Here is a 72089-nt window from a genome sequence, read left to right as displayed (position 1 = left end):
GAGGTTCCCATGGAGGTCCTGGCTTCGATTGACAACAAGAAGAAGAAGGCCTCCACGAAAAATGTTACGGCGAAGGCTGAGTCCAAGAAGAGGAAGGGCGCCTCTATTGCTCGGGCACCTGCGAAAAAGAAGAAGAAGAGCGTTGCTCTGGTGATTACGGTGGCTGTGTCTTTGGCTGGTAGTGCTGGCATTGCCTCCGCTGACAGTGAAGACGTTCAGAGCTCCTCCATCCCTTCAGTGGACGTGCGGGTCACGAGTGGTGGGGATCGCGGCTCTCCTGGAGCTCTGGTGTGCCCTGTTTGCGGCGCTATGAGCGGTGCGGAGCGACCGGAGGCAAGCGCTGCTCCAGCACGACTGTTGCACGGTGCTGGGAGCAGTGCGGAGTGGTCGAAGGCCGGTGCTCATCCGTCATGCTCCTCACACGGCGCTGCAAGGGGTGCCGAGCGTCCGGAGGCCAGCGCTGCTTCGGCGCGCTCCTTGCACAGTGCTACGAGTGTCGCCGAACAGCCGGAGGCTAGCGCCACCGATCCTATGCCCGACATTTTTGGCGGGCTGTATTCAAGTTCTGAAGAGGGTGTGGAAGTCGTCTTGCAGCACGCTCCTTCATCTCCCGCCATTGTTGCGCCTCCCCCCACGCCAGAGGCCGACGTCGGGCAGCCAGAGGCCGTGCTTGCTGAGCAGGCCCCGGTGGCTCAGTCTTCTTCGAGCCCTCCACCCGCCAGGCCGCGGGCTGAGGAGAGCCGGCCCTTTGGGCCTTCGCTGTATGATAGGGCGGAGACTTCTGCCCAGGGGGCTCGGCAGGTGGCCTAGCCTAGGCTTTTTATGAGTAAGTTTGTTTGGCGCACATTTTTGTGTTTACTGTCTTCGCCAAGTTTATTTGTTTATGTATTCTACCAAGTGCTAATACTATGTACTTGTTGCTTTGTAGGTGATGTCATGGCTGGACTCCTCACCCCGGAGGAGCGAGTGGCCGCTGCAAGCGTCAGGTTTGGTCTGGGGTAGCCGGGGCCGATGGCACCGGGTCCGAGTGAGTATAGAGTGTCTTTATCTTACTCGTCTTTTGGCCTGTTGTTATTGCCTATTTCTGATCGGCCCTCTGACCTGAGTTGTTGTTGTTGTTTTTTTTTTGCTACGCAGGCTCCTCCAACACTTCTATCTTAGGTTGGGAAGAGTGCTATCTTGGGGTTCTTGGAGACATCAGAGGTGGAATCTAGCAGTTGGTGTATTTATTGTGAGATTTGCTTTTCTCACCTTATGGTTTTGTGTTTGTTTGTTCTTCTTTGAACAGATCGCTTCAAACAGCATCTGAGGGACATGGATTTCTTTCAACTTCTCCGTGTTCATCTAGAACACCAGAGCTTGGTGCGTCTTTGGCGGTTTGCCTTTTTTGGTGTATGTTCGCCTTTAGACTTGTTTTTGTTTCTATTGCTGATCGCCTTGGTCTTCTTCTTTCTGATCGTAGGGGTATCACACGGCCATTGTTATAGAAGAGCGCTGCACTCGCGAGGTCTCCGACCAAGATACTACAATTGAAGCACTCAAGGCGGAGAACGAGCGCCTGGAAGGTGAAAAAGGGGGTTTGGCCAACTCCCTTGCAGCTCTCCGCCTTGCTCTGGTGGAGAAGGAACAAGAAAAGGAGGCTTTGAGGGCCGATCTCGCCAAGGCCCAGGATGCAGAAGCTTTGTCCATCGAGCAGGCCCGCAGGGCGAATGAGTTGGCTGAGGGTCTCTGGCGAGAGCTAGCCTCTAAGAAGGAATCCGCAGCTATGGTGGGGGAGCAGCTGTCTTTGATGATGAGGCATTTGGACTCGGTCAAGGGGGTCCTTGCTGCAACCGTTGGCCATTACCGGGCCATCATCGTCGAGTTTGGAGGCGAAACCTCTGCTTCTCCAGAGGAAGACAGTGTCTATGCCCTTGCCTCCTGGCTAAAGTGTCACCTTGCGAAGCTCCCTGGTCTAATCAATGGCTGCATGGACTACGGGGCGCTGGTGGGAGTAGTGAATTACACCAAGCTTTTGGTGCGCGGCGGATGTATGCATACTGAAAGTATTCCGGAGGGAGCACTGTCGAGTCCGAAGGAGCTTGGTGAGACTTCTCTTGGTTTGCAAAAAACCTTGAGAAATTTCATTGGGTACTTTTGGGCTCCATTTGGGAGACCTGCTGCCCGGAAACTGGCAGAGGAAAAGAGGGCGAAGGTATTTCTAGTCTTTGTAGCCGCTATTTTTCTCTCCTTGCTTTTTGCGAAGCTGCGAAGGCTTTCATTGCCTGTGCCACTGATATTTTAGCCTATGCTACAGGATGCGCAGAAGAGTCTTGCGGGCAGGCCTCCGCCAGTTCCACGCTCGGTGACCGCGGGCGACGCCTCCGCCACCGCTGGCGCTCCAGTGGGCGCTATGATCGGCGGTGGTGATGGTCGGAGGCCGCAGGCGCCGTCTCCGCCCACAGTTGATGCGGGCTCCGTTCCAGGGACTTCTGCTGCGGCTGAGATGCCGGAGGTCTAGGCTCTTTCTAGGACTTAGCTGTTTTGACTTGTATATTGTAGTCCAGTTGGACTCTTGTAAATAAAGTTTCTTTTGTTCTGAATGATTTTGTGGAAAATTTTGACCTTGCGCAGGTTCCAAATCGGGAGCCTGCGCAAGATGTTGCGCCTTTGTCTCTCTACAACGACAGTATTTATGTGAGTGGAGAGCTTTGGGAGTATTGGCGTTCGACCTTTCCCCACAGCGTTGCGTGCGACGTGTTTGAGTCAGTTAAGTTTGACATAGACGATGAGCGCGCTGGGTTTACTCGCGCGCTTGCTTGGCGCGGACCTCCGCCACAATAGTTTGGATTTTATTGTAAGTTTGTGTCCTGTAAGAATGCTACTTGACGTTATATGGAATACAAAATAGGTTCACTTTCTTGATTGTTTGTGCGGGGGCTTATGTCTATTGTGCTAGTTTACATATCTCATCTAGTCCTGAGCTTGCACACCGTGGGCCTTTGTTTGGGCGAACGTGTGCGATACAAAGGTGGTGGCTAGGACCTCCGCCCCATGTTCTCTCCTTCTCTGTGCTTGCTTGATGGCCAGGGTAGGAGTGCGGGCATTTTTTTGGCCGGCGGAGGCGTACTTGAAGTTGGCCTGGCGAGGGTTGCTAAGTCGGTGTGGGATCCGATAGGAGGTTTGGTGCGGCTTGTGCATGAGGCGGAGACTTTTGGTATTTGTTTAGCTAGGTGTTTTAGCTGTCTGGTGGTATAGGCCTCCGACGCTGCACACCCGTGGGACATGTTTCGATTATGGGGATGGCAGGTTAGGTCTCTGGCGTCAGGGTGATGTTACAAGATTTCGTACGATATCCCCCTTCTTCCGTAGACCTGCGCTGTTCATCACCGTGCCGTAGGTCCTTTCTCTTTTCCCATTATCTCCGCCCGTCTACTGGTGCCTTCGATTTTATGAGTTTTCGCACAATATCTACAGCTGACTTAGATATCTAAAGAGACCCCTGCCTCCATGGCCGTTGGTGTGGCTTGTGTTTATGCTCTGCCTTCTTCCCCCCTTGCGCGCTATGCTGACTGGGGTTTTTAGGTTGGGGGCTGTTTTATAGTGGGGTAGTGGCTTTTTGGTGTTTAATTTTTGATACGTTGTTTGTTGGATCGTATCTTGGCTTTAATGGCCTGTATCTTGTTTGAATTGCTCGTCCTTTTAGAGATATTTTGGAGTAAATAGGCCTAGTTGCTGAGTGATAGGATTTGGTCAACCTTTTTCCTCCTTTTGTTGTTTTCGATGGCGGAGACCTTCTTCCTGGTTCTGGCGCCATATCAGTGTTGCCCCTGATGCTTGGGGTGGTTTTTTGTTAAGGTCGGAGGCCTATTTGGCCATGGTTGTTTTTAACCTTGATGCCTGAATTTGGTCAGGTCTTCGTTAATGGTTGGAGGCCTGTTTGGCCAAAGTTGTTTTTGCCTTGATGCCTGAATATGGTCAGGTCTTCGTCAAGGTTCGGAGGCCTGTTTGGCCAAGGTTGTTTTTGGCCTTGATGCCTGAATATGGTTAGGTCTTCATCAAGGTTCGAAGGCCTGTTTGGCCAAGGTTGTTTTTGGCCTTGATGCCTGAATATGGGCATGTCTTCATCAAGGTTCGGAGGCCTGTTTGGCCAAGGTTGTTTTTTTCCTTGATGCCTAAATATGGTCAGGTCTTCGTCAAGGTTCGGAGGCCTATTTGGCCAAGGTTGTTTTTTGCCTTGATGCCTGAATATGGTCAGGTCTTCATCAAGGCTCGGAGGCCTATTTGGCCATATAGGTCATTTCAAATTGCCAAGGCCTATAGCTAGCACTTTGAAAGGACCTGTGATTATTTTTACTTACTGAATATAGCGGCGCCAGAGCTGGCCGCTTTCGGTTTCATACTTTTCGAGCGTTCTTCTAGGGAATTACCTCTTTATATTTTTTAGAGGATTTTTACATTGAGCCTGCCTCATTAAAAACCTCACCTCCGCTTGGAGTTTCCCTATGAGGAAAAGAGTACAGGCTCTTTTACATTTTTTGGGTTGAAGAAAAAAGGAGCTGAAAGGTAAATGAACGGAGGGGCCTCCGCTTATTATTTGCGGAGGTTGCCCTTTGTTACATTGCCTAGATGTAGTATCTACGGAGGCTATCAATATTCTAGGTGTGGGTTGTCGTGACACCTTCGCTGTCAGTCAAGTGGAAAGAGCCTGGGTGGCCTGCTGCCGTTGCTGTGTATGGGCCTTCCCATTTCGGTTGCAGTTTGCCAACAAGTTGTGCGTTGGGTTTTCTTCTGAGTACGAGGTCTTCGTGTTTTATGTCTTTTCTTACCACCTGAGAGTCTCTCCACTTCTTGGTTTGGGATTGATATTTTGCAATGTTTTCGACTGCTTCCAGTCTTGTGGCTTCTATTGCTTCTTTTGCATATTCTTCATCTTGCAACATTAGCTATCTTGTTGTGCGGAGGCTTTCATGCTTGATTTCTTCTGGCATCATGGCCTCTTCTCGATAAAGCAGTTTGAATGGTGTGAATCCTATTGTTCTTGAGATAGATGTATTATGTGACCAAATCACTCTGGGTAATTCATCTACCCATTTTCCTTTGCGTAGGCCCAGCAATGTTTTTGATATTGCTGAAAACACTATTCTGTTTGCTCTTTCCATAGCACCATTGGACTCTAGGTGGTATACTAAGGCGAAGGCTAGTTTTGTCCCAATGCTTTTGCAGAATTCTTTGAAGTTCTCTGAATCGAATTATTTTCCATTGTCTACTGTTAGAATCCTTAGTACACCGAATCTGCAAATGATGTTTTGCTAGAAGAATTTTCTAACAGTTTCTGAGGTTATCTTTGCCAGCAGCTTTGCTTCTATCCATCTTGTAAAATATTCTACTGCCACTACTATGAATCTATTTCCTCCTTGGGATGGTGGTAATAGGCCGACCAGGTCCATACCCCATCTTTATAGCGGCCATGTCGGAGGTATAAGCTGGGTCTTCGACGATGGTTTTGATTGCCTAGGAGAGAATGTTTGGCATGCTTTGCATGTTCTGACTGTCTGCTCTACGTCTTGTATGTGTATTGGCCAGTAAAAGCCTTGCCTTATTGCCTTTGCTGATAATGCTCTAGAGCCAATGTGTGACCCGCAAATTCCTGAGTGTATTTCTTGAAGCAACTCTATGCCTTCGCTCTACGATATGCATTTGAGGAGAGGCTAGACAACTCCTTTCTTGTACAGTACACCATCTATGATTGTGTAATTTCTTGCCCTGGCCTGTATTCTTGCTGCTTTTGCTTCATCTTCTTCAGTGGTTTTGCCTTCCAAGAATTCTGTTATCGCCTTTCTCTAATCTTCATTTTGCAGTTGTAGTATGGGCTTAGGTGCCTTAGATGTCTCCTTAGTTGTCGGAGACTTTAGGATCTGGTAAAAAGTGTTTGGTGGCAGTGGTAGGTTATTTGTCGCAGCTTTTGCTAGTTCATCTGCCTCCGCATTTTCTGATCTTGGGATGTGCTTCAGGGTGAAGCCCTCGAATCTTCGCTCCATGTTTCTGACAACGGATAAGTATTTGATAAGTTCTAGCTCTCTTGTTGTGTATTCTTTCTCTACTTGGCCTGTAACCACTTGAGAATTTGTTTTGGCTATCAATGTTTTTGCCCCTAGGGCCTTTGCTTTACTGAGTGCTAGGGTCAGGCCTTCATATTCTGCTATGTTGTTTGTTGATTTGAACTCTAGCCTTGCTGCGTATTTTAGTCTAACGCCGGAGGGTGCTATTAGGATAGCGGAGGCTCCTGCTCTGGCTTGGCCCCAGGCTCCATCCGTGAATGCTATCCAGCTTTGAGTGGTTGGTTGTACCTTGGGCTCTGTCAGAGGTGTCCAATCTGCTACAAAATCGGCTAGTGCTTGTTATTTGATTGCTGTTCTGGGGATGTACGAGATACCAAACTGTGATAGCTCTGTAGCCCATTTGCCTATTCTGCCGGAGGCTTCTTTGTTTTTGAGCAAGTCTTGCAGTGGCAGTGATGTTGGAACTGAGATTTCGTTGGCTTGAAAATAATGCTTTAGTTTTCTTGATGCCATCAGCACTGCGTAGGCAACTTTTTCTACCTCAGTGTAGTTTAGCTTGGCTCCGGACAGTGCTTCTGAGATAAAATAAACTAACTTTTGAGTTTTGCCTAATTCTTTTTCTAGCTCGTGAACTAAGACTGCGCTGACTACATGGTCAGAGATCGCCACATATAGCAATAGGTGGCTGTCCGATTCTAGGATGGAGACCACCAGTGAGTTTGCCAGATACTCTTTCAAGTTATGAAATGCCTCTGACTGCTTGGACCCCCACTCAAAGTTGTCTCCGCCCCTCAGGGCTTGGAAGAAGGGTAGGCTACGTTCTGCTAATTTTGAGATGAATCTGTTGAGCACTGCTATTCTTCCCGTCAACTTTTGCACTTCTTTCTTGTTTTTGGGTTCTGCCATTGTCATTATTGCTCTGGTTTTGTATGGGTTCGCTTTGATGCCTTTGCTGCTTATGATGTATCCGAGCATCTTCCCTTTTGTGACTCCAAATATACATTTTTCTGGGTTGAGGTGGAGGCCAGCTGTCCTGAGGTTGGCGAAGGTCTCCTGTAAGTTGGAGACATGATCATCCTTGTTCTTGCTCATGACCACTATGTCATTGACATAGGCTATGATGTTTCTATCTAGTTGTGAGCCCAAAACTTCCTTTGTCATTCTGGCAAAGGTTGCTCCAGCATTTTGGAGGCCCTCCAGCATTCTGGTGTAGCAATATGTCCCGAATGGAGTGGTGAAACTTGTCTTGTCTTCGTCTTCTTTTTTCATCCAGATTTGGTGATACCTAGAGAAACAGTCGAGGAGAGAAAACCTCTGGCATCTGGCTGCCTTGTCGACAGAGGCATCTATTCTTGGCAATGGGAAAGGGTCTTTTTTGCAAGCTTTGTTTAGATCTATGAAATCTATGCACATTCTCATTTTGCCATTCTTCTTTGGTACCAGTACTACATTTGCAAGCCATTCTGAATACTTGACTTCCCTAATGACTTTTGCATCTAGCAATCTTTGCACCTTCGCCTTTGCTGCCAGGATTCTGTCCTCCGACATTTTTCTTTGTTTCTGCTTTCTTGGCCTCATGTTTTCATTGATATCCAGTTCATGTTGTATGATGTCCCTGCTGACTCCCTAGAGGTCGGAGGCTAACCAGGCGAAGATGACTTTGTTTTTTACTAGAGTTTCCATGAGCTCTTCCTCCTCTGCTTTGCTCAATTCTGAGCTGATTGTTACTTTTCTGTCTAGTAACTCCTTTTTCTAGAGGGGTCACCTTTGTCTCTTCTTGACCTGCCATATCTATTTTTCCTCTAGGCATATCCGGAGGCTCTAGTTTTTTATCTGCCGACTCAACTGCATTGATGTTTCTTTAGGCTCTGTAGATTGCTTTTTCTATGTTTCTTGCTTCTTTCTGGCTGCCTTGGACTGTGATAATACCATGGAGTGCTGGTATTTTCATGCATAGGTAGGCCATATGCAGGGCTGCGTTGAATTTGGTTATGAATCCTCTGCCCAAGATGGCATTGTATGGGTAATACAAATCGACGACGTCGAAGGTTATGTACTCGATTCTAGCATTTGCTTGGGTTCCAAACAACACTGGGAGTGAGATTTTTCCTAATGCTTGTATCTGCTTGCCTCCGAATCCTATCAAAGGGGATTCAGAGGGCTATAGTTGATTTCTGCTGAGCTTCATTTGGTTGAAGGTATTTGCGAAGATGATATCTGCTGAACTGCCAGTGTCAACTAGTACTCTGCTTATCTCCCATGCTGCTATGTTGGTCTTGATTACCACTGCATCTGTGTGAGGGTAGCTTTCTAGCTAGAGATCTTCTGTGAAGGTGATTGGGACTCTAGACCAATCTATGTATTTTGTTGGGCCTTGGACTGCTACGTTGTTTACCAGGCAGAGGTGATCCTTTTTCTGCTTTTTTGTTTGAAACTCCATTGATGATCCTCCGGCAATGGGTAGTATCATGCCTATTGTTGGTAGCGGTCCATGGGGGTTGACTTGGTTTTCTGGGTTTGGCTCATTTTTTGGTGTTGGTGGTTGGTTGTGAGGTGGCGGCGGAGGCAGTTGCTGCATGTGCTGCTGTTGCGGCGGAGGCTCGAACCTGCTTTGGTTTTGTGGCGGTGGATTTGTTTCGAGGTAGGTTATGTGGGGAGGTTTTGGGTTTATGTAGGTCAGGCTTGCCTCCGACCTATAGTTACCCGCTGGAGGCTGCTGCGAAGGCGCTGACCGCCATGCTGGTAGGAAGTTTGGGTAATAGGCAGAGGCCAGTGTGGAGGGATGTATTTGGTTTGTGTTTAGCGCTGGATACATTGGGCAGTACTGCTGGTGGCCATTTGTGTAGGTGGTGATGACCTCTCTTGCGCTCTGCTGTGTCAGAGGTTGGGCAGTCTGTTTGTTCTTCATCCTTTCCTATATTTCTTTTGTCTCCAGACAATCTTTGGTGCTGTGCCCTGTGCTTTCGCTGTGAAAAATGAAATATGGCCTATGTTGTTTCTGCTTGTGGTTTTTGTTCTAGTTTTTGCCTTGGTAACCTTGCCGACCTTGGTTCCTAGTCTGGGTCTCTGGCCCTACTGGCGCTACCAATTGCCCTTATTTGGGGTAAGGTTGACCCTCGATGCTGAGCACTTGCCCCTGGCCTAGTTTCTAATTTGATGCATTCTGGTTCGTATAGCTTTTCTAGGAGTTTTTGCTGCTGTTTTGTTGTCTGTTTTGACCCTGCTCCTCTAGCCTTTTCCAGAGGTTATTGTTTGATCTGTAGTATTTCTCGAACTCATCATACAACTACTATATGGAAGTTGGTTTCTTTCTTGCTAGGTGTGCTACGAATGGCCTGATTCGGAGGCCTTTGATCGCTGCTTCAATGGCGATCTCGTCTAGGACGTCTGGTGCCTTCACCTTTAGTTGCACGAATTTATGGAAGTAGTCATGTAGTGTCTCTCCCTACATTTGCTTGCACTAGAACAGATCTGTGGAAGTCAGCGACTGTGCTGTTAGCCCCTTGAAATTTGACAATATCTTGTCCTAGAGGTTTTCTCAAGAATAGACTGTGCTTGGTTTGAGCATAGAATACCAAGCCAACGCGTCGCCTTCGGCTACAATGACAAATGACTTTGCCAAGATGGCGTCGTCTCCGCCGGTGGAGGCTACTACTGCCTCGTAACTCATAATGAATTGATGGGGGTCTGTCTTTCTATTGAACTTTGGTAGTATGATTGGCTTGTACGCCGTTGGCCATGGCGACTATTGTATGCCTTTAGAGAGTGGGGACTTGGGATCGATAGGCCTCTGCATCACCTAAGATGGCATCATGGGCAGGCTGATCACTGGCGGAGGCCCTTGTGGTATGGTTGCAGTTGGTGTTGCTGCGGAGGCTGGCATTGCGGATGTTGATGCTGGTACTACATGCTGCATACTTAGCATCTCAGCATGTAGGACTACCAACTACTGCCTTATTTCTGCTGCTTATGCTGATGCTTGAGTAGCTTGCTGATTAGCTGCAAATGTTGCTGCCATTCTGTCCCTCTCTTGTTGCGCTCTTTGCAACTATGCTTGCAGCTGTTGCAGCTCTTGCTCGAGTGTTGTGCCTGAGTTTGGTTGGGCCTCCGGATCTTGAATCTCTAGATCTTGGGGTTCTAGTGGTTGACCCTGGGCATCTGCTCTGGTGTCATCCTCTGCTGGCGAGGTTACGTAGGTGCTATGAGTGGTGCGCTTAGGCCTTCCTCTCTGACCCGTGGTCATTGCTGCTCTGGTGGTGGTTTTTCTTTTCCCTACCATCGCCAGTCTGCCTTGCCGGGCCCCACGGTGGGCGCCAATGTTGAGACTTGCGGTCTCAGACGGTGAGGAAGTGGTAGGGGCCTCCGCCCGATGAGTGCAGTAATCGGGCGAAAGCTTTGGAAGGGCTGGCACAGCAAGTGGGCGTGTAAGGGAGTGACGCGTAATGCTGTGGTTTCATTAATACATTCACCAACCTTCTTGTACTATTATAAGTGTCCCCTATTTATAGGGCTCAACTACCACCTTTGCGGTGTTTACAACAGTGCCCCTCAACAGCTACAGTACATTTTGGGAATATTCCTCTACTTGCTCTTCGTCTCGGGGGTAATCTTGCCATGCCGCCACCAGATATTGGCCTACGTGACCAACCGGCCCAGCGGACCTCAGGATTCGTTGATGGGCCTTTAGCCCTCCACCATCGTTCTCCGCCCTATCTAGCCCCAGGGTTCGGCGATGAACCCTTGGGCCCCTGCCTGCGGTCTCCGCCTCAAGTACGCCAAAAGCCACTGACCTCCGACGCCCAGTTCAGTCGTGCTCCTGCTCGGGCCTCCTCCCATATGAGCAGAGGCCGAACCAGAGCGCCAGCACCGTCCATGAGCGCCTTCCTTTGCTTACTAGCACACACATATTAGACGTTGGCATTTGATTAGCCTATCAGTGGGGCGGCCTCCGCCCTCTTCGCCCGGAGGTGCCTGCGTGCCTAACGGGCAGAGGCTGTGCTGAGGTTGCACGCAGTGTCCTACGAGCACAGTCTGAGAAACTATCATCTCTCTAGGGTTAGGGTCTAGAGGCATGGTGGCTGGGCCTTCGCTTAGGTGATCGGTTGGAGACGTCTCTGCGAATTGCTGACCGCGTAGGTCTCCGCTACTCTCAGAGGCCGTGTTACAACAACTGGATTCATGCAAATTATTGTGTACCATCAACCATGCATCAATGATTGATTCAATGGCATGGAGATGATGTTGAGCTGGTTTGCGCTGATGAATCTAAGAGTATCGCAACAGCTGATCCAGTATATTGGGAGCTAGAAGACTTCAAGTGTTTTTCTGGCAAGCTATGGGAAAGAGGCTTCATTAAGATCAATGATGAAAGCCAACAGCTGATCCAAGCAATCGGCTTTGAAAATTTGTTTTAATGAAGCCTAGGACATTGCTTTACGTTGGCCGATGAATTAGAAGAGATAGATATTGGTTTTGGAGATAGGCCTAGGCCGACGTATATAAGTGCCAAGTTGGATCGTAAGTATAAACAAGAGTTAGTAGATTTATTAAAGGAATTTAAAGATTATTTTGTTTAGGAATACTATGAGATGCCTAGTCTAGACCGATCGATTGATGAACATCGGTTGCCAATCAAACCTAGATATCGGCCATTTAAACAAGCTTTGAGGAGGTTCAACCCAAACGTTCTTGATGATATCAAAAAGGAGATTGAAAGATTACTAGAAGCAAAATTCATCCGTCCGTACCGATATGTAGAGTGGATATTGAATGTTGTTCCTATGTATAAGAAGAATGGGAAGTTAAGAGTTTGCATCGATTTCAGAGATCTGGTCAAGGCTACACCCAAGGATGGTTATCCGATATCAATAGCTGATATGTTGGTAGATGCAGCAGCCGGGCACAAGGTTACTAGTTTAATGGATGGCAATGCAGGGTATAACCAAATTTTTATGGGTGAAGACGACGTAGAAAAACAACTTTTAGATGCCCTAGCGCAATCGGCTTATTTGAATGGGTTGTGATGACTTTTGGTTTAAAGAATGCTGGTGCAACTTATCAGAGGGCAATGAATTATATTTTTCATAAGTTGATTGGTAGGATTGTTGAAATCTATATTGACGATGTGATGGTAAAATCCAAGGGGTACAAGGAACATCTAGCTGATTTGTGGGAGACTCTAGAGTGCACAAGAAAACATGGCCTAAAGATGAATCTCAATAAGTGTGCCTTTGGAGTATCAGCTGGACAATTTTTAGGTTTCATGGTCCACAAGAGAGGAATCGAAATTGGTCAAAAATGTATGAAAGCAATTGATGAGGCAGTGCCCCCGATTACTAAAATAGAATTACAATCTGTGCTTGGTAACATTAATTTTATCAGAAGGTTTATTTCAAATTTGTCAGAAAGAGTTCTACCATTTCTCCCTTGTTGAAGTTGAAAAATGATCAAGAATTTAAGTGGGGTGACGCACAACAAAAGGCGTTTGAGGAGATAAAAGAATACATGAAATGTCCACCTGTGTTGGTCCCTCCTCAGCAAGGTAAGCCTTTTAAGTTGTACATATCGTCCAATGACCAAACGATTGGATCGACCTTGATGCAAGAGTTCTAAGGGAAAGAACGAGTTGTTTTCTGTCTAAGTAGAAGGCTTTTGGATCCAGAGACAAGATATTCTCCCATCAAAAAGTTATGCTTGTGCTTATATTTCTCTTGAACCTAAGTTACAATATTACTTGTTATCGGCTGAGTGCACAGTTGTCTCAAAGACTGGTGTGATCAAGCACATGCAATCAATGCCAATATTAAATGGAAGAATGGGAAAGTGGATTCTTGCGTTGTTAGAATTTGATTTGAGGTATGAATCGGCTAAAGTAGTCAAAGGGCAAGTAATAGCTGATTTTTCACCCAGCATCATAAGCAAAGTATTGGCTATGTAGAGCTAGTACCTTGGACGTTATTCTTTGGCGGATCATCATGCAAGCAAGGTGGTGGCATTGGTATTGTTATTATTTCACCTTAGGGGGCAAGTTTTGAGTTTGCTTTTCCAACTAAACCAATGATTACCAACAACCAAGCAGAATATGAAGCTATTCTTAAGGGGCTTCAACTTCTTCATGAAGTAAAGGATGAGGCAATTGAAGTATTTGGAGATTCACAGTTAATTATTAATCAGTTGATTGGCCTATACAAATGTAAAGTAGATACTCTGAGGGGATATTATAATGAGTGCCAAAGGTTGCTCAAAGAATTTCCTCATGTCTCTCTTCAACATATTCTGAGAGCACAGAATCAAGAGGCTAATCATTTAGCTCAAAGTGCGTCAGGTTATCGAGTGTTTCAAGAGGTCTTAAGTAGTAAGACCTCAAATAATGATTGGAGAGTTGAAATAGCCGATTACCTTAAGAATCCATCACAGAAGGTTACCAGGAGGCTAAGGTATAAATCGACTAAGTATGTTTTGCTAGATGATCAGTTATTTTACAAAATAGTCGATGGGGTGTTGCTTAAATGCTTAAATCAAGAAGAAGCTAAGGTGTTGATGGGTGAAGTACATGAAGGGATATGTGGAGCTCATCAATTTGCTTATAAGATGAAATGGATTATTCGCATGACTAGGTATTTCTGGCCAACAATACTAAAAAACTATTTCGAATATTATAAGGGATGCCAGGATTGTCAACGTTTTGGTAATATTCAGAAATCACCTGCATCAGCTATGAATCCAATAATCAAACCATGACCATTTCGAGGTTGAGGAATTGATCTAATTGGCTAGATTTTTCCACCCTCAAGTAAAGGACATAAGTTCATATTGGTAGAGATGGATTACTTCAATAAGTGGGTTGAGGCAATTCCTTTGAAGACGGTAACCTCAAAGAACATAGTTGATTTTGTCAAGGAGCATATTGTGTATCATTTTGGGATTCCTCAAACTATCACTACCGATCAAGGGACAATGTGCACATCAGAAGAGTTCAGAGATTTTGCTGGCAGTATGGGAATTAAGTTGTTAAATTCTTCTCCATACTATGCTCAGGCTAATGGCTAGGAAGAAGTGTCCAATCAGATTATGATTAAGCTGATCAAGAAAAGATTGAAGAGCAGCTAAGGAAGTGGTATTCAATGCTTTATGAGGCACTATGGGCATATAGGATGGCCTATCATGGATCAATTAAAGCATCACCTTATGAACTTGTGTATGGTCATAATGCGGTCCTTCCCTAGGAAGTTCAAACTAGATCAAGGCATGTCACGCTGCAAAATGATTTGTCAGCCAAAGTTTACAAGCATCTTATGATGGATGACTTAGAAGACTTAAGTTGCCATCGACTATGTGCTCTTGAAAATATCAAAACCAAAAAACTAAGGATTGTGAAGTATTATAATAAGAAGGTCAAGAGCAAGCAATTTTTTAAAGGGTACTTGGCCTGGAAGGTGAAATTACCGATCGGATCAAGAGACAGCAAGTTCGACAAGTGGTCACCTAATTAGGAAAGACCTTATCGGATCAAACATTGTGCACCTAACAATGCTTATATTTTATAAACACTAGGAGGAGAAGAGGAGTTTGACAAAGCAATCAATGAAAAATATCTAAAGAAATATTATCCTAGCGTTTGGATTAATACTTGATAGCCGATTTGTTCGATCATCGGCTCTAATAGCCGATACCAAAAGGGTACGCCTCTAGTTCAAAAATAAACCCGAAGGGGTAAAAGCCGGTACAATATGTATCATCTATAGAGCAAGAACAAACACAGATTGGTACATGGAATATGAATATAGGGCAAAAAGGAAACCACTTAAAACAAAGAGATTGTTTGCTAGCTTCTCCTATTACAAGCTAAAGGACAGGAAACACTTTATTCACTATGTCTTCAGCCTAGGAAGCAAGGGCTATGGAGTTGGTGGCGTTGAAGAAATCCTTGACCAGGTGCTCATGATCCTCAGGGTGTTCGGTGGCTGGAAAACCATGGGGAAGAAGTTGAAGCTCATGGCCAGAGCGAGCTTGCGTAACAGCCAATGCCATGGCATCACCATGACGAACACCATGAAGGGCAACCTCTCTGACACGGTTTGTGTACTCTACAGTTGATCAAAGGCTTTCCAACTGGGCCGATAAATCTAGGAAGATCCAAGGAAGGGATAATCAAGACCTTGAAGACAAAATTAAGAAGAAACAAAAAATTATGGTAGGCATCTCACCCATGATTCTAGCCTCGACCTCGGCCAACCTCTCCCCCACCTAGTTGGTGGATCAGCCCCTTAGGGCATCTTGATGGATGGTAGCCACAACCCCTAGAGTTTCCTGATCGGCCTCCGAGAGTTCAGAATCAGAGGGTGGTTGGCACTGAACCAAAGTGGTCAGAGCCGATTCTATGATGGAAAGACAATCGGCGAGCTTCTGGCCAGCCCAATCAATGGATGTGACAGATCATCATTGTCGATCTGCTTCCTTGGGTCATAGGGGGGTGGGCTGGGAATTGTTGATTAAGACGACCTTAGAAGTTGAGTGGAGTCAACCCTATGTTTCGAGACGATGGGAGCATCCTGAGTTGCACCTTCCTAATGACAAAGATGCTGGCGTGGTGACACAGACCCGTCAAAGGCCTCCTCAGCAGACCTCTTGCCATTCTCCATGCCTTCGAACCTATGGGAAAGCAAAATTACACCAAAGACACAGAAGGTTTGGGATGAAGTAGGTTGTTTTTTGATCCACAGCCGTGGCCCGTATATATAGTCCAAGAGGTGAGAAGATAAGCTTCATCGGGGTTATGGAATTAAAGTCAGTTATGGAAATGGATCGACACTCTAGAAATTCAGGGGATGGATCACGAAGAGACAACAGATTCGGACTTATTGCTTCCCATAATTACAAAATATCATGGGATTGATATGAAAGGCTTACATTAACTGACGATCAACCCACTAAGACTTCTTTGGATTGAAGGGAGCCTGGATCCCCACAAGGCTGAAAGTCATCATGGACCAAGTCATATCGGCCCGCTGATAGAAGTGTATTGGGGGAGAGAAAAGGCCGCCTGCTTAAAAGATGCCCATATATCTAACCGATTTCTCAATGGCTGGGAAACCGTGGGAAAGAAGTCTGTGGTTTCCCCGATGGGCATTTGATGAGGCAAATAAGGGAAAGGTGTCCACACATTTTAGCCCTTGCAAACACTAGAATAGCTCTATGATCATGGTGAGAAAACTCAGGTGATGTCATAAGAATTTTTCTAACCACAGTAGTTGATCCTCTTGCTCGACAAGGCGCTGAAATGATCGACACAATCACCCTATGCACAAGAATTATTCTAACCACTCAAGACCCTCATAACAAGGAATTAGACCATGGAGGGTCTGGCGGAGCCAAGGGCACTCGAGGAAGCAAGCAGAAGAGAAACATAACTGAGTTGCTCTCGCTAGAGTCGGATAGACATTTATAGTCGGTCTGGAAGGATGGATCCAAGCGCCCATGAAGCAATGGTGCTCTCGTGAAGCTTTGAAGCATGGGCTCATAAGCAGGTAATGGCGGTGATAGATAGTAGGCCCCAGATCAAAATTCTCTACCCATGACTACGGACCTATCGGGGATACAGACATGGTAATTTTGGAATAAAATTACTTTTATCCCAAAATTGGGGGGCATGTGTTTACACCAAAATTTGGGAAGAAGAACGTGGGAACTCAAAGCTTCCAAGATTGTGTCATCAAGGAATCGATTGCATAGGGATTGATATTAGTTGATTCAGATGCGGCACTGGAATCGGCTCTCTTCAGATAACGCCAGCAGATAATGACAATAAGCTACGGTTGGCGATGGGAAAGACACGTCAGACTCTACAAAAAGGGAAAGATTAGGGTCCAAGTTATATTAAATTAGGAATGTTTTCTCTTATGCCAAAGATTGTAATGAGTCATACCTGAGTAGGATTCATGCTTAGGTTCTGGGTATAAATATTGGACATCGGCTATTGTAAAGAGGACATCCAATCAATCAATACAAATTACTTTTGAAGCTTTACGCCAACCCTTAGGAGTAGGAGTAGTGTAGATCTCGATGAGTTCTTCAACAAGCAAGGCTGCATTGGTCCGGTCGACCTTTGGCTTATTAGTAAGTACCATCATGGCTTATGCTTTGGTTTGTAAGGCTGCATCGGTTAAGTTCGACCTCCACTGTGAACTCTAGCATAAGCTAGTTATCGATCTTTATCTAGTTCAAGTACGGCTGCATCGGTTAAATTTGACCTCCACTGCTCGAATTAGATTAAGGTCAAGTTATCGGCTCTACCTAAGATTGACATTCTTTAGGTAGATTCATTAAGTTATCAATCTTGCTGATGTTCTTATTGTCATTAGTTTTCAGCAACATCAACATACCCCATCGAGATCGATCTAGATCGGCCTCATATCCTTTTAGTCCATCATTTGCTTTGTTACAATACAATATTACTTACTTTAAAACGACGGGTTATGTTTCATCGGCTGTTCTACTTTGATCTTGATCGTGCATAGTATGCGGTTAAGGCATGACTGATCTTGGGGAGGTTTGCTGGCTAGTTAAATTTGGTCTATAATGATCCGGTCGATCCCCACTGATGGCACTTTAGATCAGAGGATGCTAGTTGGTAGATTTGTTTTTTGATCAGGCATGACCTTGAATGTTTGCTATGCCTACATCAGCTAAATTGCCGATCGCCTATGCTTTAACACCTATAGTGTCTCTCCATGATTCTATTAAATGTGAATAGATCTATTTGCTTTAAAGGTTTGGTTTGTTGTCTATATCACAGCTACCATCGATCCAGTCGAACCCCACTGTTAGAGATAACAGGTTAAGTCTGATGAGTTTATAGGTTTGTCCATGTTAAATTGTCGATTGTTCACATGTTGTAGTCCCCTTTCACCTGAATCGGCTATTTCAGCCGATCCACTTGAGCTTTCACACATATAGCATGTCTTTTGAAAAGCCTATCAATGTATAGATGGTTTTACGGATTCTTCAATTTTAGTTTGTTATTATCATCATAGCTGCCATCGATCCGGTCGAACTTTACTGTTGATGGTAACAGATTAGATTTAGAGGATTTGTGGATCCATTCGTACTAGACAGTCGATTTGTTCACATGTTATATCCTTTCTCATTAGATTCATCAGCTCAATGCTTCACAATGATAATATCCACCTAGCTGATGATTTTACTTACACCTACGTGTGTTTACACCAAAATTTGGAAGGAGTCTCATGGAGATTTAAAAAAGCTCCTGAAATCATGTCATCAAGGAAGCAATTACGTGTAGATCGGAATTAGCTGATTCGAATGCAGCACCAAGATCGGCTTTCTTCAAATAGCGCTAATGGATAATGACAAAGGCTATGTTCGGTGCTAGGACGAAACATGTTGGACACTACAAAAAGGGAAAGATTAGAGTCCAAGTTATCTTAAATTAGGAATGTTTTCTCTAGGATCAAAAATTGCGATGAGTCATGCTTAGACAGGAGTCATGCGTAGGTCCTAGGTATAAATATCAAACCCCGGCTATTGTAAAGAACAACAATCAATCCAATATACAAGTTATTTACTTTTTCGACTCTGGCCACCCATTAGGAGTAGGAGTAGAGTAGATCTTGGCGTGTTCTTTAGCAAGTATGGCTGCATCGATCCGGTTGACCTCCACTGCTTGTTGTAAGTACCATCATGGCTTATACCTCTGTTCGTACGGCTGCATCGATCCAGTCGACCTCCACTACGACTCTGGTATAAGTTAGTTATCGACTCTTGCCTAGTTCAAGTATGGCTGCATTGATCCGGTTGACCCCAAATGCATGAACTATATCAAGGTCAAGTTATCGGCTCTACCATAGAATTGCAGTCTTTGGTAGATTCATGAAGTTACCGATATTGCTTATTGCTTTCATTATTTATCTAAATTACAACAATATAACTCTACCCGATTGGGATTGATCTGGATCAGCCTTATATCTTGCTTAGCCCATTGTTTGTTAATCTAAAACTGATCTAATCTATACCTTAAAATGATGAGTTATGTTTTATCGGCTGTTTTATGTCAATCTTGATCATGCATAGTGTGCGGTTAAAGCATATTGCGTCTTGAGTAGATTTATTGGCTAGCGAGAACCATTCCATGGCCCGTTCACACGGCCTGTGTGATTCTACCTCACACCCCACTGTTAGCACCGTGGAGTGGGGATCGTTATTTGATAGATCTATTCCTGATAAGGCATTACTTTAACTATGCGTTATGCCTGAATTAGCTATTTTAGCCAATATCGAGTACTTTCATGAACAGTTCGCATCATGAGACTATTGTAGTAAAGATAGGTTGAAAGATATGTTAGCCCTATGATCTTATTATTGTATTACGGCCTGCATGATTCTGTCTCATGCCCCACTAATATTAGTAATGAGTTAGGGTCATCGAGTCTATTGTTATTTCTACAGCCTGCATGATTCTGCCTCATGCCCCACTGGTCATAGCGATAGATGATATCTAACATGTTCATTAGATTTATCTTTATTAAACGATTAAGTGATGTTGAATTGTTTCTTTATATGAAAGGAGTTCAGTTGCTTGTACTCATTGGCTCAGCATAAACCAATTATTGTTGACATCTTATTGCCATTGATTAATATCTACTCAAATATTGACATTTATCTTGAATGATAACCGATTCTATTTATACAACCCAATGAGCTTTTAACTGATTTATTCTAATGAATATGCTAGAATAGGCTGTTTAGTCGATCTCCTCTCATATCGGCTCTCAGAGCCGCACATTCGGGACTGTCTGGCAACACTGATAAGTTCTGCCCTTAATTACTGATGAGCTTTCTCTCCTTGTCAATTACAGGGTCAAATTGACTGGCATGTCTTGGGAGGAGTATGTAGGATTGACCACCTCTACGTTGAAGCTAGGCGGATCTACAGCTTCATCGAGTAGACCCTTCTGGCTTGCTGCGTGTGTCCTCGGCATGGGACAAAAATTCTGTGTCGACACATGTCTCTAGCACGCCTGGTGGGACACCACAATCATTATGGTAGTTCACAACAACGACAACATCCTTATGATGCATTATGAAGATCTACCTGATGGGGATAAGGGTTGTAACACCTCGGGTGTTTAAATATTAAAATCTGACATGTCATCATATGCATTGCAAAGCATTTGGCATTTGGTGAAAACTTTGAGATGCATACACTAATACAAGTTTATATTTATGTGGTATGTGTTGCATTGTATTGTTTGACTCAAGTTCAAAGCTTGTTTGGATTTTGAATTTTTCGAGAAAACCCCGCTTTTCAGCATTTAAATCCTACCCTGAAAATCCATTTCAAAATTTAAGCATATTTTGGGGTTGAGCCCAAAAGCAAAAGTGTAGAGCTTGACATGTTATACAAAGTTTGTTTTTGGAGTTTTTCAAGTTGTTTAGAAAAATATGGAGTAATTCAAAAAGGCGTAATTCGTTAAATTTCCCTATTCAAATTCAAAAGTTCATTTCAAAATCTAGACTGAATTAGGGGTTGGTTATAAAAGCAAAGTTGTAGAACTTTTGATTTTGAACAACTTTTGTTTTTGGAGATTTTTGAGTTGTTATGAAAATTTGAGAGTAATTTGTGAATTTTGGCGAATGGCAAACTTGTAATTTTGGTGAACAGTGTCCACCGCTGAAGCTACATTGCCGGCGTTTCCTTCTTCGGCGTTCCAGGCACGGTCGTGGCCGTTTTGGCATCACGCTAGCGTGGTGAAGGCCACAGCGTAGCTTCCTCGAGCTTCTTGGCTCCCTTTATAGCCTGAGCCGCCGTCGTTTTTGCCCTTTCTTCTTGCTCTGTTTTTCCCGTCGCCTTGCTCATCTCCGGCGAGCCCGCGCCGTCGTTGTTGTGCTCCACCGTCGCTGATAAGCTAGTTCCCGCTTCGCTTACTCCTTGCGCATCCAGCCGACCCACCAATTCGGCTTGTCTTCGTCGGGAACTCGAGTTGTATCGTCTTCTTCCTCACGGCCAGCAACTCCTCCGCCGAGCACGATTCGCCGCGGCCAGAGCTCCACGGTGCATCTCCGTCCCTGGTTTTGGTCGATTCCATTTCGTTTCGATGCTGTGGTACTTAATCCATAGTTGGTTGCTCATTTTGACCACTGCAGTCGTCGGTTCTTCCTCACCGACGATCTTTGCTCTGCCGTGATCACCGTGATCGTCGTCACGCCTCAGCGTTGCTTCTCCGACCTCGCTCCTTGCTTCAACGCGTTTGGGGTGAGCCACTGGTGCTTCCTAGATCCCTTGTTTAAGCTCTACCGGTTGCACACAGCCGGCGTAGCGCTGCCGTGCCACCGCGTCCGCCATGGCCGACGACGAGCTAGTATAGGGCCGTAAACAGTGTTGATAAGGACGTCAATCGATGCGCCTAGTCTTGGTGATCATTTTGGTACGTTGGTCGTCGCCGTTGGACTCACCGTCGATGAGATATCGTCGGTCAGCGCCATCGCCGTCGTAGTCAAACGCGTGAGGTTAGGGATGACAGGTGGGATCCGTTGTCAGTGACTCAGCGTTCAAATGGATTTTTCTATTTTCAGATTTGAATAAATAGTGTCTGTTTTTGTTATTTTTGTGTAGATTTATTTAGAGCTCCAAAAATTATGAAAATTTTTGTGTGACTTCTCTGTGATGTATAGAATTTAAGAAAAATATGAAATAATGTTTTTCAGTAATTTTTGAATGTGATAAAAATTGCTCAATTTATTAATAAATGGATTTCTATGATTTTTCTAGACTTATTTAATTGTCCAAAAATTATGAAATTTGTTTTGCCACTTACTTATCATGTAATGAACATGTACTAAAATTTTGAGTTCAATTAGAATAAGTTGATTTATTTCATAATTTTGAATTAAAAAATTAATTCATAAAAGCAAATAGTAACCTTTAATGATTTAGGTTTTGTTTGAAATTTTGGATTGAGTGATGACCTTGGGTCATTAGTTGATAATGATCCTTGGCAATTGATGTATGTGTTACGAAAAAGATTTAGTCTGTTTGACTTGCAACTATACCGCGAAGGAAAGTTGTATTCAAATTATTAATTTTGCATCCATCATCAAGCATCATGTTTCGTATTTCGCATCATGTTAAACATGACATTGTTATTACGTGTAGTGAACGAAGGTGAACATGTGGTAGTTAATCAAGTTGTTGAGGAGGTTAATCCGTCTGTTGAGGTCGGATCGAATACTTGTGAAACGTCGCAGGAACCAGACTTTTCCGTCAACGAAGGCAAGCCCCGGATGCATACAACCCTACCTTGTGTTTTATAAATTAATTTCGCTTTTGCTTTCTGTACTGCATTAAGTGATTAGGAGTTAAGTAAGAGCCTAATTGGTGCATTACCACCCTTGTTATTCCATATTTACCATATTACCAGTTTTAAACTCGTATATGCCTAGTTTTGCTTAGCTATGCGTAGAACGATGAAAGTCGGGTGACTACCTGCCACCTGCAAGTTTTAAATGGAACATTGGTTAATTATGTTAGCATGTGATATGAGAATGTGGAGTAATAAATCTAGACCGAGCGGACTCGGTGTGTGTGAGCCACAAGACATGGAGGTCTTGTGAGTGGGTTCTTTTCGCCTGTGTCGATTAAGGCCCGTACCGTTGTTGAATTGCATGAGGTGAGACTTTGTAGTACTAACCACATACTTCGGTAAGCCTTCACTCAGCTATCCTATTATGAGAATGGCTACCCGCGCACTGGGAGTGGAGAGATGGCGAGAATAGCGTGTACCCACGTGGCCATGGGCTGGAATGGTGGAGTACTGTATTCTCGGGTGGTGTGGACCCGTTCTTGTTTTAGAGGATCCGAGGGTAGGTTGGTATATGTAGGTCGGGGACCTGCATATGTCGTGTGGTTTGGAATTCCCAGCCGGGTTTTATAATCGGTTCGAATCGTCGTTGCTCCTCGGTTATGGAGACTCAACTCACTGTTCATCATCGTAGAATTAATAACTAGAACTTGAATAAGGCTTGTGAAGGTGTTGGATATGAAGTTTCATGATCTCAGCGCAGATCGTGTCAGCTTTGTATATAATTCTTATGAAGTTTTCTATATAAAAGAATTTTGTTAAAAGAACTTTTATGCAAAAGAACTTTGATCATTGTTAAAGCTATACCTTGAATCCCTGAGCCTGCATTCCTAAGTTATCAGTTAATATTTCGGTTAAGTCTTGTTGAGTACTTTTGTACTCAGGGTTTGTTGACCCTTGTTGCAAGTGAGCCTCATGAGCAGATCTGTTTTGGATCGTGCTGCATGACTATTGTTCGTTCTGATGATGAGAAGTAAATATGTGATCCTTGGGCAGGATGTTTAATTTGTGTGTTATGTATATGTTAATTATGCCACTCCACTACTACTATGGTTTGTAATAATTATTGAACTTAGTTTGTAAGGTTTGAAACAACTAGTTTGTAAACTATGTTACCGTAAGACTTCCGCTGTTTTTACTCTGGTGTTGATATTTGAATAAATGTTGTAATACTGCAATGACTCTGTAATGTGATCCTGCTCGGAAATCATGGATGATTCGGGGTTCCCCGAGGACACTCGACAGTCTTTTTAAGTTAATGGAAACATATGCTTAGATGTCAAAGGTCGTCGGACAGTGACAGGTGCATGTGGGCCCTATAACTTAGGAGGTTCTGCCACAAGGGTATCATCAGCATAGCTATAGAAGAGTTTTAGAACTAGTGTTTGTAGTCCTACACCAAAACACGTGACAACACAATTGTTCAGAAATTTCCACTACTAAGAGTTCTGTTACACATGCAGATAGACACAACTGAAGCTGAAGACAGGCGTTTCTTTAAGGAAGTTGTAGACAAATCTGTTCATGATGCTATATCAAGCCATAATGAAGCTTTCATGGACATATTCCACAATGCCATGAGAGAGGCAATTCATGGGTTTCAAGTTGGTCAAGGTGGGCCGGCTTATTACAACATTCTAGATCCATCGACCCAAGGGACCAATCAAGTCGGTACCATCCATCAAAAAGTAGCACCAGCTAGAAATGGTGATGTCCAGATAGTTCAGGGTTCATCTGAATAAACTTAAGGAACTACTGCAAATCAGACACAGTACAATCCTGGACCATCAGTACAGCATGTGCAACAGCCGGCAGGGCAAAGTCAGAACTAGGTGATCAATTTTGGCACATTAGGGCATGTACCATCGTTGGCTCAAAAAATAGCACCATCAATTCAAAGGATTCATAGAGATATAGATCCTTATGTCTATAATCAGAGACTTCAAGCAGCAAGCCAGCAAAGGACCTAGCAGATTGAGATTCCACAAGGGTATCACTATGACATAGATTATAACACCCTCCATATGATGCCAAATCTAGGATATCAAGGCATCTAGGATTTCAATCCACAGATGGGTCAGCAGGTGCAGAGGAATCCAAATCCACAAGCTGATGAATTATTGCTGAGGGTGACCGAGATGATAAAGAATCAGTTCGGTCTAAAGCCAAAAGGGCTGACCTTTTCATACAAACGCCTATATCTAGAATGGTATGATTTGGTCGTTCTTCCCGCAAATTATAGGCTCCTAGAATTCACTAATTTCACTGGCCAAGATAGTACAAGCACGATAGAACATATTAGTCAGTATCTTACATAATTGGGCGAAGCGTCAGTTGAGGATGCCCATCGAGTTCGTTTCTTCTCTTTGTTCTTATCAGGGCCAGCCTTCACTTAGTTTTCATCATTGCTAGTCAATTCCATTGCAATTGGGCTGACCTGGAGAAGAAGTTTCATACATATTTTTACACTAGGACTGGAGAAAAGAAGATTATCGATCTGACAACTATAAGACAGAAGACCAATGAATCAGGCACTAAATTTCTTCAGAGGTTCCGAGAAACCAGGAACCTGTGTTTCTCCTTAAACTTGGCCAATGATCAACTAGCTGCTTTAGCTATTCAAGGAATGTTGCCGATATGGAAAGAAAAGCTGCTGGGGCAGGAATTTGACAACTTGGGTCAATTGGCTCAATGAGTAGCAGCGCTCAATAGCCAATTCTAGAGTATGCGCAGAGATACCCGGTTCTAGAAAAGTGCCATAGTAGCCGAAGCTTATGATCCATACTTAGTCGATGACGGCTATGAAGATGAAGAAGAAGAGGTTGCTGTAGCTGAATGGAATTGGGACAAGAAGACAGTAATGGTGCCAAATCCTTGGGGAAGAGGAGTCGAGGAGAGCTATGACTTTGATGTTACCAAATCAGATAAGCTCTTCGATTTCTTCCTTGAGAAAGGGCAGATCAAGTTGCCCGATGGTCATGTCATGTTGCCCTTGATCAATTAAAGAATAAGAAGTTTTGCAAATTCCATAATGCTACTTCTCATTCCACCAATGAATACGGAATTTTCCAGTAGCATATACAGAGGGCCATTCAGCAGGGGAGGCTCAAATTTAATATGCCTCAGAAAATGAAAGTTGATGATAATCCTTTCCTAGGAGATCAAAACATGGTTGATGTTGGGTTATTCAAAGGAAAAACTAAGGTCCTAACATCAACCAAATCAAAAGAAGCTTGAACAGTCGATCTTAAGATGCAAATATCGGCTGATGAGTACAAAAAGATTAGAAAACGTCGTGCTGAGCAAAAGAGCCGATACGAGCAGGGGAAGACGTCAAAAGTAGAGACAATAAAGCCGTGGGTCACATCTCAGATTCTGTTAAATAAATGGCAGCAGCAGAAGGAAAAGGATTATCAGCGTTGATTAAAAGATCAAGCATACCAGCATCAACTGAAACAAGATAGGTATGAAAGGGAACAAGCTGAATTACATTGGAATTGTCCTTTCTTCGGACATTGCTAGAATGAAGGTTTGAAGTTGCCTACCAGACATGACTATCCAGAATGCAGCAATCAATATCGGGAGTATAGGCAGTCTCAAACCAGCCGCCGGTCTATCCATGCTCAAGATGAATATCATCGTAATAATATGGATCAGCGCTTAAAAATAAAAGTGTTTATGATCAGCTTGGAAAAAGAGTCGTTGATTAGGACTGGGCTAATCATGAGGAGGAAGGCACTAAAAGAAGATATGTGTGGCAGGAAGGCTAGTGGTGCCCAGAAGGTTTAACAAGAAGCCAGAAGAGAAGGGTGCAACGCCTAAGAAATAAAGAGATGGAACAGGCTCAGGCATCCGGTAAAACTCAAGTGTGGCGTACCAAGCAAATAGCCGATAGGAAGCAACCATCGGCTAATATCCAAATGGCTTTTCTATTGCCATCGGAATTCAGAGCTCCGGTAGATCAAGAAGTTTATTCGGATTTCGATTAATCAGAGTATGAGGAGATAGTTGCCAAGTTAACAGTTGTATAGCAAGTAATATTTGACAAACCTGTCAAACATCGGCACTTAAAAGCTTTATATATGAAAGGTCTTGTTGATGGGAAGCCGATGAACAAGATGTTGGTAGATGGAGGTGCTTCTATCAATCTTATGCCTTACACTACTTTTTGTAAACTTGACAAAGGACCAGAAGATCTGATGGAGACTGGTATGATGCTTAAGGATTTGGAGGTAATACATCTAAGACCCGGGGGCAATAAACGTCAAACTAACAATCGTAAGCAAGACTCTGCTCACCACGTTCTTCGTCATCGATGGAAAAGGGTCATATAGTTTGCTCATCGGTTGTGACTGGATTCATGTGAACTGTTGTATACCATCAACCATGAATCAATGTTTGATTCAATGGCATGGAGATGACGTCGAACTGGTTCACGCTGATGAGTCCGTGAGCATCGCAATAGTCGATCCAGTCTTCTGGGAACTAGGAGACTTCAAATGTTTTTCTGGCAAGTCATGGGAAGGAAGCTTCATTAAGATCCACAATGAAAGCCAACAGCTGATGCAAGTGATCAGCTCTGAGGGTTTGTTTTAATAGAAAAAATCATGGCTTCACATTGGCCATTGGATTAAAAGAAAATTAAGCGTTGAGTCTTAGAGATGGGTTTAGGCTAACGTATGTGAATGCTAAGTCAAAGTGTGAGTGCGATTCAGAGTTAATGGATTTCTTAAAGAAGTTCTATTTTGCTTAAAAGGACGCTTGACCTGGTTGATTGATCATTTGACCTTTGATATGAAAAAGTTCTACGGGATGTTATCCTAACATTTGATCAACACTTGATGGCTGATTCGTTCTCGGCTCTAATAGCCGATACCAGGAGGGTATCGCCTCTAGTTCAAAAAATGAGAATCTTCAAAGACAATAAAAGCCGATACGATATGTATCGCCTATAGAGCAAACTAATCAAAGAATAGGAGAATTGTACTAAGGCACATTCATGAAAGAACAAGAGTCTTTGTTCATCAGATTACCCTAAGTACAAACTAATCAAAGACCTTATTCACCACATCCTGAGCGGATGTGATGTTTACTATGGCCTCCACTGCCATGGTGAATTCTTCAAGAAGGTCCTCATGCTCCTTAGGTCCATCGCCCATTGGGAAACTGGTCTCCATGGCGTGGAGCTCGTACCTAGTTTGGACTTGTGCCGCGGTTAGCGCCACCGCCGCACCATGACGAACGCCATGGAGGGCAATCTCCTAAACGTGGGCCAAGATGTCTTGGAGACGAGCGGCGATAGGGGAACCCCGCGCATTGATGGCATCTATAGCCATGTTTGCCGCCAGTTGGAGAGACTCCAACTGCATCGTCAGGGCTGATGATCATAGAAACAAGGGAACTATCAAGATAAAGGCAGTGAAAAATCAGAATGAAGACATCCCCGAAGATCATCTCACCTGTCACCATAGCGTTAGACTCAGCTAGCCACGCTCAGATGGCGCTGGCCTCCTCCTTAGCTGCATGAAGGGCGGCCTGAGAAACCCCGAGGCGAATCTCCAGTTGGTCATTCTCCCAAGTCGCCTCGAAATAGCGATTCTGAGCCATCCTCCACTCATGAAGGTAGCGTCGAGCGTCGTTGCCATTGTAGGAGTCGGAGGAATCCGACGACAAGGCCAGCACAGAAGATGTGGCATCAGAAGGCCCGCCGGCCTTGGGAAGAGGACGGAGACTGTCATTCACAATAACCTATAGGCGAGTCAGAACTATTCATCATCATAAACAAGAAATGTCAATCTCACCTCATGCGTCTAAGACGCTGGTTCATCGGTATATTTTCTTCTGGGATTTCCTTCGCCGTGCGCTTGCCTCGGTTGTCTTCGCTGGTCATGAAAGATGATTGGATCTATGAAAGGGAAAAGGAAAACCACTATAGGACTTCAGTGGGCGGAGAAGAGCAAAGAAACAGTTATGAGTGGAGATGTGTTCGAGGCTGAAACCACCGGCTGGTATTTGAAGACCTGAAGCAAAGAGGTGGATGCCTCAGGATGTGTAAAAGGCAACCGCAATTAATGGAAGGCAAAGTGCCACTTCACTAATGCTGATGGGAGTACGACATTGAGCAACTAAAGGTAGAAAATCGAAGGGTTCTCTTAATAAAAGTCGTATTTTCAGACTTGATTGGATTAGAAGTCTAGGATCGGCTGTATCAAATCAGCTCTTTAGCCGAAAAAAGAAGCGTAATTAAATAACAGAGAGTATTATCGATTCTACACAAGATACGCGTTGACATGCAGATCTCAAGTCTGAAACATCATGGGTCGCTCTCAATATTTCTAGCCGAATAGCATCAGCTCCTGAGATCTATTTTACTTCTTCGACTGATCTAGGGATGCTCTCAAAGACGTACTTACGACGGACAAAAGCAAGATAGCTGGTATGGTCACCTAATCGGGAGAAACCTTATCGGATCAAGCGTTGTGCGCTTGGTACATTTTGGAAACACTGAGAGAAGAAGAAGAATTCAACAGAGCAATCAAATGGGGAATATTTGAAGGAATATTACCCTAACATTTGGATTAATACTTGACAACCAATTTGCTCGGTTGACAACTGTAATAGCCGATACCAGAAGGGTATCGCTTCTGGTGCGAAAATACACCCAGAAGGGTAAAAGCCGGTACAATGTGTATCGCACGCAGGAGCAAAGCAAACATGGACAGAGTAATGCATATAAGTATGAAACAAAAAGAGAAAATCACTCAAGACAGAGGAATTGTTTGCTAATATCACCTATTACAAACTACAGGCCTGAAAACACTTTGGCTATTATATCATCAGCCTAGGAGATAAAGGTGGTGTTGGAGAAATCCTCAACCAAGCGCTCATAATCTCTAGGGTATCCGATGGCTGAAGCCCCACGGGGAAGAAGCTAAAGATCGTGGCCAGAGTGAACTTGCGCAGCAGTCAGCGCCATGGCAGCACCATGATGAACACCATGAAGAGCAACTTCTCTGACGCGGTTTGGGATGTCATACAAACAAACCACTAGAACGGTGCCCCTGGCATTGACAAATCCTATCGCATAGTCCACAGCTAAACGAAGGCTTTCCAGTTGAGCTGATAGATTTAAAGGATTTAAGAAAGAGGTGATCAGGATCTTGGAGGCAAAAGTTAAGAAGACATAGAAAATTATGGTAAATGTCTCACCAGCGATTATGGCTTCAGCCTTGGCTAGCCTCTCCTGCACTAGGTTGGCCTCAGGAGGTGATCGGCCCTAAACTATGGCCATAGCCGACTCTGCAATAGTGAGGCAGTCGACAAGTTTCTCGCTGGTCTGGTCGATGGAAGCGATCAAGTCGTCGTCATCTCTTGGCTGCCTCAGATAGCGGGGAAGCTGGCGACAAATTGGTGCTGAGGATGACCCCGAAGGCTGAGCGGAGTCAGCCCATTGCTCTAAAATAATAGGAACATCGCGAAGTGCACCCTCTTGACGAAGGATGCACTGGCGCGATGAAGCAGATCCATCGAGAGCCTCCACAACAAATCTATTGCTGTTCTTCATAATCTCAAGCCTATGGAAAAAGCAGAAACTATACTAAGGATACAGGAGATTTGAGACGAAGCGGTAGTTTTTCGATCCAGAGCCATGTCCCGTATATATAACCTGGGAAGGCGAGAAGATAGACTTCATCGGGGGTGTAAAACTAAAAGCAGGGATGAAAACGGATGGACGCTCCAAAAGTTCAAGGGACGGATAACGAAGAGATAACAAATTTGGACTTATTGCTTCCCCGAATTACAAAATATCATGGGGCGGATACAAAAATTTACATTGACTGGAGACCAACCCACCGAGATTTCTTTGGATTGAAGGGAGTCCAAACCCTCAGAAGGCCGAAGGTCATCAGGAACCAAATCATGGCGGCCTATTGATAGAATTGTGCCAGAAAAATGGGAAAGACTGCCCAACAGATGCCTAGCTAATTCCTTGGTGAACTGTGGGAAAGAAGCATGTGGCTTTCATGGCGGGCATTTGGTGGAATGAACAAGGGAAAGGTGTCCACACATTTTAGCCCTTGCAAACACTAGAACAGCTCTACGAGCATGGTGAGAAGAGGTGATGTCACAAGACTTCTTCTAGCCGCAGTAGCTGATTCTCTTGCTCGACAAGGCGCTAGAATGAGCGACACAATCACCCTATGCACAAGAATTCTTCTAACCGCTCAAGATCTTCATAGCAAGAGAATGGACCATGGAGGGTCTGGCGGAACTAGAAGCGTCTGAGGGAGCAGATGAAAGGAAAACATGGCTGAATTGTTGAGTTGCTCTCACCGGGGTCGGATAGGCATTTTATAGCCGGCCCGAGAAGATGTATCCAAGTGCCCGTGAAGTAGTGACGCTCTTGTAAAAAGTTTTGAGGCATGGGCTCACGAGTGGATGCAAGCAGCGACAAACAGAGGACCCCAGATCAAGGTTCTCTACCTATGACTGTGAACCAATCAGGGATACAAACATGATAATTTTGGAATAAAATTACTTTTATCCCAAAATTAGGGGGCATGTGTTTACACCAAAATTTGGAAGGAGTCTCACGGAGATTTAAAAAAGCTCCTGAGATCATGTCATCAAGGAAGCAATTATGTGCAGATTGGAATTAGCTAATTCGAATGTAGCACTAGGATCGGCTTTCTTCAGATAGCGCCAGCGGATAACGACAAAGGCTACGTTCGGTGCTAGGACGAAACATGTTGGACACTACAAAAAGGAAAAGATTAGAGTCCAAGTTATCTTAAATTAGGAATGTTTTCTCTAGGGTCAAAAATTGTGATGAGTCGTGCTTAGACAGGAGTCATGCGCAGGTCCTAGGTATAAATATCAAACCCCGGCTATTGTAAAGAACAACAATCAATCCAATATACAAGTTATTTACTTTTTCGACTCTGGCCACCCATTAGGAGTAGGAGTAGAGTAGATCTTGGCGTGTTCTTCAGCAAGTATGGCTGCATCGATCCGGTTGACCTCCACTGCTTGTTGTAAGTATCATCATGGCTTATACCTCTGTTCGTACGGCTGCATCGATCCAGTCGACCTCCACTGCGACTCTAGTATAAGTTAGTTATCGACTCTTGCCTAGTTCAAGTATGGCTGCATTGATCCGGTCGACCCCCACTGCATGAACTAGATCAAGGTTAAGTTATCAGCTCTACCATAGAATGGCAGTCTTTGGTAGATTCATTAAGTTACCGATATTGCTTATTTCTTTCATTATTTATCTAAATTACAACAATATCACTCTGCCCGATTGGGATTGATCTGGATCGGCCTTATATCTTGCTTAGTCCATCGTTTGTTAATCTGAAACTGATCTAATCTATACCTTAAAACGATGAGTTACGTTTTATCGACTATTTTATGTCAATCTTGATCGTGCATAGCGTGTGGTTAAAGCATATTGCATCTTGAGTAGATTTATTGGCTAGCGAGAATCGTTCCATGACCCATTATCACGGCCTGTGTGATTCTGCCTAACACCCCACTGTTAGCACCGTAGAGTGGGGATCGTTATTTGATAGATCTATTCCTGATAAGGCATGACTTTAACTATGTGTTATGCCTGAATCAGTTGTTTTATCTGATATCGAGTACTTTCACGAACAGTTCACATCATGAGACTATTGAAGTAAAGATAGGTTGAAAGATATGTTAGCCCCATGATCTTATTATTGTATTACGGCCTGTATGATTCTGCCTCATGCCCCACTGATATTAGTAATGAGTTAGAGTCGTCGAGTCTATTGTTATTTCTACAGCCTGCATGATTCTGCCTCATGCCCCACTAGTCATAGTGATAGATGAGATCTAATATGTTCATTAGATTTATCTTTATTAAACGGTTAAGCGATGTTGAATTGTTTCTTTGTATGAAAAGAGTTCGGTTGCTTGTAATCATTGGCTCAGCATAAACCAATCATTGTTGACATCTTATTGCCATTGATTAATATCTGCTCAAATTACAACATTTATCTTGAATGATAATCGATTCTTCTTATACAACCCAATGAGCTTTTAACTGATTTATTCTCATGAATATGCTGGAATCGGCTGTTTAGTCGATCTCCTCTCATATCGGCTCTCAGAGCCGCACATTCGGGACTGTCTGGCAATACTAGCAAGTTTTGCCCTTAATTACTGATGAGCTTTCTCTCCTTGTCAATTACAGGGTCAAATTGACTGGCACGTCTCGGGAGGAGTGCATAGGATCGACCACCCCTGCGTTGAAGCTAGGTGGATCTACAGCTCCATCGAGCAGACCCTTCCGGCTTGCTGCGTGTGTCCTCGGCGCGGGACAAAAATTCTGTGTCGACAGTGTGCATTATACTTGTCAACATAAAATCAATCGTGACCCGCAAGCTTTACCATTCGTAACAGCCGATTTCCTCACGTATCGGCTATTTAGTCAATTTTCCTATTTGGCTGCCCCCGAAGCGGCACACTTGGAACTGTCTGGGCAAGACCGACATGATCTCCCTTAAATTACTAATAAACTTTCTCTCCTTGTCAAATGGAGGTCAAATTGAGTGGCACGCCTCGGGAGGATTTCGCAGGGTCGACGGGTCTTGCGATTGAAGCCAAGCGGGTCTCCGGGCTCATTCTAAGCATATCCTTCTGGCTTGCTGTGTGCTCGGCACATCGACACGTTTTTGCGCCGATAGTGCTCCAACTGCGCAAGGCCCTCTATGGGCTGTGGCAGGCCCCACGAGCATGTAATGCCAAGCTTGACGCCATGCTGGGCGATCTTGGATTCATGAGGTGCGCAACCGAGCACGCGCTCTACACACGGCAACAGGGAGGGAGGAGCTCGTCGTCGACATGTATGTGGACGACTTGATCATCACCGGCACGCGTGCGGAGGACATCGATAGCTTCAAGCGCGAGATGGCGCCTTATTTTCGAATGAGCGATCTCAACACGCTCTCCTACAACCTTGGCATCGAGGTGAGATAGGGGAAGGAGGCGCTCATGTTTGGTCAGAGCGCATACGCCTCGAAGCTGTTGGAGCGGAGCGGCATGGCTGAGTGCAAGCCATGCGTGACTCCGATGGAGGAGCGGCTGAAGCTAACAAAGGCTAGTACTGCGGCGAAGGTAGATGCAACACTCTACCAGAGCATCATCGGTGGTCTACGCTACCTAGTCTACACGAGACCGGATATTGCGTTTGTCGTGGGCTACGTCAGCCGCTTCATAGAGGATCCCCGAGAGGATCACTGGGCTGCAGTGATGCGGCTGCTGCGCTACGTCAAGGGGACGGTAGATCAGGGGATCGTCATCCCCAAGACCAGCGGGAGTAGGCTGCAGCTCACTGTGTTCAGCGATGCAGACATGGCGGGGGATATCGACGGACGGCGGAGCACTTCTGGCGTGCTCGTCTTCCTCGGGTCGGCTCTAATCTCATGGCTGTCGCTGAAACAGAAGCTGGTGGCGCTGTCCACATGCGAAGCCGAGTACGTGGTGGCGGCCACAGCGGCGTGCCAAGCTGTGTGGTTGTGCTGGCTGCTGGGCAAGCTGACCGGTGTGGAAGCTCACCCACCAGCACTGATGGTGGACAACCAGCCCGCCATCGCCCTCGCAAAGAATCCGGTTCTCCACGACCGGAGCAAGCACATCGATGTCAAGTTTAACTTCCTCTGGGACTATATCGATGGAGGACAGATCATCATGGAGTTTGTCGAAACTGGTCGGCAACTCGCGGACGTCCTCACCAAGCCGTTCGGCCGTCTTCGGCTCATGGAGCTGAAGAAGATGATCGGCATGGAGGGGGTTCTAGGGTTAGTAGAAGGATTAGGGGAAGAATTATTAAGTAATCTGCTGCTCCCCTTGTGTGAACGGACGTTAGGGACAGGCGGCGCCGAAAAGGGCTCCCTGTTGTTGCACTATAGCAGCTGCAGGGATAGGCGCCAAATGGCTCTCCTGCCATACTGTAGCCACAGTAGGGGCATGTGTCAAAGTCAGCCCTGCTGTCACATCTAGTCACTATAGCAGCATGGTAGCCTGACATGCCTATGTACTAGGATTAGATGGGTAAAATTATATATATAGTTTGCCACTGCAACTCAGTAAAGAGAGCGAGTTCAGTTTGTCATCTCCTCTGCAGAGCTCTGGACAACGCTGGTGCTTGTGCTATGTGTACTCTGTTCTCCCTTCTTTCTTCTACCTCTAGCCATAGTGTTTGGTCGGCAACAACAGTACGTGGTCAACAACGGTGGTGAGTGGTCGACTCACCCTGTACCGGTGATCCAGGGGCTAACAGAGACACTCCGGGGCGGTGGTCTTATTTCAAGGACATGATGAATTACTAATTATCCTGTCTAGTGTGGCCGGCAGCGCTTTAGGAACAGGAGCTTGCCAATAGAGCATGCCCACGTTGAATTCGTAACTCCGATCGACTATGTATACATAAAGACGAAGGGGTGGTCCAGCGCCAGGAAGCCTCGTCTGAATGGTGTAGGAAGAGTAGCCTACAATGATCCTTGCCTGACAGCAGCTAACGCCAGCGCAGGTGCCGTTTCCGAAACCACCGCTATAGGGCGTTATTGACGGGCAGATAGCTTTTTGCAAGAACTGATGACCAAGTAGTCGTATACACCCCCCGGATGCTGACCTCGAAGTCGCACCCTATCGCCTGGAGCATGCTTGTCGACTCCGACAGCAGGAAGTAGGGGCTGTCCCGTGGGAGCCCGAGCCCCCATGTGGTGTTCGTGGTGAGGCCACTGCCCACTGCCATCATGCTGAAGCTGCAGGCCGGGGCTGTTGATGCGCACCGTGCTGTTTTCGAGAGAGATCTCCAGCACCTGCACGGTTCCGTCGCCGAGGAACAGCTTGGACTGGTTGCAGGTGAGGTTGAAGCCGGTGGCGTGGTAGCAGCCTGTCTCCATGTCCATGCCGAACCGGTAGGGGATGCTGATGTTGCCGCAGCTCCTGGTTCAGTAGTTGTTACTGCCCAGCAACCCAAGTGGCTGTTGTCGCATCAGCTGGTGGTACTGCCGCGGCGCCAAACGCCGGGATCACCATCAGCAACAACATGGCCACTACAGAAGCAGCAAGTGCTAATACAGCTTTTCCACTAACTACCTTCTTGTTCATGTGTGTGAGCACAAATGGAGAAGTAAATTAACAAACTAATTTAAGGGCTCTTCAATTTGTTTGGCTATGGAATTAAGCACTACTCATGCATCTGCCCTCTATAAATAGGGCATGATATACGGTGTTTATAGTCAGTGAACGCTTCTCTCCTTGATTGACGTCATATATGGAGCTAGTGCTTAATTACTCTTCCAAGTGGCACCAGCGCAGCAGAAGGTGCTGCATGCCGAGAACTCATGACATCGCCCTCATTGGTACAGAGACGGTCTTTACTCCCGGTGGGGAACCCCCTCTAGTCTCGGTTCTTCACCCGGGAGCAAGCATCCGGGACTAAAGGGGGATCCTTTAGTCCCGGGTCAGGAACCAGGACTAAAGGGGGACCTTTAGTCCCGGTGGGTAACACCAACTGGGACTAAAGGTGCCTCCTGACATGCAACGAGGCCGGCACCCTTTAGTCCTGGTTGGTAATACGAACCGGGACTAAAGGTTTTTTTTTTCTTTTTTCTTTTCTTTTCATTTTTTTGTTTTCTTTCCAAAATAGGTTTTCGAAGTCGTATTGTACGCTGCTAATAATACATTTATACCTGCGTATAGTATGTTTCGGTTCAAGCACAATGAACATATTAAATCACACAATTCAAGCATAGAAATATATATATATATGCATATGTGTATTTTACATTATATTATTTTATGTGCATATATTACAAAAGATTGCATTACAGTTGTTGTGATATAACAAGTTTCCTCTCATCCTCTAGCTTGGCTTTCATGTCAGTGTTGGGTCGAAGTAGAACTCGCCCTTGGAATCGATGACCTGGTCATTAAAAAATCCGGCTATAGACTCTTGAATTGCTTTGATTTGGTCTTGTCGTATGACCTTTTCCTCCAACCATCGAGCCTACAGGTTTGAATTAAAGGAAAATAAATTAATATATGTACATACATATATATATATATATATATATATATATATATATATATATATATAAAGACATAGTAACACAATCAATAATAATAATTAAATGAATATATAGTGTATTTTTAACGTACTTTGAGTCTCTCTGTAGGAGTTCTTTGGGAGAGCTCTTTGATAAACTTGCAAACATAGTAACCACAGTAGTTGTTCCCCTGTTCCTGCCTCAGAAACCACTTTACGAGAAAAAGATTTGTCATACAATCTGGTGATTCGGTGAAAGCTATATGTTTAATTAATAAAGATGTTCGTTACCGCTCGGCAGAGAACATGCTCGCCGAGCTGAACACGGTCCACAAGTTCAACTAGTACGGATTTTCTATAATTTTCTAACTATTTTCTAAGTTTTTCATTTCATAAAAAGTTAAAATAAAATGTTTAGTCGCGGAGTCCATAGAAATCACCATATTTTGACCTAGCAACGCATTTTCAATTGTCATTGCGTTGCATTGCACCCCGGACCGGACTCCGGACAATAAAATACTATGGTCGATCGATGCCGTTCTTTGTCGTACAGTCGCACGGCGACGGTCGACGGACCCATTCAACCACCAAATCTGTCAGGCCCGGCTGTTCGGGCGTATCGTCAAAAGAGAACGGATTTCCTTCCTATTGCACGGCCTTGCATTGCATCTGTCATACCAGTCGGAGGCACTAGTCCCTATACTCATTTTTTAATACACTATAAATTTCTCATTTTATAAACAAATAAAATAAAAAAACTCTAAAATTCTCTATATCTCTAAACAATGAAGTGTGCTATGCATGCTACAAATGAACGGCGAATACTAGTTTTTAATAGCTACTTTAACCTTCCTTCATGTAAATATGGAAGCTTGAAGTGATTTTGAGCTCAAATTGCTTACAAATGAAAAAAAAACTACAATAAAGAACCATATATATATAGTGAACAAAATGAGATAAGACAATGGTGAAAAATGAGAGTATGAGATTGGTAACATTTACAACTAAAGAATCGACGGAGGAATCGAAGAAATCGACGGAGGAATCGAAGAATGGATGGAGGAACAATGGAGGGAGGAAGCAAGAACACTAGTGCAGTGAGCTTCAAAATGTGCTGAGCTTGGGTTCGGAGAGGAAGAAGGAGACAGCCAGGATATAAAGGGGACCTTTAGTCCCGGTTGGTGGCTCCAACCGGGACTAAAGGTCCCTCCCAACGGCTACTGCGCGAGACAGAGGTGGCAGAGACCTTTAGTCCCGGTTGGAGCTACCAACCGGGAGTAAAAGTCTACCTTTAGTCCTGGTTGATGGCTCCAACCGGGACTAAAGGTCCCTGCCACCTCTGTCTGGCGCAGTAGCCGTTGGGAGGGACCTTTAGTCCTGGTTGGAGCCACCAACCGGGACTAAAGGTATCTCTAGTCCCGGGCGCAAAAAATGCTAGGACTAGAACCCATTTTAGCTGAGGATCAAAGGACTGTTCTCTACTAGTACCTGATGGTCATGCTCTCTAATGGCCGTCCAGCTCAATTTCACTCACTTGCCCTCCATGAACTGCATGCGTACACTACGTACGTCGGCCATGAATCACAGCGTACTACGTACTACGCCGGCCGCCTGACTGCCTGAGGATGACATATATATCACACATTGAAAGAATCAAGATGCCCAAGAGAAGGGGTGAATTGGGCTAATTCTAAATTCTCTTGCAATAATCAAATCCTACGGATAGCCCAATTAACCCCTTGTGCCTAGAAAAGTGTTTATATCAAACTAATGCACAACAACCTCGCAATCTATGTTCCAAACTTACTCTAGCAAGCAATTCTATGGATGTAAAACAAGTATTGAATTGCTCAAAGTAAATACTCAAAGTAAGTGCTCAAAGTAAATAGAGAGAGAAAGGAACGCGGCGATGTTTTGCCGAGGTATCGGAGAGTCGCCACTCCCCACTAGTCCTCATTAGAGCACCCGCGCAAGGGTGTAGCTCCCCCTTGATCCGCGCAAGGATCAAGTGCTCTCTACGGGTTGATTCTTCGACACTCCGTCACGGCGAATCACCCAAAACCGCTCACAACTTGAGTTGGGTCACCCACAAGCTCCGTCGGGTGAACACCAAACTCCCAATCACCACCAAGCCGTCTAGGTGATGGCGATCACCAAGAGTAACAAGCACGAACTCTCACTTGACCACGCGAAGCCTAATGAGAAGATGGATGCACACTTTGCTACTCTTGATTTGCTAGTGAGGCTACTCTCTTGGATTCTCAAATCACAAACACCTCACTAGGACCTTGCTCTTCTTGGCACTCACAAACGTGTTTCTCAGCTGTTGGAATGAGCAAAAGTTGCTCCACTCACGAGTGGAGCTTCTATTTATAAGGCAGCCTGAAAAACGAACCGTTATGAGCTTCTGCGGGATGACCAGACGCTCCGGTCGTGATGACCGGACGCTCCGGTCAGTTCAACCCGCGAACCAGTAGTAAAGAGTCGACCGGACACTGGCAGGGTCCGGTCAGCACTGACCGGACTCGTCCGGTCGCATAAAACCCTTACTGGAACCTTACTGGACTCGACCGGACGCTGAACCCTCAGGGTCCGGTCAGTATTGACCGGACACGTCCGGTCGCACTTTCTCAAGTCTAGACCCTTACTGGAGTTGACCGGACGCTGGCCCTCAGCGTTCGGTCACATGACCTTCCAGCGTCCGGTCACACCAGACTTGATCACCTCAGTCAAATGAACTGACCGGACCCTGCGGCCAGCATCCGGTCGCACCGGAGCCAGCGTCCGGTCAGTGTTTGACCCTCCATTCACTTCCAACTTTCGAACATATGTGAATGAAGTTTGCTCCAAAGGATCTTAGGCATTCATGGGAGCTACCTAGAGCTAGTTTTAACAAGTGTGCACCACACCTAACTCACTAGACTCAACTAGGTCAAGCTACCCATTCATACCCCCCTTCATAGTATGGCAAAAGGAAAAACAAAGTCCTAAACTACTCTAAGTGTCTCTCCAACTCCAATTGACACTTAGAACTAGTCATCCTTAACCTTGCCGTCCATCCTTAGAAAACCGAAACGATTTCAATCGTAGGGGCATGACAACCTCGATTGCCCAATTGATCTCCATTACCATGATCTAACTTAATTGCCTCTGCAAAACACACGTTAGTCATAGTAATCTTGTATTGACATTAATCACCAAAATCCAGCTAGGGGCCTAGATGCTTTCAATCTCCCCCTTTTTGGTGATTGATGACAATACCACCTCGAGTATGTTATGGAGTGAGGTTTTTAGACGGGCTTGATTCATATAAGCTTTTGTCAATAAGAACAAAAGAGTTAGTCAAGCTTATATGACCCAAGCCAACACAATGTACTCAAAGGATATGAATTAAGCATGAGTACAAATAACAAAGCTCATTTGCTTCGAATTATAAACACGGAAGCAAAAAGCAAATGAGCATTACACAAGTGATATGACATATAGATAATGCAAAGTTGAAGTCACACATGTCATATATCACAATCACGTAGATATCACTATCACATATATATAATAGTATGCATGAAAGTAAACACATGAATGCATAAGTAATAGTGTATCACACAAATAAAACTCCAAATGTATATAATAAGCTAATACTAGATAACTAGCTCCCCCTAAAACTCGCTCCCCCTAAGTCTACATACTCAAACCCTCTCCCCCTTTGGCGTCAAACACCAAAACCTAAGGGTCAGACGGCGGGGCAGCAGCGGACGAGTCGGGCGCTGAAGTACGTGGAGCAATATGAAACTGAACACCATCATCATCTGACCCTGAGCTCTGAACTGACTGACCCTCTGTGGCAGGAAGTGTCGCTGAAGCAGTTTGGGTCTGAGCTGGGGCAGGTGCTGTTTGTGAAGCTGCTAGTATGTCTGTCATAGGATCTAACGAGGTGACAGACGAGGGGAGCCTCTGAGTAGTCATGATAGCTGGAGCTGCTGTAGATGGACCGGCAGTATGCATATGAGGCAGTGTAGGCATGTCGGTCAACTCGCTGAAAGATGCTCCAAGACTCCTAGAGACTGATGTTTTAGGCACGAATAGCGAGGGAGACTGCTCTGGTGAGAAACCCGTGTGATAAGGAGTAAACTGCGGGGCTACACCAGGTGAGGCTAACCACTGGGACACCTGTACAGGAGGTGAAGTAAACTGAGCTGGAGGCTGTCCCTGACTCTGGAGCCCACTAGGCTATACTGCTGGAGTCGTCGAAGTGGTAGGAGGCTGTGCAAGCTGGGGCGAAGGCTGTGGCAGTGGGACCCTAATGGCTGTCACTACATGCTGCATGAATCCCATGAGCTGCTGCTGCATAAGTAACTGCTGGTGCTGAAGGAGCTGCTGCTGCCGCTAGAACTCGTCCTGATGAGCCTGAAACTGTGCGAAGTTGGCAGCTGTCTCCTATGCCTGTCGTGTCTGATCCTGCTGCATCCGCTCAAGAATAGCTATGAGAGCGGGGTCTGTCTGCGGAGCAGGTGGAGCAGAACTGGAGCTACCGGCCTCTACATCATGTCTGCGTGGAGGCATCTGAGGTATAGGCTGGTAGTCGTCGTCGGAGCTGTCACTATACTCGCTCACCTCCTGCTGTGCCTCTAGCTCCTCCTCCTCAGTGGCTACAATCCCTCTTATGATCTCATCCTGCTGAGCTGTGGACTCTGGCACGTCAGGACGATGGCTAGGCTGTCTGGGTGCCTGAGGAGTGGTGTGTCTGATCCTTTATGACAGGTTGTAGGCTGGGAACTCTGTGGTGGCACCTGTATACTCATCCATCATACCAGGGGGCTTATCAAGCACTATTCTGCAGATGAGGAACGTGATCCAGTGAGCATAGGGAAGCTGCCTGCGACCCTTGAATCTCTCAGCTATAGTATCCTCCATCTCTGAAAGAAGGAGGTCCCAGATGTCAAATACTGTCCTCTGCATGATGGTATTGAGAAGCCAGAGCTGTAAGCGAGTAAGGCCCTCCCTGTATCCCAACCTGGGAAGCAGTGTCCTCTTGATGATGGCCTCTAGTACCCTCGCTGTAGGAGTCAAGTCACTGGGGTTCCTGCTCGACCCCTCACCAAAAGGCTCCTTGAAGCAATGCCGCACTAAATCTGTAGGGGGCACCTGCCCTCCATGAGGATGCCTGGGAGGCTCCTGCTGTCCATAGCAAACCTCATGCATCTTAACAGGCTGCTCCTGTAGCCTCAGTATCTCTCTAGCTCTGCCACTCGTCACTCTATAGTCTTTGCCTTTAAAAGCAAAGTGAATGAATCTGTGATGTGGATCGATGTAGAGTGAAGCATAAAACTGACGGACCCAAGATGGTACATATATGCCCGTCCGTCCAATTAAATCTGTCAATCCTGGCAAATATGATAAGTATGGCCGAATGCTCTCTCCGGCTGCTGCCACAATAGACTCTATCTGACAGACTCTCTGAGATCTGAACACTGCCCCACTGTTGAGATAGGCATTGTAGAAATCCTCCTGCAGTGGCGTGTAGAACCCCTCAGCTACTCTCTCATCCCTCCTCGGAGGAAACCAAACCTCAAACTCAACAAAACGCAGCTGCTGAACCTGCCTGGCTGTAGCGGCCCTCAAGTCAAGGTGTACCACTAGAGGTGGACCCTGTGGTCTGGGCGGAGGGCGTGAACCCCTGCGCTGTGTAACTGGCCTCGGTGGAACTGCAGCACTGGTACGACTCAAGCGGCGTAGCTGAGGTGCCGGCTTAGTCTCCTGACTCTCCTGAGTCTCCTGGGCTGGCTGAGGCTCTGCTGGTGGGGGCTGCTGCTATGCTGACGGACCCTCCTCAATGGCAACCCGTCGTCCTACAAACATGGCAGTCCCAGCTGGACTACCGTGACGACGCTCAACATCCTCAATAGCAGCTCTCAGGGCTAGTGAAACTGGCTGATCTGCAATGACAACTCCACTGTGGGCACCACCTCTCTCGGCACGCTCTGCGGCCTCTGCAACTGCTGCTGCTCTCGCTGTCTCTGCATTGGGGTACTTCCACTTCTTGGATGTCACCTGCTTGGTTGACTTGCCCTTAGATCCAGCTGGCTGGCGAGGCGGAGGCCTCCGATCATCATCACCTGGGCCACCACCAACGTTCTTGGTGCGAGCCATCTGAACTGACAAGATGGTGAACTGTCGCTGATGAAGATCAACTGTCAAACTGCCGCTTTCGAGGCTTGGCCTCGATCCTTACTCGCGAGCTTGGCTCCGAGTTGACTGCCAACTGCCACAAGAATCACAACGGAACCGACTCGCTGCACGATAGAATAGATGGATATACAAATAAATACCATATGTCTAATAGATGCAAAACCCTAATAGAGAAAGCAATGTAGATGCGAACTTGAATCGAGAGGCTTTCTACCTGACGATCAACGATCCGAGAAAAGATAGGATGTCACGCGGGGGATCCTCGGAACCGAGCTAGGGTTAGGGTAAAAAGCCCTGAATGCAATGGGGAATCAGTGCATTGAAAATTTGATCTAGGTCACCATTGTATAGATCAGGATTGAAAGAAAGAAAAAAAAATTTCCTTACCAATCAAGAAGATGATAGGGCCAGTGCACACGAAGTGATGACCAGCAGGCCAACGCAAGAAGCAACAGGACTGGGCACAGCAGCTGGCGGCGCAAACAGGGGAGAGAGCGGTGCTTCGGCTCGGCGGCGTGGCGAGGTACGGCGGCGCGCGGCTGGCGAGGGGGCCGAGCGCGGTGGCGTGCGTGGCCAGGGCACGTAGCTCGGCTGCGGGCTCGGCTGGAGCACGGTGGCTGTGGGCACGAGGTGGGCAGTGGCGGCAGAGGAGGCTGCAAGGGCTCAGTCACGGGGATTTGACAGCGCTGGTTAGGTCAAGGAAGAGGAACACGAAGGTGCGGTTAAATAATCCCCCAAACGCGACAGAAAAGGAAACTAAAAAGAGTCCTGAAGTCGTGCGAGATCCACTGACCGGACGCTCCGATGGGAGCGACCGGACGCTACCACCCAGCGTCCGGTCGATTCCAGAGAGGTCCAAATCCTCTGGAATCGGGACCGAACACGTCCGGTGGTCCATGACCGGACGCAGGCAGGGTCCGATCAGTACTGCTTGTCCTTCCTTGATCGACCGGACGCTGAACCCTTCCTGACCGGACGCACAGACGCAACGTCCGGTCACTCCTTCATCAGTAGTTCACCTCCTGTGAACTGACCGGACGCTAGACAACAGCGTCCGGTGCAGCGTCCGATGCACCTTTTCCAGCAAATCTTCAAACTTCCTTCGCGCTGCCTATTCCCAATCAAGTCCCAACTTGAATAAGATCCAAATAAACACTAATTGGGACTGATGTGAGTGACCTCTCTCAAACCCTCATATTTTTCAAAATATTTTGCCTTAGGCTATAATTCTTTTTAAGAAAATAGGCAACAAGAGGGCAAATGGAACAAAACGACAAAACAACATTCATGCATATGTAATACTTGTAAGTAAATCTAGTTGCTTGTCAAGTTTGATCCAAGGTTAAGCTTCTTCACACGCTTTTCGGCGGTTATCTTAACCATGTTAGACAAGCCCTATATGCATTGCCACAAATTAAACATGTTGTATATCACAGTGAATGCAAGGGACAACACAAGCTCAATTTTTAGTGAAGTTACTAAAATCAAGTACATTGAGCTCATTCCGCAATCTACAAAATGTAGCCTCATCTAGCGGTTTAGTGAAGATATCCGCTAATTGATCTTCGGATCTTACACCTTCTAGTGATATATCATATTTAGCCAGATGATCTCTTAGAAAGTGATGGCGGATATCTATATGCTTGGTGCGAGAGTGTTGAACCGGATTATTTGCAAGTTTTACCGCACTTTCATTGTCGCACAAAAGAGGTACTTTCTCTAGAACTACTCCATAGTCTAGCAAAGTTTGTTTCATGTATAATATTTGTGCACAACAAGCACCTGCGGCAATGTATTCCGCTTCGGCGGTGGACAAAGCCACACTATTTTGTTTCTTGGAGGACCAAGACACAAGTGATCTACCAAGCAAATGGCACCCTCCGGATGTGCTCTTTCTATCAACTTTGCATCCGGCGTAATCCGAATTGGAATAGCCAATTAATTCAAATAAGGCTCCTTTGGGATACCAAAGGCCAATGCTTGGTGTGTGCTTAAGATACCTAAGGATTCTTTTTACGGCAATTAAATGTGTTTCCTTAGGACTAGCTTGAAATCTAGCACACATGCACACACTAAACATGATGTCGGGCCTAGATGCGGTTAAATATAACAAGCTACCAATCATAGAACGGTAGAGAGTTTGATCAACCGAGTTACCTCCCTCATCTAGGTCGAGATGTCCATTGGTAGGCATTGGGGTCTTGATTGGCTTACATTCATCCATCTTGAATCTCTTGAGAAGATCTTTTGTGTATTTCTCTTGAGAGATGAAGATGCCTTCTTTCATTTGCTTGACTTGAAAACCAAGAAAGAATGTAAGCTCACCAATCATTGACATCTCGAACTCCTTTGACATCAATTCACCAAACTCTTTGCATGAGTCTTCATTTGATGATCCAAAGATGATATCATCAACATATACTTGACAAATGAAGATGTGTCCATCAAGCTTCTTGGTGAATAGTGTGGTGTCGACCTTCCCAATGGTGAAGCCCTTCTCAATGAGGAAGTCCCGAGGGCACTCATACCAAGCTCTTGGGGCTTGCTTAAGCCCATATAGTGCCTTGGACAACCTATAAACATGATTAGGATATCTAGGGTCTTCAAACCCGGGAGGTTGATCAACATAGACTAGTTCATTTATAAAACCATTTAAAAATGCACTTTTCACATCCATTTGATATAGTTTCATTTCATGATGTGATGCATATGCAAGAAGGATACGGATGGCTTCTAATCTTGCAACCGATGCAAAGGTCTCTCCAAAATCCAAACCTTCAACTTGAGAGAACCCCTTTGCAACTAGTCTTGCCTTGTTCCTCACAACAACACCTTGATCATCTTGCTTCTTGCGGAACACCCACTTCGTTCCAATGACTCTTGCACCTTTTGGTCGCTCTTCAAGATTCCAAACTTCATTGCGAGTGAAGTTGTTCAACTCTTCATGCATGGCATTTATCCAATCCAGATCTTTAAGAGCTTCTTCTACCTTGGTAGGCTCATAGCAAGAGACAAAAGAGTGATGAGCAATAAATGAAGTTAGTTTTTGAGATCGAGTCATCACCCCCTTTGTTGGACTCCCTATGATGAGATCTTGTGGATGATCTTGTAGGAGAGGTGTATTTCTTCTATTGACCACTTGAGGAGGAGGTTGTGGAGCATCAACATCTTGTGCTTGTACCACCATTTGCTCATGGGAGATATGAGTATCTTCATTTTCTACTCTCCCATCTTTTCCATCATCTTGTGGTACATTTGATGAAGAAGGTTGGTTAATGACTTGTACATCATTTTCATCATCTTTTGGCTTGATGTCTCCCACCGGAATATTCTTCATAGCCTCCCTCAATGGTTCATCACCTACATCATCAAGATTCTCATGTGCTCCTTGGGAGCCGTTAGATTCATCAAATTCCACATCATATGTTTCTTCAACCAAGCCGGTGGCATGATTAAATACTCTATATGCTTTGGACTTCAATGAGTAACCAACAAGAAAACCTATATCACAATGCCTTTGAAACTTCCCTAGGTGTTGCCGCTTCTTGTAGATGTAGCACTTGCAACCAAACACCCTAAAGAAGGAGACGTCCGGCTTCTTTCCATTGAGCAACTCATACGGTGTCTTGACAAGGAACTTTTGAAGAAATAGGCGGTTGGATGCATAACATGCGGTGTTGATTGCTTCCGCCCATTGAGCTTCGGGGGTGTTGTACTCATCTAGCATTGTCCTTGCAAGAGTGATCAAAGTCCGGTTCTTCCTCTCAACTACACCATTTTGTTGAGGAGTATAGGTTGCGGAGACTTCATGTTTGATTCCAACTTCATCACAATATGATTCAATGTTTGTGTTGTCAAACTCTTTGCCATTGTCACTTCTTATCTTCTTGAGCTTCACTTCAAATTCATTTTGAGCTCTCTTGGCAAACTTCTTGAAACAAGATGCAACTTCGGATTTGTCATGAAGGAAGAACACCCATGTATACCTTGAATAGTCATCCACAATCACAAGACAATAGAGATTTCCTCCCAAACTCTTGTATGTTGTTGGTCCAAATAAATCCATGTGTAGGAGTTCTAGCACTCTTGTGGTTGACATGAAAGCTTTGGTTGGATGAGTGTTTGTAACTTGCTTGCCGGCTTGACATGCACTACAAAGCTTGTGCTTCTCAAACTTCACATCCTTCAACCCTCTCACCAAATCATTCTTCATAAGCTTCTTGAGTGAGCTCATCCCAACATGAGCAAGTCTTCTATGCCATAGCCACCCAAGTGTTGTTTTGGTGAATAGGCAAGTCTTCAAGTTTGCATCTTCGGAGGTAAAGTCAACTAGATATAAGTTGTTGTATCTAAATCCATTGAATATCACTTGATTGTCATCTACCTTAGATACAACCACCTCTTTCTCGGTGAACAAGCATTGGAAGCCAAGATCACACAATTGTCCAACGGATAGTAAGTTGAAACTCAATGAAGCAACATAGAGCACATTGGAGATGGAATGATCATTTGATATTGCCACTTTGCCCAATCCTTTGACCTTGCCCTTTGAATTATCTCCAAATGTTATTTTCTCTTGTCCATCTACCTCTTCATCTAGTGAGGTGAACATACGAGGATCACCGGTCATATGTTGAGTGCAACCACTATCAATAACCCAATGACTTCCACCGGTCTTGTAGTTCACCTACACACAAGAGATTCAAGCTTTAGGGATCCAAACTTGTTGAGGGCCCTTCACCTTCTCAACAAGTGACTTAGCCACCCAAATCTTCTTAGGCCTATTATTGTTAGGGGGTCCTAAGAACATGACTTTCATCTTTCTACTAGAATCTTTTCTAAGCATGTAGTGAGCATTGAAAGCAAAGGGTCTAGCATGCTTGGGCAAGGGTTGTGGTGGTGGAGTTTGACACTCATGAGCAAAGTGGCCTTCTTGTCCACACTCAAAACATCTCTTTGGCTTTGGCTTTGGCTTTGATTGTTGGTGTTGAGCTTGAGCCTTCTTCTTTTCTATACTTGCCATATATCCAATGCCACTTCTATCCATCTTCATGACGGTATTCATGAGTAGCTCACTTTGGAGATGCTTGCCTCTAGCAAACTTGCTCAATCCTACCTTGAGATGCTCTTTCTCTATTTTGAGCTTCTTGTTCTCTTCCTTGAGAATATCATTGTTCTTCTCTTCCTTGAGTTTCTTGTTTTCTTCTTTGAGCTTCTCATTCTCAAGGATCAACTCTTTGTCATGATCAAGAGTTTCTAGCACAATGGTGTTGTGACTTTTCATCTCTTCAAGATCTTTCATGAGCTTCTCATTGTCACTCTTGAGCTTGACATACTCATCATAGTCATTGCACTCAACCACTTGCTTGCCTTTGCTACTAGATCCATGCTCAATGCTTTCATCAATTAAATCATCACATGAGGTAGCTATATCAATCTTAACAACATGGTTAGTAGCATCATGTGGCTCATTTGGTAAGAATTCTTGTGCAATAATAAGGGTATCATAATTGATCTTTAGAGTTGTATATTCATCTTTTAGCTTGTTGTGACTAGTGATAAGCTCATTGTGCACCCACTCAAGTTTATCATTTTTATCTTTAAGCTCTTTCTTAGAAGATTTGAGCTCCTTGAGTTTGGATGATATAGAATCATTTGTTTCTTTGAGCTCATCATTAGCCTTTTCTAATGTATCACACTTAGCTAAGAGTGAATCATTTTTAGCATCAAGTTTTTCATTTGTAGCTCTACTCTTTCTAATGATCTTAGTATATTTTCTTAGTATTTTGACAAGATCATCATATGTAGGTGAGTCATCATCATCGCTATCGCTATCATCATCACTAGCATGTTTATCATCACTACTATCATCACTCTTAGTTACCTTGCGTTCACCTTTGGCCATAAGGCATAGGTGTGTAGAGGATGATGGCGATGATGGCGGTGAAGATGCAAGATCAATAGCAATGGCGGCCACCTTTTCATCGTCACTATCATCATCGGATGATCCACTTGATGAATCAATGTCCGTGAGCCAATCACCGACAATATAGGCCTTGCCACTCTTCTTCTTCTTGTAGAAGTCCCTCTTTTTGCCATCTCTCTTCTTGTATGGCTTGTTCTTTTTCTTTTCATCTTCATCACTTGAATCATCTTTCTTGCCCTTGTTCTTGAACTTGTCTTTCTTGGGCTTTGTGCATTGATGAGCTAGGTGGCCAAGTTCGCCACAATTGTAGCAATCCATCTCGGAGATTGGCTTTCTTCTTGAGCTTGTGAAGAACTTCTTCTTCTTGCCGTCAAACTTGATGCCACTCTTGTTTAGCCTTTTTAGCATCTTGGTGGTCTTCTTCACCATGAGAGCAAGGCTTTCTTCATCATCTTCATCACTTGAGCTCTCATACTCAAATCTTGCTTTGCCCTTATCTTGGCTAGCTTTGAATGCTAAGTCCTTCTATTTCTTCTTTGTAGAGGATGAGCCATCTTGTGGTGTGATGTGCATGTACATCTCATGAGCATTGATCTTTCCCAAGATTTGTGTCGGTGTAGCGGCGGAAAGATCACCTTGATGTAGCACGGTCACAATGTGCCCATATTTGTCAATGGGGAGGACACTTAAGATTTTTCTCACAACGTCGGATGGTGACATTTGAGTAAGTCCAAGCCCATTGACTTCCTCTACAAGAACATTTAAACGAGAATACATCTCATTAGCACTTTCTTTGGGAAACATCTCAAAAGAGTTTAGTTTCTTAATTACAAGATGATAGCATTCCTCACGCTCACTCTTGGTTCCCTCATGGAGCGCACAAACGTCCGACCATAATGCATGGGCGTCTTTGTGGTTCCTTACACGATTGAACACATCTTTGCAAAGGCCTCTAAAGATGGTGTTGCGAGCCTTTGCATTCCATTTTTCATAATTCACTTCATCGCCTTGAAGTTGTGTGGCATTCTTAGGTGTTGGGAACCATTGAGAGGCGGCTCTAAGTATTCCAACGTCTAGAGCTTCTAGGTACGCCTCCAAGCGAATTTTCCAATATGGAAAATCATCTCCCTCAAAGATAGGAGGAGGTCCATCCCCGTGAGACATCTTGCTCTAAGCGATTAAGCTTAAAAACGTGAGCACGAGGCTCTGATACCAATTGAAAGGATCAAGATGCCCAAGAGGGGGGGGTGAATTGGGCTAATTCTAAATTCTCTTGCAATAATCAAATCCTACGGATAGCCCAATTAACCCCTTGTGCCTATAAAAGTGTTTATATCAAACTAATGCACAACAACCTCGCAACCTATGTTCCAAACTTACTCTAGCAAGCAATTCTATGGATGTAAAACAAGTATTGAATTGCTCAAAGTAAATACTCAAAGTAAGTGCTCAAAGTAAATAGAGAGAGAAAGGAACGCGGCGATGTTTTGCCGAGGTATCGGAGAGTCGCCACTCCCCACTAGTCCTCGTTGGAGCACCCGCGCAAGGGTGTAGCTCCCCCTTGATCCGCGCAAGGATCAAGTGCTCTCTACGGGTTGATTCTTCGACACTCCGTCACGGCGAATCACCCAAAACCGCTCACAACTTGAGTTGGGTCACCCACAAGCTCCGTCGGGTGAACACCAAACTCCCAATCAACACCAAGCCGTCTAGGTGATGGCGATCACCAAGAGTAACAAGCACGAACTCTCACTTGACCACGCGAAGCCTAATGAGAAGATGGATGCACACTTTGCTACTCTTGATTTGCTAGTGAGGCTACTCTCTTGGATTCTCAAATCACAAACACCTCACTAGGACCTTGCTCTTCTTGGCACTCACAAACGTGTTTCTCAGCTGTTGGAATGAGCAAAAGTTGCTCCACTCACGAGTGGAGCTTCTATTTATAAGGCAGCCTGAAAAACGAACCGTTATGAGCTTCTGCGGGATGACCGGACGCTCCGGTCAGTTCAACCCGCGAACCAGTAGTAAAGAGTCGACCGGACGCTGGCAGGGTCCGGTCAGCACTGACCGGACTCGTCCGGTCGCATAAAACCCTTACTGGAACCTTACTGGACTCGACCGGACGCTGAACCCTCAGGGTCCGGTTAGTATTGACCGGACGCGTCCGGTCGCACTTTCTCAAGTCTGGACCCTTACTGGAGTCGACCGGACGCTGGCCCTCAGCGTCCGGTCACATGACCTTCCAGCGTCCGGTCACACCAGACTTGATCACCTCAGTCAAATGAACTGACCGGACCCTGCGGCCAGCGTCCGGTCGCACCGGAGCCAGCGTCCGGTCAGTGTTTGACCCTCCATTCACTTCCAACTTTCGAACATATGTGAATGAAGTTTGCTCCAAAGGATCTTAGGCATTCATGGGAGCTACCTAGAGCTAGTTTTAACAAGTGTGCACCACACCTAACTCACTAGACTCAACTAGGTCAAGCTACCCGTTCATACCCCCCTTCATAGTACGGCAAAAGGAAAAACAAAGTCCTAAACTACTCTAAGTGTCTCTCCAACTCCAATTGACACTTAGAACTAGTCATCCTTAACCTTGTCGTCCATCCTTAGAAAACCGAAACGATTTCCATCGTAGGGGCATGACAACCTCGATTGCCCAATCGATCTCTATTACCATGACCTAACTTAATTGCCTCTGCAAAACACATGTTAGTCATAGTAATCTTGTATTGACATTAATCACCGAAATCTAGCTAGGGGCCTAGATGCTTTCACACATATATACCGCGCTCTGTGCACGTCGGCGCCGGCGCCGGCGACTACTCTGACAATTATTCGAGCATTTCCGTGCATTTGCTCTTGCATGCTTACCCTACATCACTCCATCATTTCACTTGGTTACTACTCTGATAGGGCCACCTGCTTTTGCCGAGCCACGGTACGGTGCTCCAGTTTGAAATCTGAACGACATGGATTCCTTCGATCTGGCCATGCTCGACGGCAAGCACAAGCTCAGGCCGTTCGCTCCTGGTAAGCACCTGCTTCGTGCCCTCGTCGTCACTACATACCACTGCAATGCTAGGCTTCAGCTTCGCGGATGGAAAGAACTCACACACTGCCACTAACAGCCATAATCTCTCTCTCTGAAAAATCTGGCATGATTACCGGCTTATATTAATAAGATAGGAGAAGAGTTACATGCGCAAGACCCACCTACAACTACAAGTACCAGAACCACCAGACTGCTGGGTCTGCATCCATGATGACTAAAGTGGATTACTCATTTGTGTACATTGCAACTAGAAAAACAAAAACTTCCACTTCTGCGGATTTCTCCATGTAAGCCTCATATCGTTGATTTGAGAAAAAAAGATCAACCTAAGACTTTCCGTTTCTCTTGAAGATTCTGTCGTTTCTTTGCTTCCAAATGGACCAGGCCATTAAGGTCACCAAGTGCACCTGTTCATAACTGTAACAAAAGTTCAGCGAGGATAGTTTGCTGATAAACAATTTTCCTCTTCCATGGTGTATTGCCTGCTAGCTTCATTACAATCTCGACCAGTTACCCTGTAATGAGGTGTAGTTTCATCCCCGCCGCTCCTCATTGGTGTTCCATTATATTGACCGTGCCTCTTCTTCATTAGCAAGCTTTCAAGGGTCATCTCCACTTCCCTCATTGTAGGCCTATCTTCCCCTTTTAATTTTGTGCACATTGCTGCTAGTGTGGCTACTTCTTGGATTTCTCCACCTTCCTCCATAACTTGAGGATCAATTATGTCAACTAGTTTGCCGTCTGCAAGCAGTGAGACAAAATGTGAAACAAGACCATCATCATCGACTGACCTATAGATATATGGCTTTTTTCGAGTAAGCAATTCTACAAGAAGAACACCAAAACTGAAAACATCACTCTTGTCTGTTAACCGGCCCGTGTAATAATACATTGGATCCAAATAACCCATTGTTCCTTGAACTGCCGTAGTCACTCCTGTCTGATCAGTCGGGATATATCTAGAAGCTCCAAAATCTGAAACCTTTGCTGTTAAAGCATCATCAAGAAGTATGTTTGCAGACTTAATATCTCTATGAAATATAGGCATTGAAGCAGCTGAATGAAGATAGGATAGAGCTTTGGCAACTTCAGTTGCTATCCTCATTCGATCATCCCATGGTAGTGATATGGGGCCATCGATGTGAAGGTGATGACAGAGGGTTCCATTTGAAATGAACTCATAAACTAGCAACGGAACTTCTGTCTCAAGGCAACATCCTAAGAGTTTCACCACATTTCTATGGTTTACTTGAGAAAGAACTGCAACTTCATTGATGAATTCTTTGATTTCTCTTTGTACTACTATCTTTGATTTTTTGACTGCCACAACTTGTAGATCTAGAATTCCCTTAAACACGACACCATGCCCTCCACCACCAACAATGTGAGCTCTGTCAAAATTATTTGTTGCCTTCTCTATACTGCTTAGAGTAATTATCATCCTTTCACTAATATCAGTATTGTGTGATATTAACTGTTGTAAAAGTAGCCCATGATTTTGCTTGAATAAGCTTTGTTTCATCTTCTTCACCTTTTGAAGCTTCATTTTACGCATTATGTAGGGTCCACCAAGGGCTAGAAGCAAAAGACCTGTCCCACCACCGACTCCAAGCCCAATGCTTAAACCTAAGGAAAACAAGATATAACGTAACACATTCATAATTTTAGAGTAAAATAATATATCAAGCTACGAATTTATTTTGTGTATGAGAAGAGAAAGGTTAATTAGTCTGTGAGATAATATGTTGCAGATATTGACTTATAACCTGTGATGGAATTCTTGATTGCAATGCATCCCCCCTTAGTGAAAGGATTTCCATATGTTCCTTCAGGACACCGGCAGTGAAAACTTCCCGGGAAATTTTGGCATATCCCATAGCACGAGTATGCTTCCTGGTGCTCGCACTCATCAATGTCTAGGAAGTTTAGAACAGTGAAGTATGTTTTAAGTTCATGTCATAGTGTCCAGTACACAGCGCGTGAGCCTTTGTAACTCTAGAACAAATAGTCGTAAATGTATATATTCATGATTTCCATCTTATTATACCTGTGCATGCATTTGGGACGGAAGCATTGCCTGTATAGCCCGTGTTGCATTGGCAAATATAACTTCCTGGTGTATTCTTACAAACACCATAGCAAACATATTGGTCCGGGTATTTGCACTCGTCGATATCTATAGCAAAACAAGGGTACAGTATTTGTTAGGGGCACCAAATAGCTAGTATATATGTTTGCAGATTCTGTAGACAGGCTGAGTAATATTTGTCATTAAAAAAATTGATTCACTATATATAGTCACTACGTAAGGACCGTGAACATAAGGATTGCCCTGATAACCATGGCCCGAGGAAGGTGAGTCTTGGCAATAGCTGTGGGTACTGACACACTCGGGGGCGGTCTTATTATTTGTTGGAGATGATGATGAATCACTCATGCTAATTATATTTGCGCTTTATCAAACGGGTCAATATGTGTCCTGTTCGTTTGCCTGATAAGTCATACCTAAACGTACTATTGATTGATTTATTGTAAGAGAAAAATACTGTTTGTTGAGTAAAAAAGTATAGTTTATAAGGCAAGTGCACAATGGACGGTGTAGGAAGAGTAGCCTAGAACGATGCTCACTTGACAGCAATTAATGCCAGAGTAGCCTAGAACGATGCTCGCTTGACAGCAATTAATGCCAGTGTAGCTGCCGTTTTTTAACGAAAAAACTGGGCAGACAGCAGTGCAAGAACTCACCAGTCCCCCTTGGATGCTGACCTGGGTGCCGCACCCTAGCACCGCTAGCATGCTAGCTGACTCCGACAGGAAGTACGGTCCGCTCTTGGGGAGCCCGAGGCCCCATGCCTGGCTTCCCGCCATCATCCAGAAATTGCACGACGTTGCTGTTGATGCGCACGGTGCTGGCTTCCCGCCATCATCCAGAAATTGCATGGTGCCGTCGCCGAGGAACAGCTTGGACTGGTTGCAAGTGAGGTTCAAGCCGGCCGCGTGGTAGCAGCCTGGCTCGATACCGAACGGGTAAGGGATGCTGATGTTGCCGCAGCTCCTGGTGCAGTTGTTACTGCCCAGACTAGTACTAGCATTTGCAGTTGCAGCTGGTGCCGCACAGCCAGCAAACGGCGGGAGCATCAGCAGCGTCGCGACTACAGCAGCAAGCGGTGCTAATAGTACAGCTATTTATAGAGGTAGAAAAAAGAAATGTCTCTATACATCTATTTCTAGAGGCAGGCCTCTTAAAATGACCACCTCTAAAACTAGATAACATTTTCAAAGGATAAGAGGTCCACCTTAGGAAATAGGCCGAAAGCCTGAAAGCTAGGCCCATTACTTTGTTCGCATGTATACACACACACGCACACCAAACTTAGGGGTTGGATGCTCTCATAACCACCTCTCTTCGCTCTCCCACAGTCGCCTCTTTCTCATTTCTTGGCTCTCTCCTCTCACCAACGCCCCTCCACCTTCTTTGATCTAAGCACTTATGCTTGCGGCGATGGCCGGAGCTCATGACCGCCTGTGCTCCATGGTTATGATTGTGATTGCGGCGGCGTATGGGGCTCATGGCTATACAGATCTAAGCGGAGGGGGCGACGATCCGCCCATGGAGGCTTGATCATGTATTGAATACAAGGATACGGGCGACAACGAGAACTTAGGAGGCGGAGGTTGTGGCCATGTGGATCTAGGCAAAGTGCGCGATGGATCAAGTACTGCCACCATATTCAAGGTATGAGTGATGACCTCTCTCCCTCCAACCCTCAGACTCTATCTCTGTCTCCGTCACTTTCTTTGTAATGGTCTCGACTATGGGAATTGACAACGGCAAGGATGACCTAGGGTGATGAGTGGGGAGGATGGATTAGGAGGATGGCTGGGAGGACAAGTGGGGAGAATGAGTGGGGAGGTCGATTGGGCTCATAGAGGGAAGGATGAGGCTCGATAATAGCTGTATCTATGCTTTCAATATCTAGAGACGAAGGTGAGGATGAACGGTGGATCTCCACGGATGGTGGCAAGGATGCCGAGTGAGATTGGCAACTTTGGATCTCTGAGGACGGTCGGCAGGCTCAGGCGGCGAATTTTCGAGGACGACCTTGATGGACGGCCGGCCGGTGGTCTGGCAGTGGCGGATCTCCGGGCTTGGACTAAGCCCATAGGCTGATTTTTTATTTTTCCTTCGTTTTGTAGAGACGAGCATAACCACCACCTCTGTAATTACTAACTGATTGTGACCCTTAGCAGAGCAGGTGGGTAGTCTGCCTCCAAAAATCTGTTATGCCCATCTCTAAAAAAAAATTGTTCTGTGATAGTGCTACCCGAACTCCAAGCACTTGGGCACAACAATAGAACTCTCCTTCCCACACTGGATGTAGGGCTCAATCACCAAAACCAATATAATACTTTGTCTCTCCCCATCAGAACTCATGTGTGACACAAAACTTCACTTGTCAGTGGGATGAAACACTGACAATTTCAATCTAACATGAGGATACAAAAATTTGAAGCAACTAAGCGAATATTGATAAGCATTAGAGTCATGACACGCGGGATACAACCAGACCTATCATAACTCAAGCTAAAGTTACAACTAATCACATTAAAATTCACCTAAGGTGAGATGCACATGGGAAATATGAATATGGATGGAAAAACAATTAATTGGTAACTACAATGTAAACTATATAGTAAGGCTATATAGTAACTATCATGACTACTAGAGAATACAATGCAAACTATATAGTAAGGCTAAATGAGCCCGGATACATTGTGGATAGTGGATGCACCCACCATAACCAGCACTCCATCCACGTATTCCAACCGTGTGCCCCCAGGTGGCCTATGTAACCCACACCTTCTATTCTTTTAGGTTTTGACTTTTGAGCTAGTTGCAATTAGCTGCAACCAATCACAACTCAGTTGCAAGTAGGCTTAGTCACGAATCGTAACCAACTGAGGCCCTGTTTGATCCCTTGGGCTAACAACTAGTTGCTAAACTTTATCCCTTGAGGATCTAAACATGTGGACTAATGGGTTGGCCAAAGTTTAATTAGCCAAAGCTCCAACTAGTTGTTAGCTCACTAGTCCATAGGGTCCAACTATCAGGGGCCAAAGTTTCACCTGTTGTGGAAAAAAGACACCGATACTCCCACGCGTACCCTATCCACAATGCACCATACCCATTACCCCTTGTCCCGCAGTCGTCCCTGCGGTCTCAGTGCTCTGCTATGGCCCTGCTCACCGGTCGCTGCTCCATCTGGCCCCGACGACTAGCGCCAGTCCCTCTTCTCTAGCGCGTGCGAGGCTCCGAGGCGACCCGCACCTCCTCTCCCTCTTCTGCGGTGTGCATGAGGACCCATGACACATGGTCATTGTGTGCGAGGACGCATGGACGGCGCTGCCCCCTACCTCGACCCGCACCTCTCCCTCTTCTCCAGTTGCCGCCCACCGCCCGCTCTTCTCCGCCCGCTACCCGCCACCTCCAGCAGGCCGTCCAGTGCAGCCCCCACGCCTATGGCCTCCAGCCAGCCGGCCGCCGAGGCCCCCCAGCTCGCGGACGCCTCTAGCTAGATCCAGGAGAACATTGGAGAAGACAAACTCAGGGGCATAACAGACTCTGTATTGAGATGGTACTACTTATTAGCGAGTGGATCCAAATAGGGTTGGGCTAATCACTAGTTCTAGTCCATCCAAACAGACCCTAAGCCAGTCATAGCTCAGTTGTAACTAGACTCTAGTCGCGACTTGTGACTAGTTGCAACCAGGCCCCAATTGTGAGTCGTGACCAACTACAACCGGTTATAACCAATTACACCCATGAGGGATGGTGGGCTGAGTTGGTTGGTTCAGTTCGGTGGGCCAGTCCCCATTTTCTATGGCAGGTATGCCCCAAGTGTATATGACAACCATAGAGAGAAAAAATAAGCAATTAGTTGGAGATCCTATCCATAACTTGTAATATTTTTGTCTCTTAAAATTTAGCATGTGTAATAGCACGATTAGATAGATTAGTATTAGAGAAACAAGAAACTTAGTGCAAATAAGTTTATATAAGAGAGAAATATAACCTGTACAACTATTTTTAAGGTACGGATTTCCTTGAAAGCCATCGGAACACTTGCAGCGGTACCCATCATGTGTTTTGCCTCGCGTGACTTCTTTGCAGAAACTGTTGTCACTTATGCACGCATATGTAGCATTATTCAACATAGCTTTCTGACAAGTTATATTTGCTATATTCCATTTTATTACTACATCCTCCTGAGAGAAATCAAAATTATCATCCACAACCTCCTCGTAAGTTGGATAGAAACTTTGATATTGACCATCATAGTTAGTGATGACTACTCTCTCCATATTGTTGGAGCTTGTGTCATTCAGCATGTTTGTAACCGTCATAAGCCCATCATCGAGTGATAAATTGGTCACACGATATTGTGCGTACCGTCGATCTAGAATAGTAGTGGTGTTACTTGTGCAGTTGAGTCGTAGGTTATCATCTGCGAAACAGCCTTCTTCAATCCCAAAAGGAAATGGAATGGTTATGTTTCCACATAATCTCGTACAGTTGTCATTGGGTGCCTTTGGATTGTAATCTGCTTCATGGTACACAAAGTGAGGAATTAGGATTAATCCAAGGAAAGTAGTAAGTCATTTATTATTTGAGACGAATAAACTAGCCAGTTTAATTAGTTCAGCAGCAAAGGCATTTGATATGTATGACAATAAATACTGCAAGTGCAGGGATCAACACATTATTTTAATCTTGAGTAACACAACAATATAATCCACATGCATGTGTGACAAAATTTGTGGGTGCTTTCAGATTGGTAATAATAGAGATAATGCAATAAATATAGAAAATGTCTACATGCCACTTTAAAATATTAAGTCATGCGAAAAAAGAAGCAGAGAGAGGCACACGAACCTATGCAGCCATCTACAACATAGGGGTTGCCTTCCATTTGACCAGGGCAGAAGCAATTGTAGCCTCCTCGAGATACTGGTAGATCCTTGCAGATGCTTTCACTATTACATGCATAGGTATCCTTGTTCTCTTGGGATTGGGCGCTTGCGCAGCTTGGTTGGTCCGTGATTGCAATGCCAAGTTCCATATCGTCAACATTGCTTGTATTCACCCAACTTGCATAAAGATCACCTACAACGAAGTCATAGTATTCCGAAAAGATGACCTTGATACTAGAGAGCGCCTCATCTAACAGTGCAACCGTACTATTGCGGTGGCCAAGCTTGAGAGTAAATGCTTGTCGGCCCGCTAATGACAACAAGATGCGGCAGCAGCCTAACCCTCCACAGGCAACGTAGCCCATGTTTGTCCTCTCCATGATCTCTGTGTTATCTGTGCAAATACTCATGCAAGAACCAATGGGATCTGTCATATTATCACCGAACATGTAGACGTCGACACCACAACCAACAACATACAAGCAGTTTTCAGGATCAATAATAACACCAGTAGGGGCCTCCCAGGACTTGGTGATGTAAGTGTCCGCACCTAAGCTCATGGTGATATTGTAGCCAACAGCAGAAGCCCAAACATAATTGCTGCCGACATCTATAGAAGTCAGCTGAGTCGAGTTGTTTCCCAGCTGGAAGATGAGCCTGGGGGAACCAGTTGTGTTGTTGCAGGTGAGCTCAAAGCCTTGCCGGAAGCAGCCTGGCCCTATCCCAAAGGGGTACGAGATTTCGACATCCCCGCAGTGGGAGGGGCAGTGCGCCAGGGATGCTTTGGTAGGGATACCAAGGAGCCCATTCCCGGTGCCGGCAGCATGGACCTTGGCCGGCAGCGCTCGCGCCGCGGCGGCCAAACACAAGAGCAAAACGCATGTGCGAACTAGTAGCACTCCGGTGGAGCACATGGTTGTATCGGAGGTCTGTAAGGCTTGTTTAATTAAGCAGATGGAGGTGTCTGTAAGGCTTGTTTATGAGGACAACACAGTTTTATACTGAGACTAACAATAACTGGCTCTAGAAAAAGTTACAAAAATCTCGCGTGCGTTGGGCAAGCAGTCCAGCTAGCGGTAGCTAGTATTAGTGGAAGGACGACCTGGACTTGGAATTTCAGCGCAAGTGTCGCATCTGATGTTACGGTCGTCGCTGGACCAAGAAGACTTGCCGAGGGAGATGTGGAGTACTCCACTATTCCTCCTGTCTTTTTTGTATGTATTAATGGAAACAATGATGTCCTTGTTCTCGGATCTCCGTGCCTAAAAATGAGAGAAATGTCATGAGTTTAGAGTTACTGTTACTAACAGGAAGATTCCTTCACGCAACTATCACAAGATACGTCGTGTCGATTCGCTTAAGACATGTGCTAGAAAGGATAAATTCTACAAATTCTCACAAAAGTTAGAAATGTCTAGCTATTGTTATCGGTGTTGACCTGTAAAGTCTTCTCTCGAGTTACCATAAAAGATGCCACACAACTAGATTCAGGTTCTTTGCCGAGTGCGGTACTTGACAAAGAACATACGACAAAAAATTGATCAGCAAAGACCTCTTTGACGAGTGTCTTGTATCGGGCACTCGGCAAAGGCTTTGTCGAGAGCCCCGGGGGCACTCGGCAAAGAAAAGCGACCGTTACGGCGCCGGCCCAGTTCACGGTGGCTTTGCCGAGTGCCAACCCTGCAGGCACTCGGCAAAGATTTTTTTTATTTTTTTTAAAAAGATCTTTGCCGAGTGTCCCCTGGCCGGCGCTAGGCAAAATTTGAGTTTTTTTTAAAAAAAAATTCTTTGCCGAGTGCCCTCTTGCCGGCACTAGGCAAAGTTTGAATTTTTTTTTTAAAAAAAACTTTGCCGAGTGCCCTATGGCCGGCACTCGGCAAAGCTTTTGCCGAGAGCAGCCTATGCCGAACACCGTTACGCGGGGCAGCCTATGCCGAGTGCCGCGCTTTTGCCGAGAGCTTGGCACTCGGCAAAGAAGTCCTTTGCCGAGTGCCCGGCACTCAAAGAACTCTTTGTCGAGTGCAATTCTTTGCTGAGTGCGGCACTCGGCAAAAAAGGTCTTTGCTGAGTGCTCGATTTTTGACACTCGGCAAAGCAGTTTGCACTCGGCAAAGATCCCGTTTCCAGTAGTGCCAGCAACTGAGATGTTTCATAATCTTATATCTATTTTTTATAGAAAAATTAATAAACAAAGAAATGTACTAAGAAAGCTATTGCTCGTTGAGTCTACATATATGGCAATCCTTACAGGTATAGCTAGCGATAACGGGAAGAATTTATATCATGAAAAGACTGGAAACCACCGCCACGGGCTTACATGTTCCCGCAGGCACAGGTAAGGTAGCCGTCAGCAAAAAACCTCGGAAGTAATTCATTTTTATAGCTCGCTCATTCTGTAGCAAAAACTAGTGGGTCTTGCTTGACCGTGTTATATAAGTCTTCTCACGAGTTACTATCCGTGATGTGAACTAGGGCGTGTTTGGTTCTTTAGTCGCTCTTAAAATTTATATCACATCGAATATTTAGATCCTAATAAGGAGTATTAAATATAGATTAATTACAAAATCAATTACATAGATGGAGGCTAATTTGCGAGATGAATTTTTTAAGCCTAATTAATCCGTCATTAGCACATGTTACTGTCAAATCATGGGCCAATTAGGCTTAAAAGATTCGTCTCGTAAATTAGTCGCAAGTTGTACAATTAGTTTCGTAATTAGTCTATATTTAATACTCCATGCATATGTCCACACATTCGATGTGACAGGAATTTTATGAGCTCCTGTAGAAACCAAACATGCCATAAATCTATTTTTAAGATGTTCTGTGTTTTTTGTTTAATCAGAGAGGGTCGGGTTGAAGGGCCAAGTATGTGACCTTGGTACTTTTTTCTACTCTAACGAAAAGGTAGAGCACACTGTAGAAAATATGTACTTGGACAACTTCGATTGTGCCCTATGCACAATTTACTCTGAAGAAATTCTGGAGCACCCCCTCCACATGCACGCTCCTTTGCTAGAAGCTCCTAGTTGAGCAGTACCAATTTTCACTTCCCACAAGTTTGTGCTCAAGATTTTAAGCTCTGGAATTGTTCAAATTCCAGTTCAACATCCCATTCTTCATGGACTTCTTCGTTCTTTTATGCCAGTGCATTTGGGTGGAAAGGAATCGCAAAGTGCCAGTTAAATTTTATTAAGGAATTTCCCCTGTTGCTATACAGTGTCAAACTCGAGTCTACCTTAGGTTCATGGATGGATGCTAGACCGGTTGGTCGAGCGCTTCCTGCGGCACTCGTCCTGAGTTCGATTCCCCTCTAGGGAGAATTTCAGGCTTGAGGGTAAAAAAATTCCCTCGTCCGTCCCACGCCAAAGTATATGTCTGTGATCGTCCCGTCTCACGGGGATGCGGTGCCACTGTATGGGTGGGGCTGAGGTTTGGGGATTTTTTTTGATCCGCGTGAGAAGATCTTCTTAATGAAATGCTGGTGGGGACGTCATTCCCCGCGGCTTGAGTTTTTTTAGAAAGGTTTTTTGTAATCTTTATAATTTTTCTTTCAATTTTTTTGTATCTTGAACTCCTGGTCTTCCTCCCCGCTACTTTTGTTTCTGCTTCTTTTTTATTTTTTCTTTATAATGCAATTCAGTTGGGTCTTTGCCCCTCCCGTTCCTTTTAAAAAAGGTACAGCGCGCCATTAAAAAAAGTAAAGAAAAGACAGAGTGCATGCCATTTTGTTCAAAAAAATATCCTACTTTATGGAAAAGGTCAGTCCTGTTCTTCAGCAGTACTTTTCAACGAACGAATAATATTTTCTCTCACAATAAATCAGCATAATGTGCTAGGAGTCCTTTTAAATCTAAAAGGAAAAGAAATATATACTCGGAAAGCTGATACAGCAAGATTGAGTCTACGCATGTCTCAATCCTCACATTAGTGGTGACAAGAAAAAAATTGTCATGCGAAAGGCACCGTAGCAGTCATGGAAAACCTCACTATTTTTTCAGTCTCTTTCTAACCCATCTCCCGTCACACAACTTTAATTGTGGTGTTGATTTGTGAAGTCTTCTCACGATGTTGCTATGTGTGATGCGAGCAACTGAAATGTGCGCTTCAACTTCAAGCCATCTTAAGAATAATAAAAGATATGTACTTGGAAAACTGTTACAACGTTGTCACACGTATAGCAATCCTGCCAGTTGGATTTGAATTTCATGACTCAGTACGTACTGGGCAGGAAAGCGTTACCTGCACCCTTATAACTTCCCTTTTATTTAATTAATTATAACACCCTAAAATTTGCATTATTTTAAAATAGGATAAGTTGATTTATTTATGTATTTATGTGTGCATACAAACTTAGAGAAATAATAACTTTTGTTAAATTAAAATCAACTATAAGGTCTAGCTACATGTTTGTGCATACATGTTGCCGAATATTTATTTTTGTGATGACTGGGTTTGATCAAAATTGCAAAAGAATTTGAATCTGTTTTGGATTTGGTTTTGAAAATATGTTTAAGAAAAAGAAAAGGAATTTTTACCTCTCTCCCCCTCTCTCCCCGCGGCCCAGTGCGCTATGCGCGGCCCACCTGCTCCCTTCCCCGCTTCACCCGCAAGCCTAGCGCCTTGTTCCCACAGGCCGGTTCGTTCACCGCGCGGCCCGTTTAGCAGGCTAGCCCAGCAAGCGCAGGCGCGCTCCCCTCCTCTCTCTCCCTTTGGCTGACCGCTAGGACCCGCGTTTTAGTCACCGATAGGTGGGCCCGCCCTGTCAGGGTTGTCCTCTACCTCGAGTCGTGCTCGACCGGGACTTCGAACCGGAGTCCGCCACTGCGCCGACTTCGCCCGATTGGCGTGCGCCCCACGCCGCTCCGCCTCATAAATAGCAGTCCCATGCCTGCGCCGCCTCCCCATCAAGCCCTAGAGCAAGCCGCCACCTCCAATCGAGCCCGCGAGAGCCGCCGCAACCCTAAGCGCAGCCCCGAGCTCGAGCTTTGCCGTTTTGCCGCATCGCTGCCTCCGTAAGCTTTTCGACGAGCTTCGTGTCGAGCTTGCGAAGCAGCCGAGCCCCTTCTCTCTCTTTTTCTCACTTTAGTTCGCTCACCCCGCGTCGCCGATGTTGCAGATCGTCACCGTCCGCCATCCCGAGCCGTGCATCACCTCCATCCGCTCCTTGCCGCTGTGATTTGCTGTGGTGAGTTCGCCATCTTCCCCTCTTTCTTCCCGTGCTTTTCCGAAGTCAAACTGAGCTCTCTAGGGTCGGTTTCAAGATTGCCGGCGAGCTCCTTCACCGTAGGCAATGGCAGCCGCCGCGCCGGTCACTGTTCTGGCCGGTTGCTCTCTCTCTCTCCTCCCTGATCTAATTGGATCCATCCAAATCTAATCCAATGGCTGTCATTCGCCCGTACCCCTTCGCCTGTTACTTTTGCTAAAGAGCCCCTCGGGTTCTCAATAATCCAGCCCGCCGTCCTTGGCTCTGTTTTAAATCTGATTTAGATTTATTTTTATTTCAAAAATCAGATTCATCTATTTACAGTTTTATCACTAGTTTTATTTAAGCTATAACTTCTTCGCTTCGACTCCGTTTTGACCCGTTCAAGTTGCATTAGATTCGTAATTGTGTAATCTACATGTTCATACTACTGTTAAACATGTTTTCAACTTTTTAAATTCGAGGTTAGATTTAATCTATTATTTTATTATAGGAAATCTTGTTTAATTCATAACTTCTTTGTTATAGCTCCGATTTTCGTGATCTTCGCGTCAGTGTGTTCATAGCGAGACGTAGATTCATTTGACAAACTTTTCATCTTGATTCTATGATGTTGGTGTACTGTTCTAATTGATAGCCTTTATTTGCTATGCATGATTGCTTTTGGATGCTTGTATGTTGTTGTGTTGATCGAGTATAGACGGTGAGCAATTCGTGGGTGATCAAGAGTACTACTTTGACAAGCAGGATCAGCAGGAACACTTTGATCAAGGCAAGTATAGCATGGGACCATCCTTGTTTCCTATCAACTTTAATACACTTAACTCATATGCATGTGTCTCCTTGCAATAACTAAGGATTTCCAAGAATTGTACTCATACCTTGTCACCTACTGGATATGCATTGGGTAGCTATTGCTAGTGCTCAACAAAACCATGATCTTGTAACTTGACTAATGTTATATGCAACAAACAAAAAAATATGGCTTTTTAGCAACTTGGTTTAAGAGGGCTGAAGCATTGGGTTTTATGGTGCTCTAAATTCTACTCCCTATGGACTTATCTATAAATGATCATCCGAGACTTACAGTACAACTGTGAGGGCCACATGGCTCTAGCTTTAGCTCAGTACAAGGATCTTTTCTAGCTTGTTAGAGGTTATCGAAAGACGCAAATGGGGTGTGTTTCAGATTGGGTGTAGTGCGGCCTCTGTCCTTGTGTGTATAGCCTGCGCAGAATGTGCCATCGGGAAGGGGAGCCCTACATTTGCAGGGCATAGAAACCTAGCAGTCCTAACTTGTTAGACGAACCTTTGAAAGGCTTCATAGTGTATCCTGCCAGCTCACTTTGGTAGAGTTTTGGGGACTTGCAAACCCTAGGCAAGTGGAAAACATGACTCACAGTGAAAGTGTACAACCTCTGTAGAGTGTAAAACTGGTATAACAGCCGTGCTCAAGGTCACGAGCGACCTTGGAACCCTTATGGAATAGATTATCACTATTAGTTAATTGTTTTTGCTATATATTATTCATGTTTACATTGATCATGTGTTTACTATGGGATTATGACAACTTGATGCTATTCATATGCTAAAATTGTGACAACTAAAAGCTAAATGTTGTTAAACCTGTGTCAAGCCTTTTGAGCCTCATGAACCCCATGTTACACTTGTTGAGTATGACATGTACTTACGCTTGTTTATTTTCATTATTTGGATAAAAATCCCGAATAGGTAACATATTGCTATGGCAATGACGACTTTCCTAAGGATTACTAGTCTTGTGGTCAACCAGTTGACGTCCCTGTGCTATGGAGCTACCGCGAGAGAGTTATCTTTATATTTCTGCTATATTTATGTGAAGACTATGTGATAATATTCGTGATGTAATAAACACTTGTGATGGTACTTTGTATAATTTGTTGGCTTATGTGTGTGACTGGTCTCTGGGCGCACATAAGATATTATATTCAATTTTATCCTTAAAATTCGGTGTGACAAATTGGTATCAAAGCCATGTTGACTGTAGGATGCAAGCCTAGTTAGTAATGGTCATTTTAGCCTCTTTTGCTCCACTCATTTCATGCTTACTACCTCACTTTTGTTATTTGCTAAATTTTATGCTCCTTTCGCCTCACTTTATTATGAAAATTATTGCTTCTACTCTAACTAAATCTCACTCTGTAGACGCCTCATGCCAACAAGACCGCTCGCATCAGCACCGAAGGCTACTACCCACCTCATGCCTTGTATGAGCCCATGGAGCCACATGAGGAGGAACCACAGGAGCAGGAAGTCGAGTTGCCAACACCCTGAATTGGAATGGGCAATAATGGACCCTGAAGGCATGGATCCAACTACTCAAGTGATGGTAAACTTTGTCTGTGAGTTAGTAGAGAAGAATCGGCGGTTGGAAGATCAGTTGAAGGCACAAGGGAGGTCTTTTAAGAGGTGCCAACGAGTGATAGATGACCAAAGGTTGTGCCTCAACCTGCCAAGGATTTATGAGAAGCTTTCCCATAAATATCGCCAATAGGTGTTGGAGTTCCTTTCTATGTAATAAGACGTTAGTAGCACGGGTCGAGTTGAGTTAAGTCGAGTCTAGTAGTGTGGTGTGAACTTGGTGTGTCTAGTTGATTTATTATTATGCTTATGTGTGAGTTGAATTTTTGTAATGAGTGCTGGGACTTTGTGGGCATATCCACAAGTTCCATAGTTAAGAACATTAAGTTTAAGTTTAATGAATGAATAGTTGGGTTTGGTTTATCCTATTCTCTCGGTTCTATTTTTTAGAGCAGCCTGCCTTTATCTCGATGCCCATTTAAATATGCTCGACCAAAAGTTATGAAATTTTTATAAAAATAACTAGAGTTAAGTATCTTTCAAATGCTGCTGGAATCACCCTTTTATCTGATCTGGTTCAAGAGATATAGTTGTTTCAAATTGAAGTTTCTGCGCAGTCTAGAATATGAAACAGTTTTAGTTGTGTTCTATTTTTTATTAACATAACCACTGAATCTGAGCATATGATCTAAATAAAAGTTGTAGATAATTTCCTAAGCTTTCTAACCATATAAAGATCGCCTCTTTTGGATATCTGAAACTCAAGATATAACTGTTTTACTGAGCTACTAATGTTGGAACTCGTCCAGAAAATTTTCAGAATATATTCTCTATCTCTATAAGTGTCTATAACTTGAAAATCTCTAAATTTAGAATATTTGTGTTGGATGGCAGATGGCTGGAAGAGGAAGAGGCAGGGGGCGCGGAGGTATTCCCCCAAATCCACCACCACCACCACCGCCACCTACTATTTTGGCGGTGCAGACACAGCTTATGCAAGCTCTAAAATCATCCAATTAGTGGGGCACCGCGTGACAAGCATGGTGAATTCTTGAAGGGCCATCCCCCAGTGTTTTCTCATGCCACTGATCCACTAGAAGCATATGACTGGCTTCGTGTAGTGGAAAAGCAACTGAGTATAGCGCAGTGCGACGACCAGCAAAATGTGTTGTATGCGTTAGGACAACTTTAGGGAGAAGCTCAGGACTGGTGGGAGGCTTTTTAGTATGGACGTCCCAATAATGCTCCTACTATCACCTGGTTGGAATTTAGAGAGAATTTCAGATCCTACCATATACCTAAAGGATTGATAGAGCTAAAGCAGGAGGAATTCAGAGCTTTGAAGCAAGGATCTATGTCTGTAGCTGAGTATCGTGACAAATTTGCTCAGTTGTCACGTTATGCTTCGAATGAGGTGGCTAATGATACTGATAAGCAGCATCACTTTCTTAAGGGTCTGTATGATGGACTCCAACTCCAGCTTATGTCCAATACATACCCCAACTTCTAGACGCTCGTGAATCATGCTATTATGATTGACAATAAGCGCAAGGAGATGGAAGCCAAGAAGAGGGGGTTTCAGGGATAGGCCTCTGGAAGCAACACTCGTCCACACACCAACCCTCAGCAAGGCTTTTAGCAAAGGTACCAGGGACCACCGAATCAGTGGCACCATGGTCAGTACCCTTCACATAATCAGTTCCAGCAGCGCCAGCAGAATCAGTAGCAGGGCAGCCAGTAGACACCACGCCAGGGAACACCCAACAACACCCTAATGAAGGCTAGTGCCCCTAATACCCCCAACAAGTGTTTCTGTTGTGGTAAAGAGGGTCACATATCTTATAACTGTCCTAAGAAGCCAAACCAGCAAACCCCCTAGAGGTAGAATAGCAACTAGAAGCCACCGCATTATGGGAAGGTGAACCATGTGTCTGCCGAAACCGCACTGGAGGCACCAACAGTCATGCTCGGTACGTTCAACATCAACTCTACTCCTGCCATCGTTCTTTTTTATTCTGGAGCTTCGCATTCTTTCATACCACAAGCATTTGTTAGAACGCATAGCATACCCTTATGTGCCATGAAGGATTCTATACTAGTCAACTCACCAAGAGGAAGTATGCAAACTTCTTATCGTTGTCTCCCAGCTAGTTTATCCTTAAGGGGGGTAGAGTTCAAAGTGAGCCCCATTGTGTTGAGAACATCTAGCATTGATGTGATTCTGGGTATGGATTGGATGAAGCAAAACTGGGCAGTAATTCAGTGTCAGGAGAAAGTAGTTGTTGTGACCACACCTAAAGGGGATAGAATCAATGTTGATGTGATGGTGCAAGCACAACCGACAGCCACAGTGAGCTAGCTTGATGATAGCACCAACAAGGAGGACCGTGTGGTGGATGAGTTTCTAGATGTGTTCCTAGGTGACTTGCTAGGTATTCCATCTAACCATGACATTGAGTTTATTATTGAATTATTACCTGAAACTGCACCTATAGCTAAGCGTCCATATAGAATGGGGGTTAATGAACTAGAGGAACTTAAGAAACAAATAAAGGAGTTGCAGGAGAAAGGTTTCATTCGTTCTAATTCTTCACCTTGGGGAGCACCGGTTATATTTGTTGACAAAAAGGATGGTACCTAGAGGATGTGTGTTGATTATGGATCACTTAATGAGGTCACTCTCAAGAACAAGTACCCGCTGCCTAGGATTGATGATTTATTTGATCAGTTGAGATGTGCTTGTGTGTTCTCTAAGATTGATCTTTGTTTTGGATATCATCAATTGAAGATTCATGCAACTAACATACCTAAGTAGCTTTTACTACATGGTATGGCTTGTATGAGTACATAGTGATGTCCTTTGGCCTAACTAATGCTCCTGCATACTTTATGTACTTGATGAATAAGGTGTTCATGGAGTTTCTAGATAAGTTCGTAGTGGTATTCATTGATGATATACTGGTATTCTCCAAGACTAAAGAAAAGCATGTTGAACATCTAAGGTTGGTCTTGCAGAAGCTTAGGGAACACAAGTTATATGCTATGCAGAGCAAGTGTGAGTTTTGGTTGAAGGAAGTTTCTTTCCTAGGCCATGTCGTCTCTAATGGTGGAATAGCAGTCGATCCAAGCAAGGTGAGAGATGTACTGAACTATAAACCGCCAACCGATGTGGGTAAGATTCATAGCTTCTTGGGATTGGCTAGATACTACAGACTACAGGAGGTTCATAGAAGGGTTTTCTAAGCTTGCCAAGCCTATGACAGCTCTGTTGGAGAAGAATGCTAAGTTTGTGTGGTCTAAGAAGTGCTAGGCTAACTTTGAGGAGTTGAAAAAGATATTGACTACAGCCCTAGTATTGGTTTTGCTAGATTTGAGCAAGAACTTCTCTATCTATTGTGATGCATCTCACCAAGGTCTTGGATGTGTTCTTATGCAAGAAGGGAGAGTAGTAGCCTATGCATCCCGATAGTTGAGAAAGCATGAGCTAAACTACCCTACTCATGATTTGGAATTAGCAGCAGTGGTTCATGCTTTGAAGATCTAGAGGCACTACCTTGTTGGGCATAAGAGTAACATCTATACGGATCACAAGAGTTTGAAGTATATCTTCACTTAGTCAGATCTGAACTTGAGACAACATCGATGGTTGGAGTTGATTAAGGATTATGATTTGGAAGTGCACTATAATCCTAGAATGGCAAATGTTGTTGCCGATGCTCTTAGTAGGAAGAGTGATCCCAATGAGGTGCAAGTGATGCCTATGTCAAGTGAGTTGTGTGCTAAATTTGAGCAGCTAAACTTGGGTTTTGTCACTAACGTAGTAGAGTTGGTGATAGAGCCTACCTTGGAGCAAGAGATACGCAAGGGTCAGTTGTAGGATAAAAAGTTAAAGGAGATAGCAGAGAACAAAGTGATTGGCAAGGCACCAGGCTTCCGTATGGATGATAATGGAACTCTATGATTTGGGAAAAGACTATGTGTGCCTAAGAACAAGGCTATACGAGAAGCAATTCTACATGAGGCACATGAGTCCACTTATTCTATACATCCCGGGAGTACCAAGATGTACCTGGATATGAAAGAGAAGTATTGATGGTATGAACTTAAGAGGGATATTGCTAAATATGTTGCTATATGTGATACATGTCAAAGAGTTAAAGTGGAACACCAAAGACCTACAGGATTGCTACAACCAATGAAGATACCTGAGCGGAAGTGGGAAGAAGTTGGTATGGATTTTATTGTTGGGTTACCATGCACTCAGAGAGGTTATGATTCAATATGGGTGATAGTAGATCGGTTAACTAAAGTTGCTCACTTCATACCGGTCAAGACTACATATAATGGACCTAAGTTGGCCGAATTACATGTGGAGAAGATAGTGTGTCTACATGGAGTTCCCAAGAAGATCATGTCTCACAGAGGTACTTAGTTCATGTCTCACTTTTGGCAGCAAGTATATACTTCATTGGGAACAAAGTTGAATTTTAGTACAGCATATCACCCTCAGATGGACAGACAAACTGAAAGGACGAATCAGATTTTAGAGGACATGTTGAGAGATTGTGCATTGCAGTACGGTACAAGTTGGGACAAGAGCTTACCATATGTTGAGTTCTCATATAACAACAGTTATCAGAAGAGTCTCCAGATGGCACCTTTTGAGGTTTTGTATGGACGAAAGTGTAGAACCCCACTATTTTGGAATCAAATGGGAGAAACACAAGTATTCGGACCAGATGTTCTAAGAGACGCTGAGAAGCAAGTAAGGATGATTAGGGACAACTTGAGAGTGGCATAGTCTCGACAGAAGAGTTATGCTAACACTCGAAGAAGAGAATTGGTTTTTGAAGTAGGAGATTATGTTTACCTAAAAGTGTCACCAATGAAAAGTGTGAGAAGGTTCAATATGAAAGGAAAGTTAGCACCAAGGTATATTGGGCCTTTCAAGATTCTAGAGAGACGTGGTCAAGTGACTTATCAGTTGGAATTGCCTGAGAGTTTGTCAGGTGTGCATGATGTATTCCATGTGTCTCAACTAAAGAATTGTTTGCATGTACCAGAAGAGTAGATACCGTTAGAGGAGCTTACTGTTAAGGAAGATCTCACCTATGAGGAATTCCCAGTAAAGATTTTGGAGACGGGAGAAAGGGTTATGAGGAGCCGAGTTATAAAGATGTGCAAGGTTCAATGGAATTGGTATACAGAGGACGAAGCTACCTGGGAAAGAGAAGAGGATTTGAGGAAAACATACCTGTAGCTTTTTGAGTAAGTATCATTCGAATCTCGAGGACAAGATTCATTTTAAGGGGGGTAGAATTGTAACACCCTAAAATTTGCATCATTTTAAAATAGGATAATTTGATTTATTTATGTATTTATGTGTGCATACAAACTTAGAGAAATAATAACTTTTGTTAAATTAAAATAAACTATAAGGTCTAGCTACATGTTTGTGCATACATGCTGCTGCATATTTATTTTTGTGATAATTGGGTTTGATCAAAATTGCAAAAGAATTTGAATCTTATTTGAATTTGGTTTTGAAAATATGTTTAAGAAAAAGAAAAGGAATTTTTACCTCTCTCTCCCTGTCTCCCTGCGGCCCACCTGTTCCCTTCCCCACTTCACCCATAGGCCCAGCGCCTTGTTCCCACAGGCCGGTTCCTTCACGGCGCGGACCGTTTAGCAGGCCGACCTAGCAAATGCAGGCGCGCTCGCCTCGTCTCTCCCTTTGGCTAACTGCTGGGACCCACGTTTTAGTCACCGACAGGTGGGTCCGCCCTATCAGGGTCGTCCTCTAACCCAAGTCGGGCTTGACCAGGACTTCAAACCGAAGTCCACCACTACGCCGACTACGCCCGATTGGCGTGCGCCCCACGCCGCTCTGCCTCATAA

The 72089-nt window shown here is 44.7% G+C and overlaps 2 protein-coding genes across 2 annotated transcripts; one reads left to right on the top strand and one right to left on the bottom strand.

The window, feature by feature from the left end:
* Positions 1 to 33517: 33517 nt before the first annotated feature.
* On the top strand, positions 33518 to 34765 carry LOC136469496 (secreted RxLR effector protein 161-like). Its single transcript, XM_066467669.1, has 2 exons — positions 33518 to 33989; positions 34638 to 34765. Exons 1-2 carry the CDS (start codon positions 33518 to 33520, stop codon positions 34763 to 34765), a joined length of 600 nt encoding a protein of 199 aa, XP_066323766.1.
* Positions 34766 to 51772: 17007 nt separating this feature from the next.
* LOC136476848 (wall-associated receptor kinase 5-like) lies at positions 51773 to 59903 on the bottom strand. Its single transcript, XM_066474812.1, has 5 exons — positions 58608 to 59903; positions 57748 to 58275; positions 53721 to 53849; positions 53440 to 53589; positions 51773 to 53299 (listed from the first exon to the last, which is right to left on the bottom strand). Exons 1-5 carry the CDS (start codon positions 59557 to 59559, stop codon positions 52104 to 52106), a joined length of 2955 nt encoding a protein of 984 aa, XP_066330909.1. The 5' UTR covers positions 59560 to 59903; the 3' UTR covers positions 51773 to 52103.
* Positions 59904 to 72089: the final 12186 nt, after the last annotated feature.

This window comes from Miscanthus floridulus, chromosome 8 (assembly GCF_019320115.1).
Source record: "Miscanthus floridulus cultivar M001 chromosome 8, ASM1932011v1, whole genome shotgun sequence".
In the NCBI taxonomy this organism is placed as follows: Eukaryota; Viridiplantae; Streptophyta; class Magnoliopsida; order Poales; family Poaceae; genus Miscanthus; species Miscanthus floridulus.
The sequence above is the reverse complement of the archived record's forward strand: the minus strand, read 5'-3'. Positions and strand labels throughout refer to the sequence as shown.

What these genes read in the sequence shown, in the direction of transcription:
- LOC136469496 (XM_066467669.1), top strand. Translation starts at nt 33,518, where the DNA reads ATGGAGGAGCGGCTGAAGCTAACAAAGGCTAGTACTGCGGCGAAGGTA. An exon ending in GCTGCTGGGCAAGCTGACCG is followed by an intron (nt 33,990 to 34,637) that starts GTGTGGAAGCTC and finishes TTCTACCTCTAG; the next exon opens with CCATAGTGTTTGGTCGGCAA.
- LOC136476848 (XM_066474812.1), bottom strand. Translation starts at nt 59,559, where the DNA reads ATGTGCTCCACCGGAGTGCTACTAGTTCGCACATGCGTTTTGCTCTTG. An exon ending in CGTCCCAAATGCATGCACAG is followed by an intron (nt 53,590 to 53,720) that starts GTATAATAAGAT and finishes TAAACTTCCTAG; the next exon opens with ACATTGATGAGTGCGAGCAC. An exon ending in AATCAAGAATTCCATCACAG is followed by an intron (nt 53,300 to 53,439) that starts GTTATAAGTCAA and finishes TGTTTTCCTTAG; the next exon opens with GTTTAAGCATTGGGCTTGGA.